This window comes from Gymnodraco acuticeps, unplaced genomic scaffold (genome assembly GCF_902827175.1).
Source record: "Gymnodraco acuticeps unplaced genomic scaffold, fGymAcu1.1, whole genome shotgun sequence".
In the NCBI taxonomy this organism is placed as follows: domain Eukaryota; kingdom Metazoa; phylum Chordata; class Actinopteri; order Perciformes; family Bathydraconidae; genus Gymnodraco; species Gymnodraco acuticeps.
The window spans coordinates 212,395-284,483 of NW_022991342.1; the positions used below are offsets into that span (position 1 = coordinate 212,395).

The 72,089-nt window shown below is 40.6% G+C and overlaps 4 protein-coding genes across 5 annotated transcripts in view; 2 read left to right on the forward strand and 2 right to left on the reverse strand.

Annotated features, from left to right (window-relative positions):
• Positions 1 to 2,216: 2,216 nt before the first annotated feature.
• On the reverse strand, positions 2,217 to 34,973 carry galt (galactose-1-phosphate uridylyltransferase). 2 transcript variants are annotated; one of them, XM_034240586.1, is made up of 11 exons: positions 34,816 to 34,973; positions 33,918 to 34,087; positions 33,681 to 33,756; positions 33,268 to 33,316; positions 29,400 to 29,529; positions 27,001 to 27,057; positions 19,065 to 19,187; positions 14,938 to 15,070; positions 7,152 to 7,235; positions 3,360 to 3,514; positions 2,217 to 2,996 (listed from the first exon to the last, which is right to left on the reverse strand). In XM_034240586.1, exons 1-11 carry the CDS (start codon positions 34,850 to 34,852, stop codon positions 2,898 to 2,900), a joined length of 1,113 nt encoding a protein of 370 aa, XP_034096477.1. In that variant the 5' UTR covers positions 34,853 to 34,973; the 3' UTR covers positions 2,217 to 2,897. The 2 variants fall into 2 exon arrangements, with proteins under 2 accessions (XP_034096477.1, XP_034096476.1); XM_034240585.1 differs by having other exon boundaries at positions 33,675 to 33,756.
• Positions 34,974 to 35,267: 294 nt separating this feature from the next.
• Positions 35,268 to 38,490, forward strand: sigmar1 (sigma non-opioid intracellular receptor 1). Its single transcript, XM_034240575.1, has 5 exons — positions 35,268 to 35,564; positions 35,706 to 35,757; positions 36,123 to 36,271; positions 36,566 to 36,658; positions 36,811 to 38,490. Exons 1-5 carry the CDS (start codon positions 35,420 to 35,422, stop codon positions 37,038 to 37,040), a joined length of 669 nt encoding a protein of 222 aa, XP_034096466.1. The 5' UTR covers positions 35,268 to 35,419; the 3' UTR covers positions 37,041 to 38,490.
• Positions 38,491 to 39,926: 1,436 nt separating this feature from the next.
• katnal2 (katanin p60 subunit A-like 2) lies at positions 39,927 to 50,898 on the forward strand. The gene is made up of 16 exons (XM_034240578.1): positions 39,927 to 40,072; positions 40,999 to 41,069; positions 41,658 to 41,824; positions 41,943 to 41,979; positions 42,245 to 42,347; positions 42,432 to 42,530; positions 42,840 to 42,899; positions 43,388 to 43,465; positions 43,808 to 43,906; positions 44,655 to 44,718; positions 45,355 to 45,473; positions 45,585 to 45,676; positions 47,230 to 47,340; positions 49,706 to 49,868; positions 50,250 to 50,352; positions 50,490 to 50,898. The coding sequence occupies exons 1-16, from the start codon at positions 40,022 to 40,024 to the stop codon at positions 50,627 to 50,629; spliced, it is 1,557 nt and encodes a 518-aa protein (XP_034096469.1). The 5' UTR covers positions 39,927 to 40,021; the 3' UTR covers positions 50,630 to 50,898.
• A 15,913-nt stretch (positions 50,899 to 66,811) lies between these two features.
• The window catches only part of hdhd2 (haloacid dehalogenase-like hydrolase domain containing 2), an 8,153-nt gene continuing 2,875 nt past the window's right edge, over positions 66,812 to 72,089 (reverse strand). Inside the window, exons 3-9 of the mRNA XM_034240577.1 lie at positions 71,047 to 71,149; positions 70,593 to 70,698; positions 69,564 to 69,648; positions 69,128 to 69,293; positions 68,973 to 69,023; positions 68,632 to 68,695; positions 66,812 to 67,136 (exon numbers count right to left, since the gene is read on the reverse strand). Of these exons, the coding sequence (XP_034096468.1) occupies positions 67,033 to 67,136; positions 68,632 to 68,695; positions 68,973 to 69,023; positions 69,128 to 69,293; positions 69,564 to 69,648; positions 70,593 to 70,698; positions 71,047 to 71,149 (679 nt within the window). The 3' untranslated portion in view covers positions 66,812 to 67,032. The remainder of the gene's footprint in view (positions 67,137 to 68,631; positions 68,696 to 68,972; positions 69,024 to 69,127; positions 69,294 to 69,563; positions 69,649 to 70,592; positions 70,699 to 71,046; positions 71,150 to 72,089) is intronic.

The following is a 72,089-nucleotide window of genomic DNA, read 5'->3' on the forward strand; positions in this document are numbered from 1 at the left end:
GTTAACTTTGATAAAAGCAGTAATTGAAAAAACAAAAAACATGTCTCTGTTAATTATTGTGTCATTCTTGAATGCTTTGTAGAGTCTGAGCTCCCCTGTGCTAACTTAAGCAGATGGTACATTCCAGTTTAAATGGTTGCAGCTGATGGTTAAGTTGAGAGTAATCAAATTGCTGAATTTGTACTTTTATGGCCTGAACAAAACCTGATGGAACATAGTTTAAATAATAGTTTTTAAATAAAAAAGGCACTTTTAGGGAACTGTAGATGACCTCAATCCTTTTGGTGTTTCAAATGTCAGTTTAATTTAACTTTTTTCTTTTTTTTGTGGAACGGATACCTGTAGCCTTCAGGTGGCTGTAAATAGTCACCAGAGTGGAAAAACATTTTTTCTCTCTGGGTGCCATTAAGGACATAACCATATCAAAACGTGTTTTGGCTGTGTGATCACGTCAGTTGGTTAAAAAATAAGAAACCGACATGAAAAGTAATTTGGAAACAAAAGTGCAATGAGCTATTTACACTGATTCTTGGCAACGAGATTGCAGCACTGCTGGGTTCCGCTCGCTTTGTCAAAGCCTTTGCAGGTTGATTTTCATATCATGCTGGAAGGAACTGAAACCAGTGGCATACTGGAAGGTGGAAAAGGAAGCTTGGTGTACTTTTGAAAAAACGTTTCCATATGGTCCTTAACCAATCCTTACCATCTGTTTAATTTTACAGGCAATATGGGCTCAAATTAGTATAATTAAAACACCAGCATGGCACACACACGCTCCTTCTTCATTGGAGTTTAAACATACCTGCTACTATCATACCTTTCCCCAAATTAAAACTACCTCCAACCCTAAATCTCACCCTGGTGGTGTCGCCTGTGTTGGTAGACTGTCTGTCAACTTTGACATTGTCATGCCTTTTTTTTGACACATTGAAAACAACAATGGTTTGTGAAGAAAGCTCTCCTTAGCAACTTATAAATGCTATTGATCTTGCAGAAGGCAAAATACACGCCACATTGTGAAGTGATAAGGCAGGAAAATAATCGCCGACTATTTTGCTAATAGTTAAAGTAAAATATAATGTTTAGTTAAACTCCTGAGTTCTGTGAAATGTCCTCACATACATATGTTTATAGCAAAAGCATCTGTCCATAATAAAAAAATGTATATATTATGCGATGGAAGCGATAAGCAGAACCAAATGTAGGTCTCTGTACCGGGCAATTGTTATTGGTTCTTACTCGGAACCGAGATTCCGCTAAGATGTGTACTGCCAACAGTGACCCTTTACCTGTTGTGCATATGACAATTGAACATTGAATCTCTTAAATCTTCAAACACATACAAAATTAGATTTTAGATTTTTAGGACATTACACAATTGCCCTCCGCTTCATAATGGGAAACCCCCAGACTGATCATGACATCTTGAAAGTAAAGTTTATCAGGCATTCATTTGAGTGTTTAGATTAAAAGGTCAATTTGCTTGCACTGCAACATCGACTTTTATCTCTATAAAAAGGCAATCCTTTTTCGAAAGTAAGAGGATTAAGTCATGTTTTGACCCTGTAGCCATATGTTGAATAATTGAACATCTTCATTGAGAATTATTGGGTGCAACAGAGTGGTGTGTATGGACATGAAGCCCCTCTGTACGCTCAAGGACACACACACTCACACAGTTTACTCACCCCGAGCTGAAGAGATGAGAGCGTGTATAGATGCTTTAAGTTAAACCGATAATAAAAATAGGGGGGCTTGCATTTTTAAATCTGACTTTTTAAGCAACACTACCATCTGCTGTTGTCATAGTGAGAGTACACCACATTTTATTCACATGGGTTAAAACAACCTGATCTTGTCTTTCAGTTTAATGTTGTCGGAGGCAAATACCTTAATCCTCATGAATCCCTCAGCTCCTTCCCTCCCCTTCTTCAGGGCACTCAGTAGTGCCTTTAGGGCTTTCACTTAGGGCTTATTTTTTTCTCCAACCATGCTGATGTACAGATTATAATATTAGTAGGATATATTAGATTAGGAACACCCATGATTCAGTGTAAATATGCGTCACTATTGTCAAGTATAGTGTCATAAGTATGAGCTAATGAACAGGGAGTGGGACATTTTTGTGAAATAAACCCCTTCCGGGTCATTCAAGGCCAACCAGCTATACACGATCCTGCTTATTGAAGAACTACCTACTAAATAAATGAACAATCTGACGCAAAATATTTTTATTGATTTCAAAATAATTGTTTTGCGTCCTGCGTTGCCTTAAGGAAAGAAAAGTACATAGCATGTCATGGACCAATCCGAAAAGAGTATTAATAAGTGTTATTATTTAAGGATTATAAAAGAATACTGTCTCTGTTGACATTGACAAGTGAAATGGCATTTGTAGCTTTATCTGTATTCTATGAAACTACTTTTCAAACTACTTCAAGGTTATTCCGCATGTAAACACACTCACAAGGAAATAAGGCATGCATTTGAATTAAGAATAACTCATTTTGTCGTTGGACGAAAACAAGCTTTGTGTTTGAAAGTCTTCAAACACAACAAAACAACAAACAAAGTTTAATTTCAACAGAAGAGACAGATGGGGAGAAAATAAGTGTTTTCTCTCATTATCTTCCAGAGCATATTCTGTTTGAAGTCCGTTTCATCATTTAAAAAACAAAACAAGACCAGAACCAGTACAGAATGTATTGAATTGATATTGGGCCAGTAAAAACAAAACCTTAAAGCCCAGCGACGATGAGGCACTTTTAGATATTTAACAACTTTAAACCATGAAGTTTGAATGTTAATCCTTTCTTACAAAACAAGTTATAGATCAAAGTCCACTGTAGTTCAAATAAAGCTATGATTCCTCCTCTTCACCGTCACATGGGTCTTTTTCATTTTCCACTATCTTCTTTGTCTTCCCCTCCTCCTTTTTCAAGGTGTCCTCTGGTTTTAAAGTGCTCCTCTGGTAGGTTCCTTAGCTTCTCAGCAGCCTAAGAAGAATACAAAAACACAATGCCAAGCTGTTATACAGTTTTAAATAGAAATGCAGGGACAGTTTTGAATTTGAATTGGTATGCTGGAAAAGAGTCAGTTTGTCATGGCCTGGGGTGAAAACAAATCTCCTTATAGCTTTACATCAATGGGAATTAACGACTAAACAACACCAACATTCAGGAGACTTCCCCATACTGATGTAGAGGACTCAAATGAAATAGTTGAAAACATGAATGTGAAGCAAGATAACTGTAGTCTAAAATGACATTCTAGATATTTATCCACAGTATGTTATGTTGCAGAACATACAGGTCCGTCTCTGAACATAAACATGTATATTAAGCTTGTGCAGTGTTCACCTGTTCAGGGGTGAGGTCCCTTTGGTCCTGGGCGAGCATTTCGTACCCCACCATGAACTTCTTCACTGTGGCTGAACGCAGCAGGGGAGGGTAGTAGTGAGCGTGCAGCTGCCAATGAGAGTTGTCTTCCTTTAAACTGGGGCCGGTGGGGGCTCCTGAATTAAGAGAGGGGGACATTAGACGAGGGACACAATGTAGAAGCTGATGAGATGATCAATAGTTGTAAGGGGACATATAATGCCAATTTCCAGGTTCATATTGTATTTTGTGCCTCTACTGTGAAAGAAAAAGGTCTTTATTTCTCGCAAAAACTTCTGTACTGCACGTCTCTTTTCACCCTGTCTGAAACCAGAGCTCTGATTGTGTGTTCAACTCACATCCAGTTATATCCAAACACACAATCAAACTCTAAAAGCACATAAGAATATACATAGCCAGTACCCAACATGCTCATTTATCTCTCTTCCGTCCACACCACATGAACCTCATTAACGCCTTGTAGCTGCAGACCAGACAGCCCCCTATGAGGAAGCTAACAAGGTAAATTATAGAAGCAGCCAGTGTTGACTCTGTGGGCAACAGAGCAGTTATCTTCCCAGTGTAATAAAGAATAAAGGTTTTATAGAGATGAAGTGCTTTTTTTTTGTGAGGAACCGAGCACCAGCAGGGATAAATATGCCTAAGTCTTCGAGGGACGTCTAAAATCTGGTGAAGGCCATGGCATATAATTCACATAATTGTCATACTCAATATCCAGAAAGCCCTGTTTTGTTAATGGAAGCATCTGCCTTCATCATGTTTGTTTTTTTATTATTCTGATGTTATTAGTCCCCATTTCTTTGTCGAACTTGCAGATTAAAGCATGGGTTATGAGAGAGGTCATCCCTGTCTGTATTAACATATGCTGCCTTTGTTGCATGTGTTGCTTTCCAATCATAGTGGGGGGTAATGAGGATATCAGAAATAGACGTGGAAACATATCTTTGTTTTTATAAATAACGAGATTGAGAGAAAGCTCATTGTATTCACAGTAAGAGCTTTTCGTTAGTGTCAGTTTCCTGCCAATGGGGGGCTGATCAGACACAGATAGAGACAACAGGAGGTCCACATAAAGTAATCTAATGGATGGTTAACAACAAAAAGAAGGACAGAAAAAGACTTAGGGGGCCAGATAAGAGACAGATTCTGCTATTAGCAGACAATTAGCATCTTTTAAATTGTTTTCGTGTGTGAGCATCTCAGATTTCCAACAACTTACAAATAATGCTAGATAGGGGAAGACCAAACAGTTACTGCTTCCATTTTAAGAGACAAATCATTACACTGTCAATCCACTTCAACATATACAGGATGCTTTCAATCCAGTTAATACGGCCTGTAATGCTTTCTGGGTAGCTTTTTCTAATCCCAGCTGACTCAAACACCACCCAGCCACTTCTATCTCCACACTGCCACTAATAAGCCAAGCCACAAAATGAAAAGCTGGCCGCTTCCAAATGAACACAAATAAAGCACAAACAGAAAGGAGGATAAGGCAACTCATTATGAGAGTTTACAAATGAGAAGGTCAGTGTGTGACAGACACACTGTGATAGCGCGCTTCAGCACATCAATTAAAATCGAAGCAATCTCTTTTCCCTTAATACCCCTTGAGGTTTGGAGTTAAAATGTTCCAGAAAATTTGGATAAAAAAGAAATGTTTGCAGATGAATTTACTTCTTTCTTTTTGGCGTATTGTAAAAAACAAAACAAATCCAGTTTGTTTGCCACAGAAAATGAGGTGAACCTACAAACTACCTATCGGTTATCCCATCCCTGTATTATGGCTTATACGTTTTAGTTTATACATAAGAAATCAAAAACTACACAAGATTCAAGCCAAAACTTTACACAAGATCCGTAGAAGACTTCTCCACAGGCAACTTTAGACTGAGATCTTACTTCAAAGATTGAACGTGTGATGAAATAAAAAGTGAGTCCTCTCATGCCCTCTGTCCTTTTCTCCACACTAAAGTATGGGTGTATAATCTTTCCATATTTTTTCGTGTGCTGCCTTGAAAAAGAAACAGACTTGCATAACCAAGTCTACGAGCTACGTGATAAATGCTCACACATTTAAAGCGCTTTAACCGACATACGACAATAACATCTAAAAAATGGTCACAAAATGTAATGTGGATTTGTCTCTTCCCGACTACAAAACTATTGGTAGGGTTGCCTCTAATCGCAAATGTCCTTATTTCAAATAACAACATAACATATATTTGTAAAGCGCTTTGAGCATCTGGAAAAGCGCTATAATAAATGTAAGGAATTATTATTATTATTATTATTATTATAACATTCTAACTCTGAACTAAACTAACAGTCTACAGGCATAGTGGCTCTGTAAGGCTACATATAGGACAGTTGTGTTTTGAACTAACTTAATAGTGCTAGCTAAAGCTGTCATAGCTAGCCATAGCTGTAACACATATGGATGGGTTCCAGCCAGTGGATTGTCCTGAAGCAGAAGCTAACCAGGCTAACAGCTGTTTATGCGGAGCCTTCATTTAGCTTAAACAGGAGTAATACATTAGCTTTGTTTTTCAGCTCCAGAGAATGGTGCTTGGTGCTAACATACTCAAAATGACAGTGCTAATTTGGTTAAGCATGTTAGCTTGCTACAAGTGTACATAAACACTAGACTAGTGCTTGACCTTGCTTGCTTTCTATGGAACATCTCATGGAGACACACCTGCTGAAGGGATTGAACCTTGAACCTTGAGCTTAGTGCTTACACAAGGTAATTCTGACCGCTCAGCCATGATGACACTGCTTCCCTTTCTGTCACACATCACTCTTCGTATCACTGCACTCTGCTAACCTGTGTTTCAGCTTGAACCTGCTGCATGGTGTCTGACAGTGTTCACAGTTAGTATTTCCCTCACTGTCTCAGTAGTGTTACCGAGCCAATGTCTGAGCTTATCTTGAGAGTGCTAAGATTTCATCTTTCTGTATAATGCTTGTGGCGTTTTTGCACGTTATGTCAACATAAAAACATATTTTGGGCTCATGGCAAAGGCATCATCTCAAAACATTAGTATCTTATTCAATTGCTTTCTTTTCTGGTTCTTTCAGTTCCTCCAACTGTGGTGTTTTGTTTTGATTTATTATTATAATCTCAAGTTAAACGTTCTTGGAAAAGATTGTCATAAATCCCAAATTGAGTTATTTAGAATTGTATAACGCTACAGTTTTGGAAAATGCCCATATCTGATGCATTAGTTATTTATATGATCCAGTACCAGGCTGACAAGTTCCCTCAGCACCAAAGCCAAGCAAAGTTAAGCGGACATTTTCGCATTCCTTCTAAAATAATTATTCAATTTTGCACTGCCGATATAAATATGTGAGTCATCTCCTAAAGAAAAATACAAACAAGAGCTAGGTGAACGAGTAGGAGAAGATACATAAATCAAAATCACAGGATTTGTACTAAACAGAGGTTTTTCCTCAGACTGTAGAATATGAATTTTGTTTGTAGCACAATACTCTACATGATTTATTACAGTTAATGCCATGTTGGTGAATCATATGAGCCAATTTAAGAGGAAAACACTTGGTCCAACACTAGAGGAAAAACAATTTGTACAACAAATCCTGAACGTGAAGAAAGTAAACTTATCTATGACTGACTGAGAGATACACACTGACTTCGGATTACTGGGAGTGAGGCTTGTTAACATATCAAACTGACTACCTAAATACTGAGTACGACATCTACTTTTTTCTTCTTTTGAACACTCTTACCGTGCCAGCCCATGGAGTAAGGGAAAGAGATTTCAAACAGGTTGTCGTACTTGGTCAGCAATCGCTTCATAATGTCAGCCAGACCTGATAAACAAAGGGGAGGGGGAGTGAGAAAACATGGCATTGAGCATTATTAATAATGAATGGCAGGAGGAAGGGGAGCTGAGGCAAGGGCATGTAAGGGTAAACACTACCAAATAATAACTTAATATCAGGAGAGGAAGGTACATTGCTAGAACAACAATAAAAGCTGTAAATTGAAAACAAGATGAAACTTTTATTATTCTTGAGGCCTGAAGACATGAGGTTGAGTCAGAAAGGCCAGTAAATAAACTGCACAATTAAATAAACAAAAAATACTCTGAAACCAACATATAAAAAACATCAGGTTAGAGGATCCAATTTTGAAGTCCCTTTAGGGATCGTCTGCAGCAATGAATCATTTATAAATCATTAAAAGCTTATCCATTATATAAAACATGTTTTTCCTCCATTAAATCTTTATTTAACAGCGGATATGTGCCATTTACAGCTAAACCAAAGTCAATTTAATATTTTAAATTGGGTAACACATTGGGTGTTTGGATTGTTTATTAAAAAACATGTTGTTAATACATGAATTCAATTATATGAAAAAAATAAAGCAATTAAAATGCTATTTTTCTGTATAATTCTGCATAATGTCAGCTACAGTATGGAGACTTGTTTCTAGTCTTAAAAGGTTAAGATGTCATTTTTGGGGCCCGAGCACGGAGCGCTAGGACCCAACGGCGTCCTAGCACGAAGTGCGAGGAACCTATTGTTATTGGTGGAATTATTATTTTTCTGCTGGCGTTTCCTGTTTTTGAGGCTTTTAGGACGCTGACAAAGTTGTATAATTTTGCACGGACGCCAGGACTGGTGAAAAATACAATATTCTGGAGTCAATGGGTTAAATATTCCAACGTGCTCGCTAGCGCCACCTATGAAAAACCCATCCATCCATCCATCTTCTCCCGCTTATCCGTGGTCGGGTCGCGGGGGTAGCAGTTCCAGCAGAGAGCCCCAAACTTTCTTTTACCTGGCCACATCAACCAGCTCTGACTGGGGGATCCCAAGGCTCTCCCAGGCCAGCGAAGAGATATAATCCCTCCACCTGGTCCTAGGTCTACCCCTTGGTCTCTTCCCAGTTGGACGTGCCTGGAACACCTTCCTAGGGAGGCGCCCAGGTGGCATCCTAACTAGGTGCCCGAACCACCTCAACTGGCTCCTTTCGACGCGAAGGAGGAGCGGCTCAACTCTGAGTCCCTCCCTGATGACCGAACTTCTCACCTTATCCCTAAGGGAGACACCAGCCACCCTGCGGAGAAAACCCATCTCGGCCGCTTGTATCCGCGATCTCGTTCTTTCGGTCATGACCCATCCTTCATGACCATAGGTGAGGGTAGGAACGAAAATGGCCCGGTAGACAGAGAGCTTTGCCTTCTGGCTCAGCTCCCTTTTCGTCACAACGGTGCGGTAAAGCGACTGCAGTACCGTTCCCCGCTGCTCCGATTCTCCGGCCCATCTCACGCTCCATTGTTCCCTCACTCGAGAACAAGACCCCGAGATACTTGAACTCCTTCACTTGGGGTAAGGACTCATTCCCTACTTGAAGTGGACAGTCCATCGGTTTCCTGCTGAAAACCATGGCCTCAGATTTGGAGGTGCTGATCCTCATCCCAGCCGCTTCACACTCGGTTGCGAACCGATCCAGTGAGTGCTGAAGGTCGCAGACCGATGAAGCCATTAGAACCACATCATCTGCAAAAAGCAGTGGTGCAATCTTAGTCCGAACTGCAGACCCCCTCCCCCATGACTACGCCTCGAAATCCGATCCATGTATATTACAAACAGGATTGGTGACAAAGCGCAGCCCTGGCGGAGGCCAACCCTCACCGGAAATGGGTCCGACTTACTGCCGAGGACCCGGACACAGCTCTCGCTTTGGGAGTACAGAGATTGGATGGCCCTGAGTAGAGACCCCCTCACCCCATACTCCCGCAGCACCTCCCACAGTAACTCCCTGGGAACTCGGTCATACGCCTTCTCCAAGTCTACAAAACACATGTAGACCGGATAAGCGTACTCCCAGGCCCCCTCCAGGATCCTTGCGAGAGTAAAAAGCTGATCCATCGTTCCACGACCAGGACGGAATCCGCATTGTTCCTCCTCAATCTGAGGTTCAACAATCGGCCTGACCCTCCTTTCGAGTACCTTAGAGTAAACTTTCCCGGGGAGGCTGAGTAGTGTGATGCCTCTGTAATTGGCACACACCCTCTGATCCCCCTTTTTAAAAAGGGGAACCACCACCCCGGTCTGCCACTCCTTCGGTACTGTTTCCGACTTCCACGCAACGTTGATGAGACGTGTCAACCATGACAGTCCCTCAACACCCAGAGCCTTCAGCATTTCCGGGCGGATCTCATCCACCCCCGGGGCCACTGTGGAGTTGTTTGACGACCTCAGTGACCTCCCCCCGGGAGATTGGTGTTGATCCCCCGTCATACTCCAGCTCTGCCTCTAACATAGAGGGCGGAGTTGTCGGGTTCAGGAGTTCCTCAAAGTGTTCCTTCCAACGCCCTAACACTCCATCAGTTGAGGTCAACAACGTCCCATCCTTACTGTACACAGCTTGGATGGTTCCCTGCTTCCCCCTCCTGAGGTGTCGGACAGTTTTCCAGAACAACTTTGGTGGACTTTGGTATGAAAAATCCATTTCGGAATAAATGTACAAAGTCGCACCGTAACTCCAAATGACCTGAAATTTTTCACACATATCCGGGTGGACCTGCTCTACAAATAATCCTCTTGGAACCCTAAGCTCCGCCTACTTTTTTTACATTTAAATTAGCATAATGTTCAAAACAGTTAAATATTCACTTAAATTTCAATTTTCAGTTTTTCAACACCAAACTTCGTATACAGCATCGGTGGCGGGTCAGACACATTACCGTAGAAAATGAGCATGTTAGGACGATAAATATTGCCGCCGTCAATCAAAACGTACACGCAATAAGGCGGGGCTTAGAAATAAATGCTCATAAATCATCAACAATATATCCAAACATCACACATTTTGGTAGATAGGTTCAATCTGTGTTGGGGAATAGGCACACCAAATAATTTATATTTTGGACTATAGGGGGCGCCAAAAACACCACCAATTTATAACTCAAGAACGGATGGACGAATCTTTTTATTTATTTTTTACACATACTCTGGGGGTGACTACGAACTGAGATATAAAGTGTCGTAACAAATCCAGAATGTGGGCGTGGCCTATATATTTTTTTTAAATTGCGATAGCATAAAATGAGCTTCGGACGTAAAACTTGGAACACACGTCAGAGCCCACAACCTTTTCAAGAATGTAAAAAAAAAACGTAATCTTTCAAAAAAACTGCTCACTAGCGCCCCCTATTGTGTGGTAGTCACATATCGTTTCTCAGAACTTCACGAATTTTGGCACAGACATTCCTAATGGAATTGCGGACATATTTGTAAATAGATTCCATTAGCCCCGCCCCCCAGGAAGTCGGCCATTTTGAAAGATGGGCCTTTTTCATGCATTTTAAGCACATTCTTGCGAACTCCTCCTAGGGGAATGATTGGAAAAATTCCAGTCCAACACAAGTTCAGCCCCTATCCAATATGATGCTAAATTGAGAATAACATTTTTGATAGCTCAATCGTCGAGGTCATAAGCTAACAGCGAATACACCATTTTTGACGATTTACATGTCGCAAATTACTCCAAACTACTCGGATATAGTTATTCCGATATTCACGAAACGCTGTATACATATTGCTATTATGATTGCACACATATTTCAAATTGCCTTCCATTAGCCCCGCCCCCCAGGAAGTCGGCCATTTTTAAAAATTTGCGTTTTTCATGCATTTTTAGCACATTCTTGCGAACTCCTCCTAGGGGAATGATCGTAAAAATTCCAATGCAGGACAAGTTCAGCCCGTATCCAATATGATACTTAAATGCAGAGCACATTTTTGAAAAATCATTCGTGGAGGTCGTAAGCTAACAGCTAATACACCATTTTTGATGATTTACATGTCGCAAATTACTCCAAACTACTCGGATATAGTTATTCCGATATTCACGAAACGCAGTATACACATTGCTATTATGATTGCACACATATTTCAAATTGCCTTCCATTAGCCCCGCCCCCCAGAAAGTCGGCCATTTTCAAAAATGTGCGTTTTTCAGCCATTTTAAGCACATTCTTGTGAACTCCTCCTAGGGGAATGATCGGAAAAATTCCAATGCAGGACAGGTTCAGCCCCTGGCCAATGTCATGAAGAATTGCGGATTACATTTTTGATAAATCAATCGTGGAGGTCGTAAGCTAACAGCTAATACACCATTTTTGACGATTTACATGTCGCAAATTACTCCAAACTACTCGGATATAGTTATTCCGATATTCACGAAACACTGTATACACATTGCTCTTATGATTGCAGACATATTTCAAATTGGCTTTTATTAGCCCCGCCCCCGACAAAGTCGGCCATTTTCAAAAATGTTCGTTTTTCATGCATTTTAAGCACATTCTTGCCAACTCCTCCTAGGGGAATGATCGGAAAAATTCCAATCCAGGAAAAGTTCAGCCCCTATCCAATATGATGCTAACCATCGTGGAGGTCGTAAGCTAACAGCTAATACACCAGTTTTGACCATTTACATGTCGCAAATCACTCCAAACTACTCCAAATTACTCGCATATAGTTTTTCCCATATTCACGAAACGCTGTATACACATTACTATTATGATTGCACACATATTTCAAATGCATTTCATTAGCCCCGCCCCCGAGAAAGTTGGCTATTTTGAAAGATTTGCGTTTTTAATGCATTTTAAGCATATCTTTGCTAACTCTTCCTGGGGAAATGATCGGAAAAATTCCAATCCAGGACAAGTTCAGCCCCTATCCAATATGATGCTAAATTGCGAAGAAATGTTTTGAGAGCTCAATCGTGGAGGTCACAAGCTAACAGCGAATACACCATTTTTGACGATTTACATGTCGCAAATTACTCCAAACTACTCGCATATAGTTTTTCCGATATTCACGAAACGCTGTATGCACATTGCTATTATGATTGCGGACAGCCCCGCCCTCCAGAAAGTGGGTCATTTCACAAAATGTGCGTTTCTCATGCATTTTAAGGACATTTCTGTGAACTCCTCATAGAGGAATGATTGGAAAAATTCCAATCTAGGACAACTTCAGCGCATATCCAATGACTGCATTGAGAAGGAATAGTCCTTCGCTCAAACGGGGAGCTCGTAGGCTAACGGAGAATGTACCATTTTTGACCAATTATATGTCAGATAAGCTACTGAGACCTGCCTGGCATATACACACACACACACACACACACACACACACACACACACACACACACACACACACACACACACACACACACACACACACACACACACACACACACACACACACACACACAAACACACACACACACACACACACACACACACACACACACACACACACACACACACACACACACACACACACACACACACACACACACACACACACACACACACACACACACACACACACACACACACACACACACACACACACACACACACACACACACACACACACACACACACACACACACACACACACACACACACACACACACACACACTGTTAGTCCAACAACGCCCTTTGCTGGCGGCATATTCATTACAAAAGACACCTATACACTCCCTAACCCTAACCCTACTCTTTATTTGTAGATATCTCCTAAAGCCTACAAATAAAGTGTGACATGTAGGCCTGTTACATTTATTATTGAGCAATATATATTATACACACTGTTCTGCTTTCTGCACTGACCTCAGCAGCTGTTCTCACTGTAAACATCGTGTCACAATGAAAGCAGTTGTATTGAAAAAAAAATAGCCTAACATCCAGGGGACATGTGATTAGTGAGTAAACAAACGGTAAAGGGCAGAAAGTCTGATGCACATTTGATCATCTCAAATAACTTATAATCACAACGGGAACAGTTTGCAGAGCTGTGCTTCGTTGACAGAAGTCCAGCCATGCGTCACACCACTTTTAAACATCACTGTTGGCTGAAATCGTCTCAGGAGAATAGTTCAGTGTATCCTCGGTTACGGCTCCTCCAGACAGCCTCCTCCATAATCGATCCTCGACGAGCCTTTAGAGAAATTAGTTTTCCTTCGAGACGGCGCGCCGACATCCGTTTCCGGGTCGCTGCCGGAGGACCTGGGTTGCGTTCCGATAATCCAAAAATTAGCTCCTAAGTTCTAACCCTATCTCCTATTCCTTGACCTCTGAGTGAAACGTCACGGGGTTAAAGGGATAGTGGATAGGAGAATTCAAAAGGACTTAGGAGAAGAGACCGCGGTACTTTAGAGAATCCGAATGCACTTTCACTATCCGACGTGTTTATGATGCGCCAGCGGACGTCATGAATGTGCGTCTGCTGCTGTGGGGAAACTATGGAAACTACAGTTTTCTATACAGCGGACTACAACATGGATGTTTAATAAGAATGAGGGACTACTGTAAACTCATCTAGAGACTCTGCACCGTGCTCTGATGCTGTTGCTTTATGCTTTATGAACGTGGACAACAGAGAAACATATTCTTCAGGACCAAAGTTAGAATTGAAATAAAAAAGGAAAGTGAAACTTATGCTCGTTGTCACCCTCTCCCTCCGGTCCACATTAATACAAATGATCCCAATACGTATGATTGTATGAAAATATCTTAAAATCAATACAAATGTATTTATTATAAACGTTAGTCCTTAACATCTATCACTGTGTATATCACCATTCAAACATCTTTTAAAAGTTGAACAAACCCCGCACAGCTCAGTAAAGACTGTGAAATGTTGACTTTATTTGATCATTTCAGTAAAAACTAACGTTCATATTTCTCTTTTTGATTATAATACTGATGAACGTTCAGAAAAAAGCACTTTGGCAACTTACCACATACGTTTTAAAATGCTTAATAAGCACCGTAACTTTCATGATATCATTTCTCGGTCATAATCGGTTGTTTCCGTGAACGGCCGACTGTCGTGTGACGGCAAATGCTGCGGCTGCAATGCATTGTGGGGCAGCATTTTCTCCTATCCTTTCGGTTAGGGAGGTCCAGTGGTTCCTAAGCTAAAGGAGGTTATAAAGGAAGTTTGAAACCTCCTTTCCTTTCATTTGGAGAATTGGAACGGCACTTAACATGGCTGCCAGTGACGTACTTCCGGGTCATTTCACTCCGTTAGGAAGGTTCCTAAGCTAAATGGACTATTGGAATGCAACCCAGGACGCGAAAATTATAGAAATGCGAAACGGCTCATTTCCCAGGACTCGCGTGCGTCTGCTTGACACCGGGACGACCGGCTACCCTCCCCGACAGGCGCAAGGACGCGAGGGCCCGCTCATCACTGCGCGCACAAGTGCGACCGCAGTTTTAATTGTATGTGTTATTCCCATAGTTCTATGGAAATGGAACCACCGTAAACACCACTCCACGAACAGAAGGTAGAATACGTTTCCTCTGCTATTAATAAACATAAAACATTATACACACACACACACCCCCCCAGCAAGCCCCCTTAGAGAGGAACTCAGACTGCAGGTTCCCCAGTGAGACGCTGAGTCATCTTAAACTGCTCTTAATTGCCTTAACACTCTCTCAGTCACTCAGACAGTATCGTCACACTCACCCCCCCTTTCCTCTGTTGTCAGGTCATTGATCCTGAGGACATGTCGCCGCGGCAACAACAGCGTCTGGTAGGGCCATGTCGCCCAGTATGGAACCACCGCCAGCCAATCAGAACTCTCTACCACCACCCGCTCCTGGAGAAGAGACGACATTTAAATTAAATTGAATGTTGAGAAAAGCTTCACTACGGGCATAGTCTTTAACAAATGTCATTTTAGAAGTCAAAATCTGATTTAACACATCTCTTAAGTGAATGTAAGTTCATAAAGTGGTTTCAGAGCCAGCAGTCATTTCATCCACTGATCATGTTGTATTCCACATTAAAAAGGACGGCTGGCCTAAGACCGTTACGGCATATTAATAATATCTCATCTCATAACATTTATGTGGACCAAAACAACATGAAGCAAATTGTAAGGACAGGCAGTTCAGGCAGAAGCCTTATTATCATAAACGGTTTGAATGCAGAATGTGTCAGAAGCTGAGGTTTAACAAGCTGGTGAGTCTGCACAAACATGACCTGACCTTGGTTTTAACATTCATAAGAAATAGATTAGGTGTGTGTGTGTGTGTGTGTGTGTGTGTGTGTGTGTGTGTGTGTGTGTGTGTGTGTGTGTGTGTGTGTGTGTGTGTGTGTGTGTGTGAGTCAGTGAGTGTCATAATAATCCCTTAAAACCAGATAGACAATCTCTCAATCTTTTTCTTTGATGTTTTTCTATTTTTAACTTTTTATAGTTTTCTTCATTTTTTTACATTTCCCTTCTTATCATGCAGTGCACCAGTCTGATTTGATAACATGTGCTGTTGAGTGTGAGTAGAATGAAAAATTATTTGATTTTTTAAACAATTACAAAAAACTAGTTTGGCAGTAACGAGAGATTCTAAGCATAGAGATGGTTAGGGCATCCGAAGCCATGCATCTCCCTGAGGTTTGAACACATGGGTCCAGGCATTAGTGCATCATTAAGGCCCTTTACAGAGAATGCTGTGGTGTTTGATAACTGTGAAGGAAAACCCAGAGTAATCTAACTGACTCCCAAAGTCTTAATGAAATGCACTTGCAGTATATTAGAGCCTGGTACAATAACACTGACTGAAGCCTCCACTTCTCCAAATGTTTGGAAAGGAAGAGAAATTAGCAGGAAATTAAAATGTGATTGTTAGGTATTTAGTGAAACAATTTGGTCAAAATCATTGGTTTGAGATATTAAACTTCCTCCTAACAATTTTATTTTGGGTCACGATTTCAACCTTCTTCGTACTTTTTCTTTCGGCGTATTCGTCCTCGGCTGCCTTTAAACAGGATTATAAAGAAGCAGAATGAAGATAGAAAAAACCATTTCGGACAAGGATAGAGGAGCCAGACTGAGAGAGGAAGAGGGAAGAGAAAGAGAGTGGAGGATGTCCTAAATCCGACAACTTGCAGACTACAAGTCCCAAAGAGTTTGATTAAATTAGCTCGGAAAGTTTTTGTTTCAATGTCAAGAGTGTCACCAAGGAGCCGAAGCCCAATTCCAACTCCTCCAAACACTGCAGTGTGCCAATTTACGGTCCTAACCTCGGGTCAGAGAGACAGTAGCGAAAAGAGAAAAGCACACACACACCAAACAAGTACAGGTCGTTTAAGGCATCCTTGAAAACACACACACCTACACACACTTGTGTCTCCACTTTGGTTTTATAAAGGTCAGTCCCCATGAGCAGCTAGGAGATTCAAGTGTCTACTCTTAATACGATCCTCTATTACACACACACACACACACACACACACACACACACACACACACACACACACACACACACACACACACACACACACACACACACACACACACACACACACACACACACACACACCACACACACACACACACACACACACACACACACACACACACACACACACACACACACACACACACACACACACCAACCACCCCCAGTAGAATTGGCACCAGCTCATTCCCTGAATGAATCAGTGGCAGTACGATTTCTCTTTCCCTTCTAACCTCCACGTCTCTCCGGGTGACTCCGGTTTCTGTCCTTACTTGTCTCCTTCCACTCTTACTTTAGTCTTTTTGTTCCTTTTGTGTGGCTAGGCTGCAAGAAATAAGGACTGTGATTAGTTGAAGGATATTGAACAATTAAGTACAAATAGAAACAGGAAAGGATTCGCCCCCACGTTCTTTTGGTGTTATAATGAATTGTACTCTTATAGTTGTGTAATAAACTATCTTGTGTGAAAAGAAGTCTGGATGCTCCACTGGCTAAAAAGTAGTCTAGCACACAAGCCCAAGTCAAACCAAAGCATGTCGTTTTTACTGCAAGGTCTACGTACAAATTAAAAAAGGTGGTAATAATTTAGCTTTCTGACTCGACAAAAAAGCAAAATAACTAATGTTTCCCATTCCCTATTTTTTTTACCAAATATGGAAAAAAAGAGTTTAGGCTTCAATTAAAGTATTGCGTTTATATATTTTTAAACTTTCTTAACTTTAAAGGTTTTGAAAAGTAAGGCAGTAAGAATATGATTTATAAATGTCTTTTGTTGAGACAACTTCATATTTCCTATCAAGCAATATGTGAAAATGCCAAGAAGTTTATTACTGTCTGTTTTTCAAGACATTCGTATGCATAACAATCCCCCCAAAAAATGCTATAAAGTTCATTTCATGAAGGCTTTCTATTATTTTTTAACAACTTGTAATTGTAAAGAAGGAAATATTAAAGTGAGATCAAATCTATTCATTACTACTTAAAGTTAAAGGACAACGTAAAGGTGGAACGCCAAGGTGATACATTTCTGAAGGTTCATTTCATTAGGACAAGATAAAAACAAGCGTAACCGGTATTAAAACAGGATTTTAGCTGTGAACATAACCTGAGAGATGAATCATATTTAATAATAAAGCAGCATAAGTGAGCCATCTCTCTACAGCTCCAGGTGGCAAAGAAGTCATGGCCTTGTCAAGTTTAATTCTCCTGTTGGCGGTTTCCACCAAATGTCTTCTCACTAATTAGACTTTGCCAACATGCTTAATGCACTAGACCCCGTCTCCAATGGTTACCGCTGTCCACACACACACACACACACACACACACACACACACACACACACACACACACACACACACACACAACACACACACACACACACACACACACACACACACACACACACACACACACACACACACACACACACACACACACACACACACACACACACACACACACACACACACACACACACACACACACACACACACACACACTGACACACACACAAACACACAGTTTGTTTTCCTAATCCTCTTGCAGGTTTAAGATGGATGCCGCAGCATTATGCTAATGAGCAACTATGCTGTCCAATGACATGCTTCACTGGCTGAAAGACAGGGAGTATGCTGATGGGGAAAAAGGAAAGTAAGAGAAAGAGAGAAGCATGATGGGAAAGGGTGGGAGAGGAAACGTTCTGTTAAGAAAAGTATGAACCCTAACCCTTACCCTAAGCCTAAGTAGGATAATAATTGTGAAGTATGATATCACCATTTTGTAATTAGGTAATCTAATCCAAATCTTTGCCAGTTTTTTCCATTGGGCAGTTCCAAATAAGCACTACATTGAATCACATGCGCTTTAGAGGCATGCATTATTGTTTGATTCATTGTGTCTGACCTCTATAGTCTTGGATGCCACATTTGTTGCTTCTTTTCCCATAATGCATAGGTCAGAGAAGAGATTTTCTGGGTCAATCAATCCAAATTCCTAAGACTAAATGTTTAACATTGCTTTAGCATTAATTTGAACAAACAAATACTGTAATGGAAGCTACATACTCTTGATTTAAGGAAATGAAATCAAAAAGCATTTTTAAGCTGGAAATCCTCGACACTAAAAATAAAATGCTTACTTACTCAAATCCACTGTTATAACGGTAAATGACAGATACAACATGTCTATTCTAGAACAAAATAATATTTTCACCCTTAAATGCACACATTCTCAACGTTTCCAACAACCCAAACTTAGGTAGAACTAGGTTAAACTAAGAAGTAATAAATTACAAGTTTCCCCGAGGGAAAATGAAGCTTATTTGACCTCGTGTTCATAAGTGCATAGCCGTACCTTTTTCTCAGCTTCTTGTCTGGCGTATTGAAGCAGCAGCGGTTCTCCATGTTTCTGATAGTAGGCTCTCTGGCAGCGGTCTGACAGAGCCGGCTCATTAGGCAGGAAGTTGCTGGCCCACACCTACAATGTCACAGGAAGCAGGAAGAAGATGATGAAGATGAGACATAGAAGAAAACCATTGAGTCTTAGGCCCAATCCCAAACCACGCCCTACACCCTACACACTCCCCCTCCGTGACGGAGTGAATACCGTGGAGTGACACTCGCAGCTCAACGAGGCTCCCTCCTGTCAGATGGAAGGAGTAAATACAGCGGCAAGCTTTGGGACGGCCTCCCCTCTCTCCGGCAGAAACAGGAAATGCCGTAACTGTATGTGACAACGGTTTCAAATCAGCGTCTCTTTGACAACAAATTTAAATTAATAACTAAAATAAAACTCCAAACATCTTTAATTGTGTTTTAAACCTGATTTTTATAAGCTTCTTAGTTTTTGCAACAGTCTGTAAATATACGCAACTTTATAATAAAATGCACACATTTACCTTTTTCTAAACTAAACACAGAATATGAGGTTATCATGAGGTTGTTAACATAGCAATTTATCAGTGGATGTTTACTGGAACTACTGTGTACTTCTCTCTGTGTAGAAATGGAAAGGGCGAACAGGGAATCTGAGGACCTTTCCCTAGTCTGCCCTGGTTCCATAACCTCATTAGATCTGTGATTTGATGGGATTATTCATCAACACTATTCCATCAATAAGTGTTTCACAGGTGCAAAGATTTCTGGGTTTCATTTGTCCTTTCTAAGCTTTTTAGATTGATAAATGGGTTTTACCCTGCAGTCGCTGGCTTTCATTTATTTCAATTTGGTGAGAATCAACGCGAAGACACTAAGAAGTAATTGAGATAGGTACTTCATTGCAGCGAACAGCACAGTGTCGTTAGGCAACATCATTTTCTCCATCAGTTTCTTATCGAAAGCATAATGGTCCTATTTCTGCCAAAATAGTAAGGGCTGTGGCTATTTCACATGATACATATTGGGAGGTTTTCTGTTTCTCATTGTGTCACTGGTCTAAAAGTGGGCGGGGGCGGGGCTCAACACACCAATCAGAATTTATGTTGACAGTTGATGCATGGTTAGCTTATCAGTCAAATCTGACCAAAACCAAACCCTCAGACACAATAATACATGTTATTTAATGTCATTGAGAAGAACCTTATGCCTAGTCTTCGAATTTCAAATCCAATTTACATTAATAATACCATTTTAATATTATTGCAACTTGGAAGAAAATAATTTCTCTATTTTCATTGCAAATTGTAGAACGAAAATTGCCACCACACACTAACACTAACACTAACACTAACACACACACACACACACACACACACACACACACACACACACACACACACCACACACACACACACACACACACACACACACACACACACACACACACACACACACACACACACACACACACACACACACACACACACACACACACACACACACACACACACACACACACACACACACACACCACACACACACACACACACACCCACACACCCATTTTGTTTCTTGGAGTTCAGTTCTTCGAGGGCTCAGGGTAGGAGCAGTGGTGTAGTGGGCGTTGGACGCGGGGGTACACCGTACCCCCACTTATTTGGAGCATGATCTTTTTTTAAATAGTCTAATAAATATAAAATAATTGCCAGTGTTATCAGTTGCAAGAGTGTATTTGTTGTAATAATGACAAAAACATAATACATTTCACAGTAATTATAATACGAAATAAAAAAGATTTCCTTAAAGAATTATGATTCGTCATCAGGCTCGGGAACCCGCGGCGAGCTGGGGGTGTGTCAGTCACACACCCACGGCGAACCAGCTCGCCGCCCGCCGATTTTGCGGCAGCTCTTTCCCTCAAGAACGCTAACGAAAAAGCTCTATAATGGCAGGCAAACATGTTTTACTTGACTTATTTTCTAAAAAGAATATAATTCACAAGAAGAAAGAAGCTAGCAGCACCGAAGCTACAAGTGAAGCTACTAGTAATACATCATCAGAAGAGCCGCCTAAAGACGTGGATAATGCTAGCACTAACGTCAACGTTAGCTGCGCTAGCAACGTTTCCCTGGCTAGCTCAAACTCACCTTTCCCAGAGGTATGGACGGAGGAGATGTGGCGGAGGAAACAAGAGGCATACCCGTGCATAGACTGCAAAGCTGGGAAACTGGGCTGGTTTGTTCATCCTTTTCGGATTTATCAGTCTTCAAAACGCTGTGTGTGTGTGTGTGTGTGTGTGTGTGTGTGTGTGTGTGTGTGTGTGTGTGTGTGTGTGTGTGTGTGTGTGTGTGTGTGTGTGTGTGTGTGTGTGTGTGTGTGTGTGTGTGTGTGTGTGTGTGTGTGTGTGTGTGTGTGTGTGTGTGTGTGTGTGTGTGTGTGTGTGTGTGTGTGTGTGTGTGTGTGTGTGTGAAAAGCAGCGCTGTCTGCTTATTTGCAATGTAGTCTAGGCCTAATCAGAATAATTTCAAGTCCAGATTCAATGTTGTTTGCATAAGTAGGCTATATTTGTCGTTTCGTTTATTTAATAAATTAATTTTAGGATTGTGTTTGTTTGTTATGAGTTTTAAATAGATTGAGAGAGAGAGAGGTCTGCTTAGTTGCAATACTGTAGTTTATGTAATTTAGGCCTATACATTGTTTATGTAACTTTTGTGCCAGTGTGTCCATGGTGTTGAGTCTGTGTGTGTGTTGAGCGCAGCGCCGTCTGCTTTTGCAGTAGGCTACAGTAACTAAAGTAGGACTAAGCATACCGGTAGTTTCTGTGGACTTGTCTGCCCGTTTTTTGAGTTCACTGCGCGCGTGCGCACTTGTGTGGCATTGTTTGGGATGACCTAATTAAAATAGCGTCCCCCCAGTAAAAAAATCCCCACTACACCACTGGGTAGTAGCAGTCTTCTGCGCCTGCGACCGCGGCTCTTTAACGCCCTGTAGCGCTTCCAGATGGCAGCAGAGCAGAGATGAAGATGGGGGGTGAGCTGCATCCTTCAGAAGGCTGCTGGCTCTGAAGATGTCTTCCAGTGAGGGCAGGCGAAGTCCAATTATTTTTCTGGGGTCTGTTTATGACTCTCTGGAGAGCTCTTTTCCATCTGTTGCTGAACAGTTGGCACACCATACTCTAATACAGTATGTTAGTACATTCTAGATAGAGGAGTGCTAGCAGGGCACCGGCAGATTCAATGACAAGTGTCATTGGGAAGTAATGGCACTGTCGAGCCTTTTTCTTTTCAAGCACAGGAGCTGATTGTACATCAGAGGTCCTTTGTGATCTGTTTTCAGAACAACTTAAGGCTGATACCCTCTCCAATACAACTCCTGTGATGCTTGCAGGCCAGGGATTCTTGCTCTTTGTATTTTACCCTCAAATATATCTTTTTCAACAGCCTGGAACCATATTTTGGGCATTTTTGCCAAAAATGTTGGAACCCGAAAAGTTCAAATCCAGCTGGACCCAAAAAAATATTCTGTGGCAATGATCAAGGACCTTTTATAATTGGACAAGTGTCCGCGGCCTTGCCTTTAGGGCACGGCACATGTCATATAACTGAATTATACGCCATCGTGCTGCTATTGTTTACTTCCTTTGTGCATTCTGCAAAGTTCTCTGTTAATGATGTTACTTTCCTAGATAGCACCAAGGTTGCAAGATTACTGAATGGTGCTGGTTTAAATATTGAGTAAATGATGGTGTACAAGTTGTGTGGTTTCCCAACCGTTTGCAATAACTCGATTGTGTTCTGTTCTAAAAAAAATTCCCCCATCATCAATCCCTAGAATATACACCAGTTACTTCCCCTCTCATCATCTGTATATCCTGTAAGTCACTGGTTAACCATGTTAACAAACACTGCCATGGTAAATGTCATTCTTAATATGATGACAGAAAATGTCAGAGCACTCTCCCGTGTGTTCATAGAGACAGAAACTGACGGTGGCAGACGAACTCAAGCCACCCTAAATACTTATATTAAGAGAAACGGGCTGTACTCTCAAAAACAATGCAAATGTGACAAAACACATGCAAATAAAGAAACATTTTCACCAACTAGACAACACATGCGCAGTGTTAACTAAAAGTGCTGCAATAACAAAACACTGGATATACGAAGCACTGCAAATAAAAAAACGCAGTAAGAAGCTCGCAACACAACGGCAAAAGGGACAAACAAAAAGTATGCATACTGCTGGGACCGTAGCACTATTTGACGTTCATGGATTACAAAGTTGGCCAACAATCACTGGAAACTTAAAACGTAAGTTATACTGGTTTATTTAAACAATGTTATTGCATGATTTCCTAAGATATTATTGCAGATCTGCTGTAAGCTAGCTAGCTAACCAATCCAAACATTGAAATGCAGCACCTTTCTCCTCATGCAAGTGTATTGGGCCGTTGTAGGGCGTTTGCCCGTCAGCCACCAGCTTCCTGATTATGATTAATAACATCTCTAAAAAGGCAGCTATTTTGATGCCTTACTAACACATTGTTGAAAGGTTCCTCTCATCAGCCACCAGCTGTCATTCTGCTTAAGAATGATATTCTAAAAGGAAACTCTAACTAGAGAAAACTAAGATGTTGATAGTCTTAGACGGATAGGATGTCATTTCATTCACGAAAACATCCATCTCTAAAGTTCATTTTTATGGATAAGAGACCCTTTTAGGCTACGTATATGTACTTTCACTGGATTCAGAAAGCTCTTTATGGACATTAAGGTGTATTCGTGTTTTCACTTTATGATATTTGAATGGCTGTAAAAGCAGGGAAGGAATGCTAAATGGCTCACTGATGCATAATAAATCAGACCTGAGATATCACTTTGAATGGGATGTATTTACATATTCTCTGATGAGTGACAGCACACCAGAATAGTGATGAGTTATTTCTGCACCGAGGAGCATTCTGTGTGCGTTGATAATTGAGAAAAGTCTTTATTTTTGCCTCTCGTTGTGTATTTTGTACATTCATGTAAAACACTACCAGGGAATATGTTCAATTGTTAAGAGAGCTTTAAAGAAGAGTTTGACTGAAAGAAGGCATATTTGTGTCAGCAGGTTTTCCAATGATAACACTCCATTGCATGAACTGCTGCTTTAAGGAGCACTGCTTCAGGCTGCATGGCAAATAGTTTTCTGATTAACACTCCTCCACTTTAACACCCAGAATGCAATGTGGGAACCACACTGTGTCTCCTATGAAATTTTTTTTTTTTTAAACAGGAAAATAAATCTGTCTTAACTCGTGGGGAAAATTGTAAAAAAAAACATATTTTTGATGATCAAGAAGCTTCATCATTTTAATTGTAGACCTGCTGAACTTGCCTTTAGGGTACATGTCATAACTGTACCATGCTGGGTCATGATTAATAATTGATATGTAATAAAGCAAATGCAATAAAGATGAAACATTTAAAAACATGGGAATTACTAATGTTTGTCTGCATTTGTTTGCCCTCGGTAAGGTTCTGTACACAATTACTGCAATGGGAGCAGAAACTGAGAGCGTGGTTTTAATATTAATGACTTCTAAATATTAGCTAAGGGCTGCACCATTTTTATGATCGTGATCTTACAAAGACAGAGAGAGAGAAACAGGGAAGGTTAGTGTGTGAACTGTATGTGTAAATACTGCACATCTGCGCGCCTCCAGGCAGAGTTATGTGTGTGTGTGGATATATTTGCACGCCTGTCAACATCTGGAGCCGACTCTAGCTATATTTGTACACCTGTGTTTTCGTAAACACGGAGAAAAGCAAACATAATAACACAAGAGAAAAGCAAAGTACAGTATAAGCTCTATTCCCACCAGATAAATACATACTTAGGGAGTAAATACCAACTCAATATCCGTCCGCTCCTGGGAGGCAAATGTTTTCAAACTAATTCCGGCGCAGTTCACAGAATCGGATTACTTACGTGAGAAAGAAATATTACTATTCTAGAGGCGTTTAAAGTTTTTCCTTTCCCCACGTACATGAAAATGCATACAGCTCTGTTCCTGTGGGACTGGATTCATCAAAAGCAACGCCGCCTGCAGACCGTGATTAACATTTTCTGATCGTTATTCTTCAAAGTTTTAGACCAATGCTTCTTCTCGGTTTTTTGCCTGCAGGGGAAGTCTAGCTGTACACATTTACTCTACTTTTCCTGGACTTTGATGTCTTAAGCGAGGGAAATCTGGAATGCAGGAAACAGACCAAAAAAAACCTGCTAAAACTTTTTTTAAAGTTTCATCACAGACTTGGTGGAGGTTTGATTTTGTCTCTGAAAATGATTTCAAAGTGTATGTGACGACAAAGAACATATTTATTTTGTTCAAACTTTGATGGCAACTGAATAGAAATATCAAAAAGCGCTTTAAACTTAGTTTTCATCAGAACGTTTCTGTGTTTTCAGTAGTTGTATTTGAAACTACTTTTCATGGTATCTTTCTGAAGTACCTAATGATTCTCTGTTAAAACCATGTCATTGTGAGGTCATATACTGCCCTCTGCTGTTAATATTCATTGAACAGCCTTAGAATGGGTAGTATTTCTTCCTTATTGAATTGCACTGCAGTAATGATATCTGAGAAACTCTACGGAGGAAGCAACCAAAGCTAGATCAGTGATCCTGCTAATGCTACCGGGGATTTACTCTGATTGGGTTTTCTAGTTGAAATAGGATTTTAGTGGTTGTTTCTGTTTTTGGACTGTCACGTCCGCCAGGTCGCTAGTTTATAAAAATAAGAATAGACATCAACTTTTATTAAGCCTGAGAGAAAATCAGTTTTTCTCTCTGTTATTTTACTATTAAAGGGGAGCAGTTGAGGGTTCGGTGCCTTGCTCTACTCTTTTACTGCAGTGAGAGTTGCCAAAGAAATTCCGTTGTACTTGGTATGATGACAATAAAGACATATTCTTCTCTAGGACACCTCAGGAGTACCAAGACTCAAACTGGCACTTCTCCAGCTACAAGTTCTCACTCAGTATTTCAGGACCCTTTGGTCCATTTCAGACATAAACCATTCGAAAATATGACTTGAATAATACAAAAATATGACTGAGGTTGGAACGTTTTTCCTTGGTTTGTTTATTTATTTATTTATAATGACCATAGAACTTTTCCCCTTAAATCAGTGTCCTTTCACATGAATGTCTCGGCCAGGTAATGACTATTTCAAATAACTTGTGTATTGCCCTCAGGCTGAAAAGAGTGATTACTGTTTCTGATGGGCTCACATTATTTTGACAATTTTGGCAAAACTGTAGTTGTTTAAAATTCAACAAATCCGTCTGTCTACACAAACAACTCTTCTGTTTTTGTTGTTCTCCCTCCTGATTGTGCGTGTTCTCAACAAGCAGGTGAACGTTTGACAGGAAATGCAACTCTCCTTCTCTGAGGTGTTCGTAAAAGACAAGAGAAAAACTAACATGTATGTGAATTAAAATAAACCACAAAAAGATGACAAAAGCAATCTCACACTTCCACAAAAACGTGATAAAAGCTCACGGTAATTGGGAGTCAATTAACAGCTTCTGTGTCGAGACCCGTCTGGATAAAAACTTGTTATGCAAATTTGTTTTAACACACTCAACTTCATTTGGCAGTGTATGTAAAAAGCCAGCATCTTATACGTGCAAATTGGACCAATGACACAAATCCTGTTGTGCCTGTATGATAAAAAGTTTCTATTAGCTCATGTTAGTGCTGCATGTCCAGAGTAGACGTCTTGAAAGAAGTGTCTGCTGAGAGAGTGTTAATGTATGTGTGTGTTCCTAACATAATTCTCACTTCGGGGACATTTCATTTATTTCTGTGTTTTTCACATTTACATGTGTCTAATGATGTGTTCATGCATGTGCGCATTTACCAACCTGACAGTGAGGGTGTGGATTTGAACAGCCCATCATAGCTCCTTTATTCTCAAAGATCTAAAAAAATATAAAGATAAGAGAAATTCAGAGTTTAGGCAAAGCAAGTCAAAACAACTACAAATATGGAAAGGAGAGCATTTTCAATAACAGGGGTAATACAAAAATAATAATAATTAAAGCTGCAAGCAGCGTTGAGCGGGTCTTCGACGCTCCGCAGGCTGTTGTCCGCACGTAGACGTGTCACATAGGTGTCTCGAGTACTCGGCCGTTGGCAAACGTGGGAAGTTTCAGGCCGATCGGAAAACGTACATGGAAGTTACAGCAGTATCATAAACATTGTGTTTGATGGCGAGAGATATGTCGCCATGGCAACGGCATTTGATGACACCCCATAATATGCCTAGATGTGTTGAGGGCTGCATCCTTATCAAACCTGTGAAGTTTTGGGCCGTTGGGAGCATGTTAACTGGAGTTATGAGAAAACCGTGTTTCATGGCGAGCATTGTGTTACCATGGCAACAGCATTTGACGAAATCTCAAAACCGACACATGTCTTTAGGGCTGGACCGTTAGCACACATGTGAAGTTAAGAATATGTTGGCATATTGAAAAGCACACCAGGACTTTTGAACAGAGCAAATCCTCTGCTGATGGAGACAGGGAGCACGGTGCTGTCCTTGGTGCTGAACTTTAGTTAACACTGTTGCAACTTCCCTGCGGCCATGCATGCATTTATCTGTTAAAGAAGACTTTTTAGGGATCCTAAGATTCAGTGGCTTGCCCTGAAAACACTCAGTTTTAGATTTCAGAAAGGAATTTTGACTTGCAGTTATGTAAGAAAAATTACAATAAGCTACCATCATCTATCACCATCAGAGGTGGGTCAGAAATATCAACATGAGGTATTTCTAGAGCCATATTGGGTTGGTTTGTAAGAATGTCAACTCTTCCAGACACCAGTTGTAATGGTGTGCAGACTCCCTTACCCTAACCCTGGCCATATGCTGAAATAAACCCCAAAAATAAATCCTAGTCTTATTATCCTACACACATTTAATAATACAGTTAAAAAAGTTAATGTTAACCAAATAAATTGGAAAGAAGTCCTTCAGAGCATTAAGGTTGGAAGTTAAAATATGATCTACGGAGCAACCAGATATTTTAAGAAATAGAAATCGATTTAGTTTGGGATTTTGCTTTACTTGATAGTGAAAATAGTTTTTATTCATGCTTTTACAACTCTATAGTGTGTCAATTCCACAGTCATGGCTTATGGGAGCCATGTGTAGAGTAGTATTTGGTGCAATTGGACACAATGAACAAAACAAACCCGGATTTTTCTGAATTCAGTTAGAATATCAACCTTTATACTTTATACAATGTCTTTTTTTTAAAATGTATTTAACCTTTATTTAACCAGATAAAAAGCATTGAGATAAAATCTCATTTACAATGCTGACCTGGCCAAGAAGGCAGCAGCGTTACACATTTTTACACACAACACAGACATATAAAATACAGAGAACACAACCAAATAAACACAAAAGCGAAAAGCAGTCACAACATTGTGCACATTTGGGACGGTAAGAAAGGTACACTACTTATTACTGCAAGAGCAGCTGGTGGTAAGGACCTCAGACAACTTCAATTTAAAACAGGCTATTGGGACAAGTGCCCTCAGTTTGAGGCGTGATTGAAGGTCATTCCAAGACCAAGGACCGTAATGAAAAAGACTCCTTTTCCCAGCCTCAGTACCTGGACCCGTATCCAGGCACTGGATCTGAGGTTGTAAGAGTCACAAACTGGGGCAAATCTGGCACATATGTACAGTGGAAGCTTTCCTAAAATGGCTTTATACATTAATAAAAACCAATGCTGCATCCTACGCATAGTAAGTGAGGACCATCCATTGAGGCTATACAGTTTGCAATGATGAGTCCTATAGGGTGCATTTGATATATAACGCAGTGCAGCATGGTAGAGTGGGTCGAGTTTGGCCAAAACAGTGGGACAGGCAAATCTATAATGGTATCACCGTAGTCCAGCTGGGACAGGAATAAGCCAGAGACCAACCTCTAGATCATATTTGATCGACATCCCTTTTCTTCCTGCAGCTGAATGAATGTGTACGTTTACCCAGAGGCATCATTAAAGTTTGATCCAATCCAACACACGACATATTAAAAAGAAAAATGGAATGATCCGAGGTGCTGGAGCGCGGGGTGAAAAGTTTACAGGGATCAATAGTGTGTTAATATGAGTGTGTGTGTGTGTGTGTGTGTGTGTGTGTGTGTGTGTGTGTGTGTGTGTGTGTGTGTGTGTGTGTGTGTGTGTGTGTGTGTGTGTGTGTGTGTGTGTGTGTGTGTGTGTGTGTGTGTGTGTGTGTGTGTGTGTCTTACCTGAACCCAGGGGTACGTGGCGCCTAGTTCCTCAACGAGCTCTGCCCACTTGTCAATCACCTTGACAACCTCTTGCTTTTTCATGAGAGGGAGGGTGACGTCAGACCAGGGGTGGAAACACATGACCTTACTGAAGAAAGACGTGAAGAAGAAAGAGAGGGTGGCAGAAGAGATGTTACACGGGGGAAAGTTAATAACCCACATCCTCCGCAGAAAAAAAATTAACCTAGGACAAATAACATCCTAAACTGTCATCTTTATAATATATTTTATTTTATTTTTTCTACAGCGCTTTTTTTCTTGAACCCAAAGACGCTTTACATTTGGGAGGGAGGGTAGACAAACAAAACAAAAACAAAGCCAAAACAAAACAGAAAAGCAGTCAGGAGGAAGTTGATTGAGAGGGGGGGGGGCTTATGGATACAGAGTTGAAGAGGTGGGTTTTGAGGCGGGACTGGAACAGGGTGAGGGACTCAGACTCACGGAGGTATTGGGGGAGGGAGTTCCAGAGCTTCGGGGCTGCCACAGATTATACATATTACAAATACCAATTCCTGTCATGATCTTAGTTTTGGTTTCCGGTTTTATTTTGAAATGCCTTTTCTTCTTGTGAGTTTTGTCTTCGTTGTTCTTATTATGGTTAATCGGTGATAATAGTGCTGCTGCAGACTTTCCTGGGATTTTCATACACAACATTGAAAAAGCGAGATTTGATCTACTGTATTTAGGACTGGGCTGGTTATTAATAATACAATTATAATCTGTAAGATTGTTTTTCTATATGTTTGCCACCCATGCTGCTGGGAGTATTAGAGCTCTGCCCAGATACCACTTGTGCTACGAGATGTATTCATGATGAGATAGTAGCATCACAAAGGGAGATTTAATGGGCAATGTATGAATTTGAAAGATAATAATAGAAGGACGCTTGATTTTAGACATTTTGATTTGTCCGTGGTCAGATTTAAAGCCAGAGCGTCTAGTTTATATGGTCTGAGCTTTCATCATGATATCAATTGATATATGGACATTTTGTGCTGAATTCTGTACAAAAGAAAGTGAGACAGGCTATCTGGAGGAAACATAGCTTCTTGGTGTAATTATGTCTTACTTTGTACAGAGTTTAGAGGTATGTGTATTTGATTCATGTGTGTGTGTGTGTGTGTGTGCGTGTGCGTGTGCGTGTGTGTGTGTGTGTGTGTGTGTGTGTGTGTGTGTGTGTGTGTGTGTGTGTGTGTGTGTTTGCTCTTAGCCTTACCTACAGCACCCAGGGGGAACCAGCTCTACTGTCAGATAAATGAGATGTCTATCAACAGAGCTGATCAATAATTGAACACGACTTTGAATGTTATGCTCAGAGCAAAACTGAATGGTGGTATTCATAAATTGTTAATGAGTATCACAGGAGCTGCTAGCACTCTAATATAAAGTGTGTTTGTTTGTGTGTAGGTGTTAGGACTACCAACAGTTAATTAAAGTACATACAAAAATGTTGCACTGGCATTGGATTCATTTGATGTAAATAAATGGATACAAACATAATCCTTAGACACGAGACTAAACATGCCCTGTTTTATTAAATGTTCTGGGTAGAAGAATATCTTGAAATATAATGTCATTACATAATGCCTCTACTGTGACATGTCTCTGTGTTTTATGTTCAAAAAGCTCTTTATTCTTCTCATTCTGCCTGTGCTGCAGCACCTCTTTTCACCCTCTGTCTGAAACCAGAGCCCAGTCTGCTCTGATTGGTTAGCTGGCCGGCTCTGTTGTGATTAGTCAACTGCTTAGAGATGCCCCGCCCCTTGTCAAGACACCCAAATTAATGTCCAGCTGAGGATAATGCTTGAAAATATTTATAATCATTTTAAGTGTAACAACTGACTTACACTGCCCCTATTTGTTGTATAATAGTCACTTAAGGACTTTACTAGGCCTGGAAAAGCAAGTGTTAATCTTTTTCCACCAGATTTAGCATCATTTTGCTGAGACTGACAGCATGACCGAGAAGGGGAGATACGATAAATCATCAGGAATATTTCTCACCTCTTCCCTCACCCCATCTCTCTTTTGTCTCCCATGACCCAAATCCCATTTGCTCTAATTGGTTGTTGATGTAGCTGCCGGGCAAAAAATGGTAGTCAAGCTTCATCTCTTTTGACAGTGTGGACCACAAGCAAGAACAACTGTACTGAACAAGCGAACAACCACTCCCTACATCATGAAAAGAAAAAGACTCAAACAGAAGGAACCTGCGAGGAAGAAAAACACCCTGAGACGTACAACTCAATAAAAAGACGGGGCAACAAGTCGATCAATGCTGTTTCTCTGCCAGCAGAAATGACTGACAGCCGCTACATCAGACAACATTTAAACACATGTTTGAGATATTGAGTGACGACTTAGGGGGCATTAATATTCCATCGACAGAAAATGTTTAATGCAAAAATGGCACAAAATCCAGTTTAAGCCTCTTAACCCTTAAAGGTTTTTTGTATCCTGAGGGATAGTCATTTGACAGGCTGTGTCCATGTGAAAAATGGGTGTAATAATAGTGTAAATAAAATGTAATATGGTGTAATATCAGTGTTGCATGGGTGTAATATTGGCCTAATAACAGTGTTACATAGGTGAAATAACAGTGGGTATAATATGGGTATAATACGGGTAACAGTGGTGTATACTGAAATAGGGGTGTATTAATGTGTAATGTGGGTAAATTAACCACATACTATGGGTATATAATGGATTTGATAACAGATTATTTAAATGTGATTGCCCATTTAAGGGTTGTAATATATACTTTTTCTCTGTTTTACATCATATTGAACTGAATGTCTTTGGGTTTTGGAATGACAACACTAAACATTTAAAGACTGGTAAAAGTCCCCTGCTATTTTTGTTTACATTTCTTAAATGTATTTTATGTGGTGGGTACAAAGGAATGTGGGTAACATTGACATTAGACATTTTCCCCTATTTTCGGATTTTATAGACCCTGTTTAATCAATAAAACATTATGAAAAATGTTTAAGGGTTAGGCATCATGACAAGGACATGTCTTTGATATGATTTGAATATGGAACATTAGAATTTGAATCAAATCCTCTTTTCATTTAAATGTGCTTGACACTTATTGATCCATGGCAAAGCGGGAGCCAAGCTTTAATAAAAAAACTTTAAAGCAAATATTTGTTTGTAATTGTACACTTCTTTGTTTTGTAAATCTCAGTGAGCACCAGCAAAAGATACGTGTCTACTTCTAATAAAACATCCCCATCTGCTGGCGTCCCGGAGGAACACACACTTATTAATATACTGTGTGTATGTGGACGGTGTGGATTTGTAATTGTGCTTTGCATAGTTCAAAATATCACGAACACAAGTGGCATGCAGTGTGTTGATCACAAAAAGCCTCTTCTCTTAATAGCTGATTATGCAGATTCGCAGCAGTGAATGGAGGTTGCCTCAGCATGACCGCTCTGATTGCACTGCTCAGCTCCGATTTAATTAGTCATACATTTGAATGTATCATCATTTTTTAGAAGGAACGTTGATTAAGATGCATCCTTGAGTTAATTCTAACCACATGCTAATTTCAATTACTTATTGTTTAATATTCATCTCACTGGTTTGTTGGTAAGGTACAATATAAAACATACATTTCGACATTATTTTAATACAATATAATTTGTTTAGAACAAGATTATTAATTCAGTCCTTTTATATGCCTCACTTAATAAAGAATAGTGTCCATCATTCCAAATAATAACATTTAACAGCCATTGTACACAATACAAAAAGCATCACAGTGTGACGGCAGACATTGACTAATCCTGCATTGTGTGACATGGAGCTTTGTTCTTACCAGACACCCCTGGCAGCCTTAGATTGGAAGAGTGGATGTTGATCTGAACCTGAAAAAGTTGTTTCAAAATATAATAAGGTATTACTCTTTCAACAAGTACTTGTTAAAATACATACAGTAAGTGCATTGATCCATCTGAACATATTCACCCTGATTGAACCGTCTACTGTGCCGTGAAATTATCTCAAATTTGAAATGTTTTGTTTCTAAGATGTAGGTGAAGTAATTCGACTGCTTGATTTTGGCGTCCTGTTTCTGATGGGTTTGTGATTTGTTATACAATTGTGGTCTGTATTTAATCCAACATTGCAGCATTGGTTGTTCCCAGACAGACAGGGTGGAGACTCTACTGAGTGCACTTTTTTAGTCTGAGATCAAATCAGTAATTTAACTGCATCAGAAATTACATTTACCAGGGTCAGGAGCATCTGGCTGTAGAGCAGGGAAGTCATTTTCAAAAAGAAAAGTGCTGTCGTAGTCAGGATTTACCTAGAGAGAAACAGACAGACACAGGGGTATCACAAAATAGGAGACAATATTATATAATTGGCATTTGTTCATTTACCTCAAGTGCCAGGATATGTATCCAAAATGACATGTTTGTATATATAAATGACATTGATTTATTCAAAGTAGCTACCTGGTCTTACCTCTCCATTTGCACGTGTGTTCCCGGGACAGAGTGGGTTGCTGGGGTCATGTCTGGGTACGTGTTCCTCAGAAGGTTTTTCTACCTGACCTGCCCAGGGTCTCTTCATACGGTGGGCCGACACCAGGACCCAGGTGTCCCGCAGAGGATTATAACGCAGGTGCTGGTGCTCTGCAGGGTTTCGGAAAGATAAAACAAGAGTATGTAATCACACAGAGAGCTAGTTTGAGGGCAAAAAGGTGACCAAAAGCAAAGTCCAATCATGTGCATGTTATCCACCTGATAATTGGAAACAGCTGATCACTATTTTTCCTTGTCAATGATTTGGCCCTTTCTTGAAGAATAGGGCAGTAAGACTAAACATGTGAAAGATATGTTGCCTTTTAGTTATAACACACAAACAACACATCCAAAAACCTCCAAACATAGTTGATTATGGTAAAGTCATGGATTATAGGGAGCATTGTGTGCTGTTGCTGCAGCCTACAGCAGTAAAAACAGCAGGAACTCAAGTCACGAGACTACACAGCTGGCTCGGTGCAATAAGCATTCTGTCAATTCAGGAAAACAGGCCTGACTGAGTGGTTTGACAGTAATATAGATTTCATGCACCATACACGTTACTTTACCATGGAAATTCAATATGACTGAATTCCAATGTAAATGTGTTAATTTAATGCTTCATCTAGTAGGCTATCGGCAACAACAGCTTCCGGGAAGAAAGTATCGTAAGACATTTTTTGAATGACAAGAACGTCCTAGTAAATTAGACTTGTAAATGTGTTGTTATAATAGGTCGACATTATTTGATGAATGGCTCTTGTAATGTAATCAACAGATCTGCAGCTATCATATCCTGGATGAATGAAATTAGCCCTTATCTCATAAAAGTTCCGTACCTTTAGGATCAAAACTGACTTCTTTATTGTCGCTCATGTCTTTCGGTGCAGTTTGAGAACTGTCACCTCTCCAGGTATGGAGTCACTGAACCATAAACTCCTTCTTTAACTTTGTTGAACAGCTAGCTACTTGTCCACAACACTCATCTGCCCGCTTCCTGTCTATCGACATGGGAAACAATCTGGCTGCTTGGGATAAATTGACGTTTGAAGACAAACTTTTAAAAGGAAAAAAAGGGCAAAAACGACAATATTATTCATACAAAAAACGGAAAGGTTTGAATTCAATACAAACTATACGAATATATTTGAATTCGTAGCTTTTTTTGTGTAAGCAAACGAAATAAATACAAAACTACTTAAAGGGGGTTTTTCATTTCACTGGCAACCCTGAAGTTGCTGACGCCTAAGTGACGAACTCGTCCCCTGATTGGCTGAGCAGCCAATTCCCTCCCCAACTGACCGGGAAGAAGCTATCAGTTGGTCTCCACCGTCTCACGCCTCCTCGCCTTATGGCGTGTTTGAAACAACCTTTCTGCCTCTGTCTACACGTGTAGTCAACGCTGCTGCTGTTGTGTGTGTCTGTTTTCTTTTAGTTTCAACCATGCCTATAGTTAAAACGTGTTTAAAATTGTTCCTGTTCGGCGCAGTGACCGTCATGACCGTGCTGCTGCTGCGGCACTGGATGGCCACCAAGCAGTACGTTTTCAACAAAGAAGACGTAGCCAAAATAGCCAAACAGTACGCAGGTTAGTTTGGTATTGAGGAGTGTTATAGCTACATAAATTCAAAACTAACCTGCTGTTCAGCCAAATGCAGTCTAAAGTAGAAATACGCGATTTAAATAGCCCAAATAACATATAATTAACAGTATATGTGTGTATTCTTAGGACAGGACCATGAGCAGGCCTTCTCCAAAGTGGTGGTGGAGCTCAGGAAGAGGTACACACACATTGTTTTTTAATCATAAATGTATAATATACTTACTGTCATGTAAGCATTTGTAGCTGCAACTGATAAGAAACCCCTCTCATTGAAGCATTAACTATCAGGGTGTTTATTTGTAAGTGAAAACAAAGTTTAATTGACTCATATTCAGTCAGTTGAAATGTCATTAGATTCATGTTTGTCTTTAAAGCTATATGGTGGTAGAGCTGTTACAATTCAACTAAACTTGGTTATTTACTCTGCTTTGTAGACAGGGCTGCATCTGATGTTGTGGAGTTATACAATATTTTAAACACAATTATTTCAAGTAGTTGTGTAGCATTTTATTTAAAACAGCTAATAAAGTGTACCTGAACTAGGTACCCTGGCCACATCCTGCCAGACGAGGACCTGCAGTGGATCTTTGTGAACGCTGGTGGCTGGATGGGCTCCATGTGTCTGCTTCACGCCTCGCTCACTGAGTACCTGCTGCTGTTTGGCACTGCAGTGGACACAGGAGGACACTCAGGTGAGGAGTGAAGGGGGTTAAAGTCTGCAATCATAAACTTAAATGATACACACATTATATTATTACCTGCAGCCTTATCTTTTGTACTGAGGACACCGTAAAGGATTTATGTAGAAAAAGAAAACGTAATATGCAGCATATATCCTACACTTTTATTACATAAAGACTGTACTTGGGTAGTCTTTTTCCTAGTGATGTGTACACTCTATGTTTGTGTTCCTTCGTTTTTTGGAATCAATCTGTCAATAACCAATGGAAATGTGACTCCATGTCTGCTATCTCTCCTGCTGTCAGGTCGTTACTGGGCTGAGATTTCTGACACTATCATATCCGGCACCTTCAGACAGTGGAAAGAGGGGACAACCAAGAGTGAAATATACTACCCCGGTAATACCATGACATATTTTACCAATACATTTCATGTTTTAGTATTTGTGATTTCCTTATTGACCTAAATGTAAGATGTAAAAATGTTATCTGAATGTGAAAATGTTGTTGTCATTTCCTCGTCCCTTACTTCCAGATGTTCTTCTCCACAGGTGACACCATCGTCCACAGTGTAGGACAGGCGACATCCGTCCAGTGGAGCGGCGGAACGTGGATGGTGGAGTACGGCCAAGGTTTCATCCCCTCCACGCTGGGATTCGCTCTGGCGGACACCCTGTTCAGCACCCAGGACTTCCTCACCATGTTCTACACCGTACGCGTCTATGTCAAGTGTCTGCTGCTCGAGGCCGGGACGCTACTCACAGAAACGGGGGTTTTCTGAGGCACGGTGGTGAATTGGACAGTAACATTTCAAAAGGTTTGCCTTGTCATCACATCCGTCCCCTTAACCACTATCAGTCTAGCATCAGGGAAACTCCATGCTAGATTATTCACGTTTAAATATTTCTACCTGGAAGTGTAGTATCTAAATTTGCAAAAAGTACCGGTTCTACATTCAAGTTCTCGCCCCTCGTTAAGGTTATCCAAAATACAGCGTTTGATTCCTTTTTTCCCTACTCTACACAACATCTGAGAGCTCAAACATAGTCAGTGAAGTCTTCAGTGATTTGTTTTTTAAAATCTGGCTTAAAGAATGGAGACCTAAAGACCTTTATTTACAAGTAGGTTGCCAAATCATTATTCTGGGAATAAACAGATAACACTTGTAACTGGCAATTGAGTATACACTCACTAGCAAACAATCACTTAAGAAAAAGGATTCAGCTGTGATAAATACTGGGACCAAGGAATCACTTTAAAAACAGATATGCTTAATTTGGCTTGAAACTAACTTAAATACATGATTCAAAGCCAAAGCACTCTATTTTCTTACTAAATACCATTTCATATTTATAAGCGTGTAAATTGTCACCATAAAAAGTCTAATTTCACAAAGATAAACGTCAATAAGCGTGTTTGCTGCAAAGAATACATTTGATAGTTGGCTCTAAATCTCTCATTGACAATCAATTATCCGTTAATAATATGTGTTTAATGTGGTGAAGTAAACTGCCTGGATGATGTGTGTGCAATGGCCTATTTTTTGGCTCCGTATGAGTCATAGTCAGGTTCATTTCAACTCAGCAGTGCTTTAAAGATTACACATGCTCTGTCATGGTGTGTGAGATCTACTCCAGAGCTACTGTGCAGCACCTCAGTGCAATGCTCTTCTCACAACCCCACTTTTTTCTGTCTTTTCTCTTTCACCTTGGTAGAGAGCTATTTTTGAGAAATATAGGAGCCATTTCAAATATGTGTGCGATTCTTATTTGGCTTGGCAAACAAACAAAAAAAATGGGTCCCTATATTGCTTTTTCCTGAAGTTTGTTATATACGTTTTTGTGGTCAAGTACGTTTACATGAGTTTGCTACAGCCGCTCTTCATTGTGTGGGACTTTGCACTAGCCCTATTGGGCAAAACACTATACACAGGCACTTGGAATTGTACTTTACAAGCAAATAATATCCAACATCTCCCGGTTAATACCTTTTCAGCTGCAACATACAACATATAAGGTTTTTTGGGAGTAAACATACTTTATAACTATCTAAACTGTAGTTATTTGGTTTCCACACAGCAGCATCAGTAGCAGCGTGGTCTCATGGATGGATGGCAAAACAAAAACATTATCACTGTACTTTAAATGTTGATGTTTGGGAGTACAATATACGGTAAAGGGAAATATGGAAACTGACAGTGCCAGAAGAAATAAATGTTTTTCGAAGTTAAATAATGCAAGCCTGTTTTATTTCTTATTAACACACACATCTGAAATCTTGGAAGAACTCAACTGCACTGAGTAATCCATCACAGCTCCTGCAAAACCAACATCATGGGCATTTTTGGGTGGTAAACACAAGCTGAGTGAAATCACAAAACTGACCTTATATACTCCAGAGAGTTGATACAAATCTGGATGAGGTTAGGGAGTGAGTAGGTGGAGGGATGCTGCGTGAACAGATGGTGGTATTCCAAATAACAGGCCAGCAGAACAGAGCAGAGACACATCCGTCCTCATCTCCGTCTGCAAATGCCAAGAGGATGCAGACAACCTGATTTGTTGTCATCAGATCCATGAGAGAGGGCCAGGTGATGATGATAGAAGTGTGGGTGTGGGTGTATGTGGTGTTTTTAACAGGTGTGTGTGTGTTTATATTATACTATAGTGTGTCCAATCTGCGATGTTCATCCTCCCTGAAATATATATCCATCTGTGTGTGTTGCCATATTATCCCAGATATAGATTTAATGTCAGCCTAACAAACTAGCCTGACCCGCTGCCCTCCTTCTCTTCAAGCCCTTTAAAGGAGATGTATTCAGAATCGAAGACGGGCGACGCAGCTGAAATACCAGGGTGCCGGGCAGCGGTTGCCCCTTAATGGGATAGACGACGGCCTCTTTGACTAATCGCTTGTTGTCTTCCAGGCTAATGTCCTCGTAACACATGTCAGGGCAATGCAAATAGATGTCTTTTAGGAGGTGAACACAGACACAGAGAGTGAGGGATGCATGCAGAAAATATAACAAACTGGATAAACGATTCCAAAAAGAAAATGAGTGTCACAAAACCTCCATTAGGCTTGCATAAATAGGTGTGCTAAAACACAACATGAAGCAAACAGAGGACCTTCATTATTACATAGCTCCAATGTACTCACAGGCAAGCTCTTCCCTGCCCTCTAGTGAACATGTTCAGTATCACACAATTGGATTTCTTTGGATAGAAATATTTGTACATCTCAGTATAGACATTCCATGACCCTTAATCAAGGCTCAAGTTATTTATTTTCAACTGATGCCAATATTTGTGATTAGAATGAATCATTACACTATGTCACTATTGACATAATAGTACATTTTCTTAGTAATAACCTCTTAAACAGAGGTCCACTTAGGCCTACTGGCTTTCCAAGAGTTGCCAAACCAATCCTTTCACTTGTACAGCTTTGTAATTAATTAGGCATTTAGAAAGCTATTTAATTTATTAATCAAATGTTTTTTTAAGAAACAATGCATATTTCCAAGTCGGCTACCTCTCCTCTTTCTGATAATACACTAAAGCTTAATTAAACTATTACATAATTGTATTGTCATTGTTTCAGTATTTGGTGTACAGGGGGATACTACACCTGAGAGTACGGTGGCCCCTAGGGACAATACCCAGACCCCCACACTAACACTGAACAGACTTCAGAATACAAGTGTGGGCCAACAACAGCTTACTAATCATAACGTCTTCTCACTAAACTTCCAGAAACAAGATGGAGCTTTCATATCAATCTATGAAGGTTGCACACCAAACCCGGGAAGCGGTGAGTGAATAAGGGGTTTTCTTATTTGTGTTTTTCTATCAGGGTAGACGAACTGCTTGTAAGCTAAACACTTTAAGCTAACTTCACTAGCAACTGAGACACTTTGGAGAGGGGCGTTTAACGTTAGTTTATACTGCTTATGGCCAAATTAAATTACTATTCAAAACATGGCCAGGTCGTCGTTGAACTGTGACAGTTAGCGTAACAATTAGCTGTTAGCAGTTGAGCTAATCAGGATAGCTAGTTTTGCACGCATCCAGACCTACCATTAATCACCAGCGTCTACAGGTTGCCTAGATACCAGTCAGGTGTTTGTCATTAGTGGCGATTTGTCGCCCTCTACTGCGATTTTGTATGTCCGCATCCGAGTATACCCCCCGTTACAATGCTCTACACATGTGTAAAGTAGCAGGGAGTACAAGTGTAATCAAATATAGTTATCAAGATCACCACTAGTCTTTTTTTTCGCGGGTGACATTCCAACTTGTCAAACGCAGGTGTGATTCATCAGTATAAATAATAAAAAAACGACAGTAAAGTGCTACCAGACAGGAAATCCCCCTGTGACAAAAATCACATTTTAGCTGTTTTGACTTCATGGTCCTTGCAGTATGCATTTAGAACCGACCCCCCTCTTCTTTTCTACTATCAATCCATGGATCCATTACTATTCATATAGTTTAATATCATCAATTGCAAAATTGCCTTACGGGACCAGACTGTGCAGCATACAAGGAAAACTCCCCAAAACAGGGGAACAACTAAACTAAACATGTCTATGTGAAAGACCCAAGAGAACACTTAGTATTGGTTTTTCATGTCTAAACAAAACCACACATTGAACCAAACTTTAAATTATTTTTGTTGACATGAATGCAGCAGTTGTGTTTGAGGAGCTGAGTGTGTTCTGTGTTGCTGTCCAACAGGACGAGCTGAGGACTGAGACCAGGAGGAAGAATCTCCTGATCCTCATTTACCACCACCTGCTGGGGCAAGGGTCAGTATACCTCCACAGTGGTGCTGCTAACACATATACAGTATGTGTGCAGTCGCATGTCGAAACCTTTCAACATTCAGAGGCTTGTCTGTACTATAGTTTCTTAATGGGCCTTGATATGCTTTTTAAGGGTTTCCCTTTCCTGTAGTGTGTTACTGTTTATTGTATATTGTGCATGTAAATGGTCTGCAAAGGCTAAAATCCCAACGTTCCTTTTTGTCCTGCTATTAATGACATGTGATGTTGCAAAGAGCAGACTTACAAATTGCCAAAGGAAAAAGACTAGAAAGTGCTTGCATTTAAGGATTCATTACAATGACTGATATATGCCACTGATTTAGCAGGTATGTGTGAAATAGCAATTGATATGATCCGTGGTAACAAGTGTACAGAAGACCATGTATTGGTGTGTGTGTGTGTATAAACTGAAAATGTCTGACTTTTCTGGTGGCGATACAAGCAGTTCATCAAATAAAAGCACCTTATACTAAATCACGTGAGTCTTCCCAGACATAGTTGACCTCGATTGTGTTTTTCTAAGGTTCTTGCGTGTGTGTGTGTGACATCCTGTGTGTGTCCGTTCCCCAGCTACGTGTCTGCAGCGGTGGCCTTGGACCAGGAGACTAATGGAGGTGTGAGGAGGTTCGAGGTCTGCGACAACATCGATCTGGAGATGGTGCTGATGGAGTACGAGAGTTATCACTATGTCAAGTTCCAGAAGTATCCCAAACTTATCAGAAGAACCGCGGAACTAGGTATACCACCTCCGCTAAAACAATCTCATGCTCAATGTGATACAAACATTCTAAATGACACTGTACTTGTTAGATCTTAATTAGAGCTAATTCATATTTCTTTTCTTTTTATGCCAAGGTGAAAACAGAAATATAAGAAGTGGTGGAGTGAAGAAGTGAGTTCTCCCTCTTATAGACGACCTTTCTTTTAGTAATCAATAAGGATGTTATAGTCATACACTGTCCATACATGCTGATATTATGAGCAAAATAATACAAACAACAATAAAACATTGTAATTATTGATTGGAAAATACATTCGATTAACTTGACTATGATGTTGAATGAGGTCTGGTCTGCTTCAAAGTGCAATGATGATCAACTCTGCCAGTTATTATTGAATTCTTCCCCTGAAACATGTTTTTATTCTGTGTCGATCAGGAGTCCCTGTTCAGCTGTGAAGCCCCTTCCCAAAATCATCCCCTCCCAGAGCCCGCAGCCTGCAGTCGGGGCCAGGAGGCCAGCTGCTGGTTCTCAAACAAATGTAAAACATCAAAAACACAACAGTCATGATCAGAATATGGATTTGAAGTGTGATGATCTGAACTTCTGATGGCTGTGTTTCCAGGAGACCGGCTCTTCTGTTCCTCCAGAGTCCTCAGAGTTCGGTCTCAATGTCTCCTCCATCAGAAACGGACCAGCTGGGGAGGCGGCTACCAACAGGAAGGTACTAGAAAAACATGGTTTTTATATATGGATAAAGTGGATTTACGTTGTTTTATGACACATTGTATTTGAATAACCTTTTGTACATAAGGTTGTATTGATGAGTCTCTATAAAACTAGCTAAGAAGGACCTTTTGTATTTTGGGGTCGACATGAATAGCAAACAATGCAAATTCCCTCATGTAAACAAATGACACATTGACTCATAAATATCTACACACCGTTTTATAGAAATGTGAAACTTAATCACTAATGTGAGTTATTTCTTTCATTACTTTGTACTTTGTAATGAGTTTAAGTCTTTTCTCAGGGCCAGATGACTGAAGGCAAAGTGTCAACCCAAGGAACGGGCAGTGACTTAGACCACATGGTAATTATAAAACAATTTCAGTGTATTTGTGAAGACATTTGAATGGCACACAATTCATGTTAACAATCCAACTCAAAAGCTACTCATAGGACTACCCAGTGCTTCTCAAAGTCAGTGGTCCGCGGACCACTGGTGGTCCGTGAGCGCCCCCTAGTGGTCCGTGAGTATATTGGTAAAATTTCATATTTGAAATAAATAAATTTATTTAAGTTTTTCGCACTCTCGTGGGAATATCTCCGCAATGGAACGAGCTTAAGTTTCACTTTCGATTGCATGATATAGCCCAGATAAGCACCTTCATCACACATGTTGCCACTTGTTTGTACAATTTTCAGGCGATTTGTAAACAACGATGTGTTTTTGGATATTTGTGGAGTTAGGTGGTCCGCGAGTGTTTTTTTATTGGTTAAGTGGTCCTTGGTATGAAAAAGTTTGAGAAACACTGGACTACACTAACATTGATATATCAACTTAATGCTGTGCCACAGGAGCGGCTGCTGAAGCCCCTCAGTGGCTTGTCTGGGATGAGCGGTGAGATGAGAGAACTCGCTGCCATCATCAGCGGGGTAATAAATACACACACACTCACACTATATTGAAAGCTCTGACAAACATGGCAAACATTCTCCATACACGTAAAAAAGAAGCTTATTTTATCTTAAGTTGTGGCTCATTCTTGTGAAAATATATACTTTAGAAAGTTTAGATGTTACCAAATATGTCCACCAGTGGGCAGTGAAGTGCTCTGTTGGGGTTAAATTGATCTGCTGTATTAATGAAGGCCCAGGTTCTATCTATTTCCCTTATCACCCTAAAAGGACACCAATTTACTCCTAATCTCACCAGGATGTTGATGTCCACATGCATCCCTCATGCTGTGTCTCTGTGTGTGTGTTCACCCCCTAAAGGACATCTATCTGCACAGCCCCAACGTGCGCTGGGAGGACATCATCGGCCTGGAGGACGCAAAGCGATTAGTCAAAGAGGCCGTCGTCTATCCCATTAAGGTGCAACCGCTGCCCGGCAATGCTGGTATTTCAGCTGCGATCGCCCGTCTTCGATTCTGAATACATCTCCTTTAAAGGGCTTGAGGAGAAGGAGGGCAGCGGGTCAGGCTAGTTTGTTAGGCTGACATTAAATCTATATCTGGGATAATGTAGTAACCCACACAGATGGATGGACAGGGAGGCAGGAACACGCACATGTAGAATTCATACACACCGTCGCATTCACACAATTCTGCCGCTGCCTACAGACATTGCACATACAAATATAACATGGCACACACACGTGGAAAATACACACGCTTCTATCATCATCACCTCATGGATCTGATGACAACAAATCAGGTTGTCTGCATCCTCTTGGCATTTACAGACAGAGATGAGGACGGATGTGTCTCTGCTCTGTTCTGCTGGCCTCTGTTATTGAATAATACCGCACTTCCACCTTCCCACAATCCCCCATTTCTGTACCATTATTATTCATCCTCTGGGGTATAAGGTCAGTTTTGTGATCTGCCTCTGTTTGCCACCTCACATTCAGACTAATGTGTGCTGTGTGATATTTGCAGCACTGCCTCAGCTATACTTCAAGCAATACAGTTTGTCCTCTTTGCACACAGCTCAGCTTCTTATTGGTCTGCGAGAAGACGATGTTCCCAGCTCTAATATATTTTAATTTAGAAATGATTGTGATTTTTTAAAGGTTTGTCTGTGCTGTAGTTTTATATTTCACTCCCCTCTCTCTTTACAGTACCCCCAGCTGTTCACAGGCATCCTGTCTCCATGGAAGGGCTTGCTGCTCTACGGCCCCCCAGGTAAGATCTCCTCTGCTGTAAACCCACGTCACGTGTGCTTTGGCCAACATTAAAGGTCTCCTATCATGCAAAAGGCACTTTTTGATGTCTTTTATACATAAATATGTGTCCCCGGTGTGCCAGGGAACTCACAAAGTGTCAGAAAACAGAACCCTCTCTCTTTTCCTCCGTACCCACATCTCTAAAACGGGGGTACAACGGAGCGGATCCAGATTTGCTTCCGATATGACGTAATATTGGAAATGTGGGCTGGCTTTACGCCCGCAGGCCCTATCAGAAACGTCACCATCCATCACAAACACTGTGTTTTGGAAGTAATATGGGTCTTTATTTACATTAGCAAGCATCGCTAACACTTAAAAAAGCATTTGAGCTCCATACTGTTTCAGAAATAATCTGTGATGTGGCTTTGAACATGATATAGCGTTTAATCACGGCAGAATTTAGCTGAGTATCTGGGTAAAATTCTCTTTTTCTTTTTTTTTTCACACTTTTTTCTTTTTAAAGCTACGGACCCAGAATCAGCACTTCTCTAACAGGGCTGAAAAAGAGGGGTATGAGGCCTACAAATAGTATAATAGGAGACCTTTAAATAATGTCTTCCTAACATTGTGACCATGTGACTCACATTGGCAGGTACAGGTAAGACTCTGCTGGCCAAGGCCGTGGCTACAGAGTGTAAGACCACCTTCTTCAACATCTCCGCCTCCAGCATCGTCAGCAAGTGGAGAGGAGACTCTGAGAAACTGGTCCGGGTAGGTGACTGCTCCACACATACAGCAGTTCAAATATATTAAAACATGTTTGAGTGTTACGTACATTGTCGGTTTTGATTTGTGGTAACATATGTATCTGCATATGTGCAGGTTCTGTTTGAGCTGGCCAGGTACCACGCCCCGTCCACCATCTTCCTGGATGAGCTGGAGTCAGTGATGAGTCAGAGAGGAGCCAACATGGGGTGAGCTCAGCCACTAAGTGAGGAAAATATTTTTTGAAAAGTCAGTCCTGGGGCCTCATTTATAATGCCTTGCGTAGGATTCACGTGGGAAGGTTGCTTACGTAGGACAACAAAAGAAAATACGCACAGACATTTTCCGATTCATAAAACACTGCGTACCGGCGTAGGACTTGCGTGCGGCACGTCCTACGCCGGTTTCCCTTTTATAAATCACAATCAACTCGAAATGCGGCGCAGCTTTTGCGGGCTTCACGTAACGCCCATATTTGCCTATAAATAGTCAAAGACACGCCCCGTATTAATACTCATTTTGACTGACTGCATGAAGAAGATCGCAGGAAATGATGACAGAACAGCTAAAAACGACATTTCACACCGTGTCAGATTTCGGTTCTTTTGGGAAGGTGGAGACAAATCACATTGTTTGGTGGATGCAGTTTGAACCAGAGTAGCAGCATGGAGGTCGGATCGTCACCAAAATAAATAAATAAGTGGTCCGAAAAAAGTTAATGACAAAATACAGATAACCTTCCTCAGGCAGTGTGTTTGTGCCAGGGACAGGAGACCCCCGCATGATGAGAAACTGTAAGAAAGTATCGGGGGATCATTTGGTGGTTTGTGTTCTAGCTGTCAATCAGCTGTGTGCAGCGTCTCCACTGCAGCCTGTGCATCTCAACCCCCTCGCAGCAACTCTATCCACCACTTAAATGAAATAAAACTAATGTGTTGAGTTACATCAGCTGCCAAATCTACCAAACATATGGTGTTCTTAGTTTCCATACCTCCTGTGTTTTATGAGCGACTTATCAAGTCTTAGCAAACGGCATAAAACACGATTAAACGTGATAGTATATAAAACCATGCTCGTATCTACAACCTATAGAAATGCAAAACGACGTCAGTTTAGACGTAATTCTGTCCTCCTGCTTACCGCATCATTTATGAGAAAACATTTCATAACATTAACACAACATATTCGAGGTGGTTTTAAATAACATATCCGTATTTATTTATTTCTCCAAGTTACGTTTTTGTGTGCACTGAGGAGTCTCAAACAGGCGTTTGTTTAATCATTTTAAGATTGGCTTTAATCAATGTTTGAAAATGAATTCTTCATATATGATAAATGAGAGGTAACATTTTATTTATGGTATTATTTCCACATATTTCTCTCCATTCTTCCTTCTGCCAACGGTGTCGCAGTTTCTCGTCTCTCCCGTTGTTGTGCTTAGTGCGTACGCATGGGTTAGAGTTTGCGTGGAGGACATTTTCCCGTCAAGTTTGTTTTTTCAAAGATCATTCATTTTCAATAATGAGCAATAAATATAAATAAACACACATTTAGTAAAATAGCTCTCAATCATCATGTCTGGTATTTGTATCCAAGCAAGAGAACTGAAATGAGCATTTCAGTTCAGCATTTAATTAGTACTAATCAAAGAAAAACAGTTGACAGATCACTGTAAGATAACTAAGTGGTTTACCTATAGTTGAATCATTTCACAATAAAGCGCGGTGAATATAACTGGTGTGACAGACTGATGTGTTTCCAGGGGAGAGCACGAGGGGAGTCGCAGGATGAAGACGGAGCTGCTGGTGCAGATGGACGGCCTGGCCCGGTCAGAGGACCTCGTGTTTGTTCTGGCTGCCTCCAACCTGCCCTGGTAACACCTCAACATGAACCCCCCCCCCCCCCCTCATACTGTACGGTCAGACCTCAGTGGTCATCTTTATTTTATCTTTCCTAACGATGGTGACAGGATTTTATGTGCGTTTGTGTTCCTTCGGATGTGGGAAAATCAATCAATCAATCAATGTTTATTTATATAGCCCAATATCACAAATGTTACATTTGTCTCAGTGGACTTCACAGTTTGTACAGAATATCAGTATGACAATACAACACCCTCTGTCCTTAGACATCGTACAAGGAAAAACTTCCGGAGAAAACCCACAGTTTAAAGGGAAAAAATGGGAGAAACCTCAGGGAGAGCAACAGAGGAGGGATCCCTCTCCCAGGACGGACAGACGTGCAATAGATGCCGTGTGTAAATTGAAAAGATAATACATTTGCAACATAGGTAGTCCAAATGTTTGGAAATGCATGTGTGTATAATAGGAAGATGAATCCATGAGGATATCTATCCAGGACTTATGATCCAGGACCACAGCCACGACTCAAGATCCAGGGCTCGCGATCCAGGACACAGGAGCGCAGGATCATCCATGACTCCGGATCCCGGCGTATATACCAAAAAAGAAAGACGTTTGGGGAAGCTGGGTTAATCGGAACATGAGAGTACACAGGTATAGACAGAGAGAAGTAAGAAGTAAGATGTCCCCCGACAAACTAAGCCTATATCAGCTAAACTAGGTGCTGAATCTAATCAGCCCTAACTATAAGCCTTATCAAAAAGGAAGGTCTTAAGCGCACTCTTAAAAACGGATAGGGTGTCTGTCGCCCGAACACAAACTGGAAGCTGATTCCACAAATGTGGAGCTTGATAACAAAAGGCTCTGGCTTCCATTGTACTTTTAGAGACTCTAGGAACAACCAACAACCCTGCATTCTTGGAACGCAATGCCCTAGTAGGACAGTAGGGTATAATGAGTTATTTAAGGTAAGATGGCGCCTGCCCATTAAGGGCTTTGTAGGCGAGAAGAAGAATTTTTAATTCTATCCTGTGTTCTATAGGGAGCCAGTGTAAGGCAGCCAGAACAGGAGTAATGTGGTCCCTTTTCCTAACTCTGGTTAGTACACGAGTTGCAGCATTTTGAATCAGCTGAAGCGACTTGACTGACTTCTTGGTACACTCTGATAATAAGGAGTTACAATAATCCAGCCTTGAAGTAACAAATGCATGGACTAGTTTCTCTGCATCGTTTTGAGGCAAGATATGCCTGATTTTTGCAATGTTACGTAGATGGACGTAGGCGGTCCTTGAAATTGATTTTATGTGGCCGTTAAAGGATAAATCCTGATCAAATATAACACCAAGATTCCTTACAGTCTCACTGGAGGCCAAATTAATGCCATCCATAGTTAGTATATCTTTAGATAATTTGTTTCGTAGATTCTTCGGGCCAAGTACAATAACTTATAAAAAATGTAAGGTCATTCACGTTTTTAAGTCCTTGAGGCAGTCTTGAATTTTATTTAGATGATTAATTTCATCAGGCTTGATTGATAAATATAGTTGAGTATCAATCAGCATAACAATGAAAGTTTACAGAATGATTCCTTATAATATTGCCTAACGGAAGCATATATAATGTGAACAAAATAGGTCCGAGCACTGAGCCCTGTGGCACTCCATGGCTAACTTTGGTTTGCGTGGAAGATTCATCGTTGACACGTACAAACTGAGAGCGTTCAGATAGATAGGACCTAACTCAGCCTAAAGCAGTTCCCTTTATGCCAACTAAGTGCTCTAGTCTTTGCAATAGGATATTATGGTCGATACTATCAAATGCAGCACTGAGATCGAGCAAAACAAGAATAGAGACAAGTCCCTTGTCTGAGGCTATTAGAATGTCATTTGTGACTTTAACCAGAGCTGTCTCTGTGCTAGCAGACAAAGAAAAGCAGACAAACACAAACAATTATACTTTATTTTCTCTTTATTTTAAAAAAAACAACTCAATTATTTGTTGCGTTTAGGGATTTCATCAAAGAAAAGAACATTTCTAGTAAGCTAAAATGCATTAATACGTATTATTTACGTTAATTGTAACAAAACAACATGGCTTTTTCTAATAAATATATATTAAATGTTAAAAATATAATTATTATTTTATTGTTCTTTTTTTCTATGAGTCATTCAAAGAGAATGGTGGTTGAATTAGCTTTGTAAAAAAAATAATTAACTTTATATTGCATTAATTATTAGGAATTATTTTTGAATATTCACTTTCATTGTGATTCCACTCTCAATAAAAATGTTTAAAGATATTCCTCAGGATATTTGGACTAGAGCTGAACAAGACACAGACATCTGTCCACAGTCTCCTAACCCTCTCTTCTCTCAGGGAGCTGGACCACGCCATGCTGCGGAGGTTAGAGAAGAGGATTCTGGTTGGTCTGCCCTCCTCGCCAGCTCGCCAAGCCATGATCTCTCATTGGCTGCCTCCTCTCAGCTGCACAGGAGGGGTGGAGCTACGCACTGAGCTGGACTATGAGACTCTGGCCAAGGTGTGTGACAGGGAGAATAATGTAACAAGCATTTATATTTTGTTTGTCTTTCTTAAATACAGTATTGATCTTATTGGAATGCATTATACGAAAACAAATTGTCATGTTTTGTGAATATACAGCACTATCAAAATCCGGTGCATCTCAGAATCCCAACCAGAATGCTTTATATATTCCAGGGAGGATATTAGGCTTTGTTACAGTTACCTAATTTAACGATAAAATATAAAAATAAATTAGCAAATATTTAAATAAACATAAAAAGTTGCAGTAAAAATCTGCAATATACAGTTAAAATAAAATACAATAAGAATATTTATATTGACATAGATCTTAATTATCAGCCAGCCTTATGTCTCTGTGTGTCTGTTTGTGATTCAGGGGATGGAGGGTTACTCTGGCTCTGATGTGAAGCTGGTGTGTAAGGAGGCCGCCATGAGACCAGTGCGCAAGATCTTTGATGCTCTGGAGTCACATCAGGACGGTAGGGAAACACACACACACTAACACACACACACGTACAACAACATACAGCTACATGAGGAGACGTCCCCTCACAGCAGCAGTGTTTCTCTGTCCCTGATTTAAACTATGTAGCCTCACTGTGATTATCCCTTACAGGAGGCAGCAACATGCCAGTCATCCAGCTGGAAACCGTGACAACAGCTGACTTCCTGGAGGTCCTCACACACACCAAACCCTCGGCCCGAAACCTGATGGACAGATACACGGCCTGGGACAGAGAGTACAAGTCTGTCTGACACACAAACACTTTAATACTAACATTCCAGCATTTCCAACAGATTGTTGACTGTAACAAACTGACCTGTTGCTGTAAGGCTTAGTGGGAGCCGTGGCATGACAGTGCACTTATTCACACACACATTGCACATCCTTATACTAACAGTAAATAGCCTCACCAGAATATCATTATTTAATCAGTTTAACAAGATTTTTACTAACTTATTGTTTTCATAAGCTGTAACTTCTATTGGTCGCTACCATCAGTCAATAAAAATACTCCCACAACTCGAAGGTCTTAGCCGTCGTGTTTTTCCTCTTAAATTCCATATACGGTAGTATTCCATAATATATTTTCTCTTTGACATTCCTATGCACTTTTTAATGTTTTTGTTAAGCATTCATTCATTCTGATCGTTACTTTTGAAAGTATTTAGTATTTATTTTGAAGCATCTTCAGATTACATTTATATAACATGCTAGACCTTTCTTTTGTGCATATTTTCGACATGCTCATGTCGTTTTTTTTCCTGATATCTTTGACATCCTAAACCGTGTTTTTTTGCAGATGAAACAGCAAATCATATAATAATCGCACAGTCTGACAGGTCACTCTATATCTATACAACATTACCACTGCCACTTCTTACGTAGCAGCCTTTTTATTTCATCTATACAAAGAACACGAACACTGTGAAATAATAACACATATTTATTGTGGATATCTTTTTTATTCCAACTTAAATGTACACTTTGACATAATGACAAACATCAGTTAATGAGGCAACAGATGGTGAGTATTGAGTCAATGCATACTTTACTTTTAAGGATTATTCCCTTAAGAAAGTAGTCTACAACAGTGAAATAGACATGTTGCTGAGTGAAATCGTTCAATAAACATCTTTAGAGCTAGAGTGTTTTTTTGTACAAAAAGGAGCTGTTGTTACTGCTGTTTTATAGCAGGTTCTTCAGGATGTGTGCCACAGCCATAGGCCACAGCTTCTGGGAAACTGTCACATGTCAGGTGGGGGAGGGGGGGGGTTGATTTTATCCTCATCTCCTTCTCTGTATTTACCTAAGACAGAAATTGGAATGCTATTAATGACAAACCTACAGAGGACGTAAAGTCTTTCTAGAGATGCAGAGACAGGATGTGGTTCTGGTGACACTTTTGACACCCTTTTATTTTTTGTTCATGTAAAAATAAATACACTGCTCTGAAGCAAATGTAAGTGAAACCCACCTCAGGCCCACCGGATAGCAGATGTGTTCTGCCCATAGGTTCTGCCTCACACACAAAAGAAAACATAACTCCTTTGTTGAAATTGATGTTTTGAAGGAGAATATTCCTAAACTTGTATCGTATTTCGTCCTTTAGCTTGAAGTAGTGAATGACTTTAGGTGGCTGAATACATTTGGCATCTCATTTTATATATTATAAAAAGCATTGATTGGATGTTTTCGAGTTCTAAAGTAGGCCTATGTTATGAATTTTGTAGTAATGAGTCATGGGAAAATGCCAATTTGGCACATGAATGCATGCAAATAAAATACACTGTTTTAGGCATATGATAGCTATGTGACAACGATTAACATGATGATTTCTGACGTGGGTTTTAGCTAATCTAAACACAACATTGAATACTGATTTGAACCGGTATTCCTCCATCTTGACTGTAACACCCTCTCTTGTATAGAGTGATATTTGTCTAACAATTTTAATGTTATTCCATTGAATTTTATTATATTTAAAATCCGCCGGCTGCTAGCTAACGTTAGCTCTCATCTAGAAAGGTGTCGTTACGGCGTAGAACAGAAATAAACAGTTTATAAACGGTTAGTGCTAGATTGTATACTAACACTAACGGTACGTCCACACAGCAGCTTTAAACAAATCTTTCAACGCTTCCAACGCTTCTCTGCCCATTGACTTTGAATGGGGATGACGTCACTTTGCCTCGCTTTTCGCCGAACTGCATTGTGGGGGAGCGAAGCGAAGATTTTCAGGATTTTCAGGATTCAAAAGTTGAGCAATGTTCAACTTTTGAAGCTGAGCTGGAAGCGTCAGCCAATCAAATCCCGTTTATGCAAATCTGACAGTAGAAGCGCTAGCCAATCAAACTGCGTGTAAGCAGGGAGAACCAGACCGCAGTTCATTTCCTCATATTCCAAACGAGAAATTACAGTAGCAAATCACCTGGTTCTTTACGACCAGAACTATTAACGGGATACAAACCGGAGGAACCAGGCATGGAGGGAGGTGGCAGAGACAGTGGGTGAAACTGGTAGGTTTTTGCCTGTTTGGGGAGTTTATATATATATTGCGCGCATAAAATCCCCGAGGTTTTTTGCTTTGTATGTCGGGGGCGGGAGATTCATGTGATTGGTTGTTGGTCGCGTTGCTCGCAAAAAATCCCCAAGCTTTCAGACACGCCCAGCTCCAAGATTTTCAAGATTTTTGAAAAGCTGCTGTGTGGACGTACCGTAACCGTTTAACGTTAGCAGTGCTACGGATGTGATGCAACCAGATGTAAGGTGGATATTTCTCAACTTCTCGCAATATGAAGGTAGATATGGTGCAAAATGCGAGAGCGTGTAAAAGCTGATGTGAGCACTTGTGTGCATACATTTACACTTGTATAAAGTATCCACGTAACTGTGAACCAAATGTACACTTGTATAACCAGGGCCGCCCCTGGCCAACTTGGGGCCCCAAGCGACATTGTGAGATGAGGCCCCCCCCCAACCGACAGGAGTGAAACCAATTTTTTTGAAAACAAAGTAGGATACTTTGCAAATATAATTTGTTATTCAGTTACTTTTTTATATAGTGAGACAGAGATGGAGTACTCAAGTCCTGGACTCGAGTGCCGATTTTCAGGACTCGTGACTCGACTCGGACTCGCGCACTGATTGACGCGACTCGGACTTGGACTCGTGAATTCTCGCGCACGATGACTTGGACTCGTGAATTATCGCGCACGCCGACTTGGACTCGTGAATTAGCCTATATGCTATGTAGAGACTGCCTTCTTCATGTCATGAATTGCAGCTGATGTTTTAATATGGCAATTTTACTTATACAACATTCGCAAGTTGTACATTTGACTCATACAATAACCCACCTTCGAGTGATGTTCTAATTTCTTCATGTTTTTTTTCCCCCCCTCTTCACCTGCACTAGTGGCCGTATCAAAGCCGTGATTGGTCAGATGTCGATTAATTGCAACGGTGTCGGGTTACAGACGTGCTCCCCTTGTCACCTCTCGGTACGTCCACACAGCCGCGTTAAAAAAATCTTGGAGGTGGGCGTATCTGAAGTTTGGGGATTTTTTGCGAGCAACGCGACCAACAACCAATCACATGAATCTCCCGCCCCCGACATACAAAGCAATAGCAATGTTAAAACTAAGTAAACTGGATATAAAATCCCCAAACAGGCGAAAACCTGTTTCACCCACTGTCTCTGCCACCTCCCTCCATGCCTGGTTCCTCCGGTTTGTATCCCGGTAAGTTAATAGGGACTGGTCATAAAGAACCGGGTGATTTGCTACCGCAATAACTAATTTCTCCTCCATTTTTAGGAATATAGAAAATGAACTGCAGTATGTCACTCCCAGCTTGCACGCGGTTTGATTGGCTAGCGCTTGTACTGTCAGATTTGCATAAACGGGATTTGATTGGCTGACGCTTCCACCTCAGCTTCAAAAGTTGAACATTGCTCAACTTTTGAATCCTGAAAATCCTGAAATTCTTCGCTTTGCTTCCCACAATGCAGTTCGGCGAAAAGTGAGGCAACGTGACGTCACCCCATTCAAAGTGAATGGGCAGAAGCGTTGGAAGATTTTTTAACACTGCTGTGTGGACGGGCCGTCAGTCTCACTCTCGTGTGTCAGCGGGTGTGCGCGGAGAACTGCGCGGAGAACTGCGCACAGCAGCTGAGGCCCTCTGGGCGGGGCCCCCTGCGCAAGGCGGGGCCCCATGCAGCCTGCGTGATTGGGTACATATCCACGTAACTGTGAACCAAATGTACACTTGTATAAAATATCCATGTAACTGTGAACCAAATTAGAAGTCACAGAAGAAAAAAAAAGTTTTGTAGCTTGTAGAAAAAAAATGAACTTAGTGATGAAATGTTCACTTGCAGAAAAATACATATTTTTTAAATATATTTTCCATTACAACTGCAACTTGGTTATTACAACCTCTCAAATAAGTCATTACAACTTGACGAATCTGCTCTGTGGCAGTATAAATCGACGAATCTGCGGTCTTGACTTTATGCTTTTGCTACACTTCTTGCGATAAATGTGTCGCAAAAGTAATTTTCACCTGTAGATGTGGGGGAGGGAGGGGGGTTGGAGCGAAGGGGCGGAGCTATCAGAACAACGAGGCTCGGGTCAGTCACAGCCATAGTCACGTCGAACCGTGGTTCACATATCAACCTGAAAAACTCAAGCCCCCAGGAAGTGCGCCGGACTCAGATGAAAATATTCGTGCTGGCCAAACGGCGGTACTACACTTCCGTTTGGTTGCCAGGCCCGGAAACACTTTTTCCCATTGACTTACATGGTGAAAGAGTGGTCTGTAAATCGTTGGATAATTTTTTTTAAACTAAATAAACTACCCAGTATGAACACTTGTATAGCCCTTATTAAAAACATTCAATCCTCAAGTTGTAATAATGTGCTAATAACGTTATTCTGAGAGTGATTTCCCTCTGCATTATGAACGCGCATCTAACCCACGGGACCGCGCCGCCCGGCACGTTCATGTTACGTGTCCCCACCAAACAGGGAGGGTGGGGGCTGGAGCTATTGGAGCTACAACGAGCCGTTAAAGGCAGAGAGTGAAATTCAGTGAATACACGTAGTTTACAGAGATGCTGTTTGAGAAACCAATGTGAGTTGCGTTTATCTTTACCCATGGATGCACAATAAGAACGGACCCATATCGTCTTACTGCCATCCCACGGAGCTGTAATAATGGATATCTTGCACATGTTTGCTGTAATTCATTATCATACTACATGGGCTGTATGATTACATCTTGTACCATAACTGTTGTATTAAATAAAGTTAATATTACTTATTATTAAAAGTATATATATATATATATATATATATATATATATATATATATATATATACAGTGCAATCATTCTTTCATGCTAAATGAAGCTCTGTTGCTTGGATATCACTAGATCCTGTTACAGCGTAATATAAGTACATAACGATTGATGTTACATTAGCATAATTACTAGCTAGCCGCTAGCTGCTAACTGCCGCCTCGTTAATATCAAATCCATCATAATAACAAATCATTACCATGCTGTCATGAACGTGCGGTGCTGTTACGTGTACGCAAATTGACGTGCTTGATGTGAACGAGCATTTTGGTTAAAGTTGCGCATGCGCTATGAGTGCACATACGGGTACTTCTGAGGCATGCCGGGTAATCTGTGACGTTTCACTCACTCAAAAGTTGGGCCATTTTATCATCATGCGCTAATGAGCAACTCTCATAGGAATGAATGAGGCCCCGCCTCCCACGCTATCCAGTTCTTATGATACATCCATGGAAAAACTGCGAGGCTCCACTCGCAGCCCCCCCCCCCCCCCACAGTTACTCCGCTGCGAGACGCTGCACGCACCCCCAACCCTGACTGACTTCCCGCGTCCCTGTGTAACTGGGAAACTGATAGAATTGGATCATAAAATCGTGGTGTTTTTGTAACTTCAGCATAGGGGATAGGGATGTTTATTGAACTTCGGTTTAACACATGTATGGCTCTGCCGCCCAGCGCTGCTGCTTGCTTACAGTCTGTGTCTGCGTTCTTTCGCACCTGCCTGTAATATGAGAAGGTCCCGCCTCTCTGGCTGGCTCCTGCCCGGAAAATCTTCAGTAATAGCCTATCAGATAGCGCTGTGGGCGGGACATTGCTCGCGTACACAGAGTGGTGACTGCAGCCAGAGAAACGGCCGCATCAGAGCCAAAGTTCTATCGGCAATTTGATTAAAAAAAAGGCCGATACCGATAATCGGTCAAATGCGGAATATCGGCCCCGATAATCGGCCAAGCCGACTGACACCAATGTAACGATCACAAAGGGAGTCGGAAACAGGCTTCTAGTTATTAGGCTTTAATAACTTCTTCTTATTCACGGATGATCACAGGTGCATGTACAGCTTGTGGGTTCAACCTCACACTAACACTAACTCCCACACATACCCATATATATATCAGTGTCTACGTCACAACTTCCCGCCCTCCCCCGTCTGCTTCCCCAACCACAGGCCCGCACCTCAACCATGCCTGAGTGACACCCTCAGCATCCTATACAGGGTCGCTACAATATATTTATTGCACTTGACGCACACACACACCACGCATGGCGTAATTTCCACAGGGGGGACATGTCCCCCCCACTTTTCAAAATCCCGTTTGTGTCCCCCCACTTTACAAATATGTGTATTATTATTTTTTAACGCAAGCCTATGGGCTCAGAACAGTCTCATAATACACACATGCACACAGAAGGATTCACACTTGTATTTCATGATCCGCAAAAGGATTCACACTTGTGTTGTTTAATGTACACACAAATGTGTTCCGTTTCATATAGCCTACATGTAAATAAAATCCAAATACAGAAAAAAGTTTTACATATGTATTTTTGATCATCACATATTTGTTTTCCGTTTAAAACCGCTGCACAGGGCTGGACTGGGACAGCAAATCGGCCCTGGCATTTAGACCCCGACCGGCTCAAATCCATAAAACAAACGAATAGTAGCGGTTCCTGACAAGAAGAATAACTCAGTCTAATTTATAAAAACGCTATTATTATTATCCTTTTTACGTACCAGGGGCAAACAAAACTAATAAGTACCACAAGTATGCGTAACTATCAATCATTAGAAATTAGACCTTCAAACCCTCTCACAAAGCGAACAGTGACCGAGCACTAATAGGGGGGTCTGGGGGGGTATGCCCACATAAATTACAAAAGTACACAACTAGCAAGATATATATACTGTATATATATACTGTACACACAAAGTAACTTATATACTAGACATTATGGGGGGCATTATGTCCAGCGTCCATTCCTCGGGGTAGGAGTTTGTTTGTGTGTGTGTGTGTGTGTGTGTCTGTTTGCGTGTAGTTTGGGGGCTTTGGGAGAGTCAAAAAGGATGCTCTTTTAAGCAGACATCATACTTTCCTAATAAAAGGATGAGCTCCAAAAAGTTACCGTGGTCCACGGTGTTGTAAGATAGTATATATGCTCCCTCATTCTCCACCTGCCTGTAGCTTAGCCCTCTCTTCCTAAGCTCTTTCACCACATCCACTACACGCTCCAAAACCTGGCGTCTCTTTCGGACTTGTTCCCTATGAGCAGACATCTGACTGCCAGCAAACATGCTTTCGATGTCTGCTTTAGAGCACCGTAAGAAAAAAGCTTCAGCACAGGTTGAATGCGTAATGCTCTTTTCGTGCTCCTCTGTACGCTGGTGTGCGTGCCTCCAATCTGACATTCCAGTTATAAATGTGCCAGTGTCAGTCCTCTTCCCAAATGCCAGACATACAAAACAAAACAACATATGACGTCCCTTGCAATATGTAAGCCACTTTCTGCTGGTGCCATCTTTACAGGTGAATAACTTCTGCACAACTGGATTTCTAGTATGTTGTTGTGGGTGCTGTTCTAAAAACATCTGTAACATAGATGGCTCAGGGCGGGCAAAGTAATCTATGTCCTCCTGCTCTTTGCTCTCCTCACTCTCGCTGACACTCTCCTCCTCTGGGGATGCTACCTGGCTCAACACAATGATACAGAATGAATGGATTCCCTGATAGAGGTCCATACAAATAGGCATTGACATAACAATACCACACAGTTAATGGTCAAAACTACATGTGTGCCTCAATTTTTTATCTATTTCTATATTATTCATTCTATATATTGTCAATCAAAAATACCACAAAAAGCTGACTCTAAACATTTTGTTCAGGTCCCAAAAGACCACTGTTGCCCTTATAACCAAATAAGTAACTAAACAAAACAAGCTGCCAGCTAGCTGACAGTAATTGTTCATGAATGGTGGTTAACAAAATAATGACATTCTTTCAATGAGACAACGTATCAGAGTCCCATTAAGCTATATTTTAACTTGCCAGGGAAAACCTAAAAAAGCCAGCTTACTAGCTTGTAGGCTAACGAATGTTTCTCTTATAATATTTGTCTTATTAGTGCTTCATCAAGGGGATATTAATGGGTTCCAGAACTACAGAGTATCATAACCTTAATAATAATAATCTTTTCCTAATTGTCTTAGCTTCTGCTTACCGCAAGTTCTCCTCCCTCTCCCCACTCGCGCTGATCTCTCTCCCTCTCATCATCTTCCTCACCACCAATATCGGCCACGGGTGCTGAAGATGGACCTGCACCTGTACTAAACATGTCGGTTATTTTGACACAAGCGGCAGCATCAGCACGAAATGACATGTCGGCCCAAAAGGCACGTCACCGGGAAAATGCCCGGTATGCCAGATGGCCAGTCCAGCCCTGCCGCTGCACTTACAAACACAAACCGCTTTCTATGCACGGATCGCTGTGTATTCGTGTGTGGGTTTTTTGAGACTCCCCTGACGGTCAGCCGATTCGTACTTGTAATTTGTTCTATAGCCAATCAGATGTCTCCTTCATTCTAAGCCAATCACATGAGCGCGCCTCCACGAGGGTATGATTTATTGCGTTCATGACACTTCATATACGCATTTTGCGCTGTCCGGTCATCTCGCTAAACATAGGGCGGAGCATCAGGTGATTATGGAGGGCATCATTAGGTATGGTATTACTGCCTGGTATGGTAACTTGACAGTGCAGTCAAAGTCACAGATCGCTCGCCTGGTACAGACTGCTATGAAAATTATGGGGGTTAAAAAACACCCAACTCTCCAAAACATACGAGCAGACACAAATTGTGTCTGATCCCACCCACATACTCCACCCAGAATTCCAGCTCCTACCTTCTGGTAGAAGATTCAGGGTTCCCAAGAGCAGGCTGAACCGCTATAAGCACTCATTCCTACCTATGTCGATTAAGCTTCTTAACATTCACATGAAATGAAATGTAGTCAAATGTAATGAAATGTACTTTTTAAATGTTGGCCATGAGGGTTGTGCAATAGGTCTCCATTGTCAGCAGGGTCGGCTCTAGAACAACTTGAATGGGGGGGCAATCATTTACCAAGGGGGGGGCACACACTGCCGTCAACAACCAACACACAAACACCAACTTCAATTTAAAAAAACATGCTGTAAAGTCTATTGTCTTTCACACACATTGCAGGGGTGTAGTGCTATTGTATAGTGCACCTATGACTTGTGCATACATGCACGGTTGTGGCACGACCACCAAAACAGAAACATATAAGGACAGAGGGTGTCGTTTTCTCATACTGATATTCTGCACAAACTGTGCTGTTGTATTTGCTGTAAAGTGTCTTTACTGTAGGTTATTTTTTAAATTATATGTACAGCACTTTGGCTCGACCAAAAATCGTTGAAAAATGTGCTATATAAATAAAACTTGATTTGATTTGATATGGACATAGGCCACCATATAAAAAGTGTGCAAATGTATTTAGTATCCTATCCATGTGAACATGTTTTAGGTGGGGGTGGACCTAACCAGAGGGTCTGGGGGCATGCTCCCCCGGGAAGATTATTTTTAAAATATTGAAGTTAAATGCATCAATCTGGTGCACTTTGAGAGCAAAATGAAGAGATCTATGGATAGCCTACATCTCTCAGCATTCATATGAAACAGAACTGTACACAGATTTACTTTTTCTTTATGGATATTTTACTAATCACTCCCCTTTAAACTGTATTCTTGTGTTACTGTCCTATAGTATTTCATACCCGTTTTTCATTTATTCTCTCTTTAATAACTATAATGATCATATAAAGGTGTTCCTCGAAAATACTTACATAAATGGTGACCAAACCGTTTGAGACCCACTGAGATAACCTACACTAAAGTGAACTATCTAAACACTGAGAGAGTCCTTACCTCACTGAGCTGACGTTGTAAGATCCTCTCAGTCGGACAGGAGAGGACTGTCCTCCACCTTGGTGTAGAAACAGCCCTTTATATCCGTTAGCATAGCTAGCTAACCAGATGCTAACCACAACATTCCACGTTACCGCTCGCGCACTCACAAAATGCGCTCGTGCCACACACAGAGAGCCGAGCTTGAATGAAACACAGAGACCCATGTACTTGTACTGTACTGTATATCATATTATTTTTGATGGCTTTACTGTATAATCAGTGTAACAGATTAACAGATCGCCACTGGGCTTTCATCTGAACACACAGCCACGTAATGATAACAAAAAAAAGGTCGGGGGTCATTGGTCAAGCAACACACCAATCAGAGAGCAGCAGTGAGCACACCTCAGGCTGTGTTTTATATTTGTATTCTTTATTTCTCATGTATTTCACACAAAAAACCTTTAGTGGAAACGTTTTCACTTAGCCTATATGATAAAAAAAAAGAAAAAATCGGCAAAGTGACAAGGCTTGCCCACCCTGCGTTGGGGGGGCACAGTGACTCATTTGGGGGGGCATGGCCCGCGAATGACCCCCCATGACGCCGACCCTGATTGTCAGTATGTGCGTCTGTGTATTGTGTTTGTTCAAACGGTGTATGACTGATGATATGTGTATGTCTCTTAATGTCCACTATGTTTGTATATGTAACGAACGAGAGAGAGAGAGAGAGAGAGAGAGCAGACGAGAGAGGATAAGAGAGAAGGAGAGAGAGGAGAGATAGAGAGAGAGACGGACGAGAGAGAGAGAGAGAGAGAGGAGAGAGAGAGAGAGAGAGAAGAGAGAGAGAGAGAGAGAGAGAGAGAGAGAGAGAGAGATGAAATGATTTGTTATTGGTTGTGATCATATTCTAAAGATTTTGGATTATTGAAAAGTATACAGCTCCCTTTCATATGAGTGTTGAGAGCTGTATCCATAAATTCATTTTGCGCTCAAAGTGCACCAGATTGATCCATTTAACTTCAACATTTAAAAAAAAATCTTCCCATGGGTGCATGCCCCCGGACCCATAGAGGATGTGAGGTCCTGCCCCCAAATAAAGCAGGTTAAAATAATTAAATTGCATACATTTTCTTTTAGTAAACACTGAAAACGGGTCCCACAGACCCAAACAGCACACAAAGGTATATACTAATGTTAAAATGTGCTAAATATATACACTGCAAAAAACTAAAAAAAGAGGAGTAAAAGTAGCTCACGAGTCACGACTTGTTTTATTTTTTGAAAGTAGCTCTCATTCTAAAAAAGGTTGGAGACCCTGTCTAGAAATCATTTATCATTGTTTTGAACCAGACATGATCCAGCATATCATATATATCCAGTATATCCAACCCGTATACACCACCCAACATATATGTTTTTTTTAGAATAAAACCAATGGACGCCATTCCAAGCTATCACAGGATTTCAATCAGTTTCCCAAAGCCCATTACGCGTCCTCAGATGTCTTATCATATGTCAATATCACTTTATGTTATGGAGGAGTAAAGAAACCCCCAACAAATACTTTGAAGAAACACAATTGTTGGTGATTCATTGAATAATCTTTGCAGCTCTAAATGAATTAAATGTATTCACATTTTCCAAACCTCTATGATAATATTTAAATGTTAGGTTGCTGTATCTGTAGTTATCTGTAAAGAGCTGATGGTGGATTTTTAGCATTTTGCTGTTAACAGCATTCCAACTATCTGTTATTCTACGGACGAAAAGTTTATTATTATTCCGCCGGTATTTTGGCCCTCTTCTCCTCCCGCATTGAACATCGCAGAAACTCCGTTCAAATATCAAAACGTTCAGCTCGGTCGGGAATCGATGGCTATTACTTTTCTCATTCATAACTTTCATAATTACAGAGATACATCCCATAATACATCACATTTTTAACATTGAAGTCAATGGAGGAAATCTTCAGACTTCAACAAATCTTCATGCGACTTCAACTGCTAACTGTTCATTCATACTTTCACTCAGAAACCTCATTCCAACTTTAAAATGTTACACATCTTTCTGACATTATTCGTCTAAAACAACTTTTAAATCTGATTCTTACTTTTAGAGATATTAAACATTGTTTTAGAGGTTTTCTTCAGATTTTAACATTAACTAGAGTGCGTGATGTCACAGCTAGAGGGTAGAAAATCTTGAAATTTGCCTTCATATATTTTTCTAAAACTGCCATAATTCCCAAAACCTACATTCCTGAGACATAATTTTTCATGACAAACGTAGGAAAACATATCGTAGCTTGAAAAGTGACAAATAATTAAGCAAAAATAATTAAACAAAATGCCTCTTGAGGGCATGAAGTGACAACAACTTTCAACATGCCTCCATTAAAGCCCATTGTAATTTCAGGCTGATATTTCCTCACGGTAGCAGCCGCACACCTTTAGTTAAACTGGCAAAAAGGCCACATTATTAACCCGAAAGTACACAAAAATTACACTTCAGATACTCAACTTCCTTGACATGCTTCACGTTTTGAAATTTCACAGATATCTGTTACGGTTCTTCCACAAAACGTTCACATGTAAGAGGTTTATCTCTCATTCAGAACAATGGAAACCTTTGATCTCTACAGAGCTCGTTAGCTCAACTATAAACACCTGTGTAATGGAACACGATGATGTCATCACTCCAACTGACATGCTCAGAGCAGCAGACTTCAGATAGCAGTGTGCTAACAGTCCAGCCGTGAAGACATCTACGGGACAGTTTGAGATTTCTTCAAATGCCGTTGTCATGGCAACACAATGCTCACCTTGAAACACGGTTTTCTCATAACTTCAGTGAAAATACTCCAAACAGCCCAGAACTTCACAGGTTTGGTAACAATGCAGCCATCAACGCATCTAAGCGTAGTATGGGGTGTCATCAAATGCCGTTGCCATGGCGACAGACCACTCGCCATGAAACATGATGGGCTGTAAATCCAATCAACACGGTCCAATCGTCCCCCAATCTTCACTTGTATATCACCGGTCCATGCTTCAACAGCTCTACGCCAAATCTGAGATCTCACCATATGCCGTTTCCATGGAAACGCATCCCTCGCCATAAAACATGATGTCGCTATAACTCCTATGGAAATGTTCAAAAAGTGCTCAAACTTCACCTGTGTGCTAACAGTCCGGCCGTGAAGACATCTATGGGACGGATTTGAGATTTCTTCAAATGCCGTTGCCATGGCAACACAATGCTCGCCATGAAACACGGTTTTCTCATAACTTCAGTGAAACTGCTCCAAACGCCCCAAAACTTCACAGGTTTGGTAACGATGCAGCCATCAACGCATCTAAGCATAGTATGGGGTGTCATCAAATGCCGTTGCCATGGTGACAGATCATTCACCATCAAGTTAGTTCAGAAGTTTGCAGTTCAAATATTCTGCTGCTTTTCCAAGCCTTTTTACTTTCTCTTCTTCTCTCATCACACATTCAACTCCCCAGTGTTCATGTATCATTTCAATCTAAATTCTTCACTTTCTTCTTACACATTACATTTCAGCATAGCAGTTTAGTGTCAGATTTTCAGCATAAAGCATTCCCACTAGCAATTTCTTCAGGAATTGCATTCTCTAGTTAATTACAGTTATTGATTAAATGAGTGTTTTATATGTGGCTCAGCCTTGTGGTTCGTATATGTTTTATTAATCAAACCTCTTTCGTGTCCACTCTCCTTTTCCTTTGCACCATCTTCCTATCAGTTGGCCTTGCTTGCATCAGGTAAGCTGAACCTTAACTTATTTTCTCCTTATTCACTATTTTTTAAATGACATTGTATTGCAATTGTTGGTGTATACTGTAACTGATACAGACAGCCAGGTATTTAATGTATTTGTCTTTGTGTAGTGGTTGGAGACCAGACCCAACAGACAAGTGTGTCCTGTGTGTAAAGCCGGTATCAGCCGAGACAAAGTAATCCCATTATATGGACAGGTCAACAAGACCCCAGGTAGGTCCCTTTGTGTTGGATTACTGATCTGACTGACTCTAAGGTGCTGTTTACACGAGAACGCAAACGGTTGTATCCCCTACTTTTCTCTTTCGTATAGCCCGTTCGTTCACACAAGGCCTTAACGGAAACGCGGAAACGGACACCGCAAATGATAACGGGTCCCAAGGTGGATAGATCTGCAAACAGAACGCTCTGGGGGGGCCAAACGGCTCAGTGTGTATGTCCTATACGATAATTTCCTGATAACGATGAGCCATAGCCCCACCTCTCCCCACCTCTGCTGCTCACTGCTGTAGCATGGTCAGTAGCTACTGTCAGTAGCTACTGTCAGTAGCTACTGCTACTGACCATGCTACAGATGTTAGTGCAAAATCTACAGCTCGACCATGCTACAGATGTTAGTGCAAAATCTATAGCTCCTCTACCACAACCATCAGCAACAAGTGGATATGGAGAATTACATGAACTACATGTTGCTAAATCCACCGCGGAGCCTAAACAGAAGGGCAACCATGCTCGGGGGTCTTCTTCGCTGCTTTTGGTGTATTTTGTGGCGGAAGTACAGCGCCACTTACAGGCCCGGCATATGTACTACAGCGTCTCCAGCGTTTTCGAGCGGTCTCGTGTGAACGGAAGACTTTTTTGATATCGTATTCGGTTTGTTTGCGTGTAAATGGGGTCTAAACGTCCTGTGTTATGTGATCACAATAAATATCTTAAAATAAGCACTTTTCTAAACGTTTACTGAATATGTATAAACAATTGCAGGGCACCTAATCATTGCTTTAAAAAAAATATTTTGTTTTTTATTATAGAGAATGAACTCTCCCTCAACCACAAGGACAAAGGCCGGAGCCAGAAAACTGTGTTGTAAGTACTTGAATTGTGATTTAAAAAACAAGTACATGATGGCATGTTTTTGCGCCAGATCAATACTTTCTTCATCTCAGACGTGTTTTGTATCAGCTGTTGACTTACATTACACATTCATGATGAAACCATTACCTAGGATGGTGTAGGTGCTGAAGTGCAAACCTGTCTTTTATCCATTAACAAAGATCATTTCCCACTGGGATCTATTAGATGCTTAGGGCGGACGTTTGGAAACGTCTCTTGAAACGTCTCTTGAGAATGATGAAAAATGTCAGTGTCTGTTGCGTCACATCTCTCTGACTGTATGGTAAACTCCATTGTGAAGAGAATTCATGCACAGCTTCATGTTAGTGATGAAATATGTTTCACATGGCTGGTTTGGCTTTGGACATTGGACACCGCAACAGATTCTGACTCTACTCTACCTGTTTGTCGATCTGGTGTTTTCATTGTGGCGGCTGATTGCATAAATGCAAGGAGAAACACCATCTCTGGCTTACCTAGAAGATTTAAAAGAGATGCAACATTATGGCACATCACCAATGTGATTATGCCTTGACATATTTTCCTCTCCTTGACTTGAAGTGTTAACCCAAGGCAAACATCTCTTAAGGTGAACCACACAACCTCCATGGAAAAACGTTTTAAATCATCAATCAATTGTTCTCTGTGCTCTCTTTTTGAGTTTTAGTTGGTATTACTACTGAATTCAAATATATTTTCTGCTAATAAAAATAAGACCACCAGTGCTCTGGGATCATTCACTTTGATTTGCATGCATACATATATTCATATATGATCCCTATGAACCTTTTCAGGTAACTTTTATTGCAATTATCGTTGTTATTTTGTATTGCACGTTTTTATGTGGGAGGGGAGACCAGGTGCATGTTGCGAAAAAAGTATTGTTACAGTGGATGAAGGGGGAGGGGTGTCTAAAGTCAAAGATTAATCTTGATGGGGTCACATTTGACCCCGAGTCACCCCCAACAATGCTGCCGGGTCTTCCCAGACCAGAAACACCAAATTATACACGTTTTGTTTTAGAGACCTTCAGACTTGGCTAAAATTGTCAAAATCAGTTTTGTAGTGTTTACATAGCTGTTGTTGAGTGGAGGATATTATGAAGCCTTGTTATTATATAATTTTAACTTGAAACGGGTCACGGGAGACCCGAACACAACATAAGGGTTACATGTACACTTTGACATAATGACAAACATCAGTTAATGAGGCAACAGATGGTGAGTATTTAGTCAATGCATACTTTACTTTTAAGGATTAGTCACTTAAGAAAGTAGTCTACAACAGTGAAATAGACATGTTGTTAAAGGTGTGCATGCTCTTTTATATATACAGGAGTATAGCATTGTTATTTTACCTAAAGTTTGAGGGAATGCTGAGTGGAATGATTCAATAAACATCTTTAGAGATAGTGTTTTTTTGTACAAAAAGGAGCAGTTGTTTTATAGCAGGTTCTTCAGGATGTGTGCCACAGCTTCTGGGAAACTGTCACATGTCAGGTGGGGGGGAGGGTTGATGTTATCCTCATCTCCTTCTCGGTATTTACCTAACACAGAAATTGGAATGCTATTAATGACAAAAAACAAAACAATGTGTTCACAAGTCTATGTTGGAAGAAGTACAGCATGCCAAAAAATATAAACAACAATCCTATAGTATGTAGGAAAAAAGAACAAAACTCACAGTATAGTTTATTTAAAAAATGAAAAACAGTCATAGTATATATATATATATTAGGGCTGTCAAACGATTACAATTTTTAATCAGATTAATCACAGCTTAAAAATTAATTAATCATGATTAATCACCATTCGAACTATGTCCAAAATATGCCATTTATTTATGCATATTGTTGTGGGAATGGAAAGATAAATGAAAGAAGGCGGATATATCCATTTAACATACAGTATCTATGTTTATTATAACATTTTTCTGCGTGTCTTAATGAAAGACAACCCACACACCTATCAATCATCAAACCGTGGGGTCTTAATTCATTACGTGTTGATTTCTATCAACGGGGGAGTACTTCAGGAAAGTCGACGGGGGGGGCGGCTAGTGGAGTACTTCGTGACCACAGAGTGTGAACGTTGTGATCAGCTGTTTTAGCGCAGTTCTCCAGTGAAGGGGGGGGGAGTCTCCCTCCGTAGCCGGTTGGCGTAGTTCTGGCACAATTCCGTTGTACAGACCGACGTTAACAGCAGCCCTGTCTGTGCACACGGAGACCGACTCTGTCGTCCGGTGATCTAACCGCCTTCTGGAAAAGCTTCACAAGTACGTCGGTAAGCAAATGCGCTTTGTGACACAAGTGACGGTACGCATTTCAGATTACGCACATAACCTGGGTACCAGTTATGTGCACCCCTGTACTACAGCAAAAGTATTCTCCGTCGGGACTTCCTGCAACAACACCACGCCGTTATCAAAGATGTTCTATTGAGAAGACGATCACTACGTGACAAAAGTTTTCAAAACCGTGGCTACTGAAATCAATCTTACTAACTGCTGTCTGTGCAATTTACTCCGCGCGAGTTGGCAGATTTTATTTTGCTTCCTTTAACATCATTTTTCATGGTGGGGCTAAGCCATTTATTGGTATGGGTGTAGCCTATCCCAGCCATACCCTGGCGCTGCCACTGGTGGCACGTATGGGGCGGGCCATTCTGCACATGCGTTAAATGCGTTAAATATTTTAACGCAATTAATTCAAAAAATTAATTACCGCCGTTAACGCGATAATTTTGACAGCGCTAATATATATATATGTCATATAAATTACATAGTATTGTACATTGAAAATATCACAAAAAACAACAAAGTATAGTATGTTGAAATTATCTGAAAAATCGACAAATAAATGAGACAAAACAATGTAATGTAGTGTATCAAAACAAAAATCAGAAATCTGAAAAGAAATCTGAAAAAAAAATGTCGAAAAAACGTCATAGTATGCAGAATGTCGTAAAGTATAGAAAGTCATAAAAAGTCATAGTATAGTTTTCCATAAAAAAGAAGGGAAAATAAAAAAGGACGTTTCTCACCAGTTCTGACCAGAATTCCCAACATCCCTGTGTTCTGTGCTCCGCCCACATCATCTCTGGCATCCTATGGGAAAGCAGCACAAACCATTGAAAACATAATTTGATTGGTCTACACATGTACCTACAGGCTGCTGTTGAAACAGTTAGAAGTTGTTTCCCACAGATCCACAAGCTGAGATTCCTATCAGATATTGAAAAGTAAGGTATGATGCGTAAAATAACGTTTTTTAAAAGACATTTCTATTTGGAGTGCGACTGATCTCCGGTTTGATTCCCAACAAGAGCCCACTCTCTCTGTGCCCTTGTTCACAATAATGTACGTATAATGTATGTATACTTACATCTCCTATCATGACAGCTTCAGTGGGGCTACATCCTAAATCAGACAGGGCCTATTAGAAGGAAACACAAAGGCCTTGTTAAGAGGTAGAACAAAAATAAATAAATACAGAAATCTGATTCATACATGGGTTAAGAAGTTGGACAAACTTCTAACCTGTGTGAAGAAACACTTTTCGGGCTTTCCCACCACAGTAGCTCTGCAGTCTGCAGCGAACTCCAGTCCCGCCACAAAGGGCCCGGGGCCGAGGGCCAAACCATCCGCACGTTTGTAGTATCGAGCCTTATGGATGGCGATGAGAGGAGCTCCTTCCAGAACCATCCTGGACAAAATACACACAATTATACACGCTTCACTATCAACCGTAATAACCAGGGGCATAAAGCTCTAGATGGTGTTTTCACAGAGGTACGGTCTCTCAATGACTCAGCCATTTCAAAGTTAAAGATGATAGACATCCTCTTTTGGGAAAATGAAATAAGAGACTAATTAGAAACGTTTTTATTTCTATACCAGCAACAAAAGCTGGACTGTAACTGTTATCTCAATATTTGTAACGCACATGTTTGTGACCCACTGATGGATGTGTCACCTGAAAGCCTGGTTGAGTGTCTGGTAGTTGAAGTGATCAGGAGAGAGTCCGATGACAACGGCGTTTGGCTCTGACGTGTCAATACCTTGAAATTGGAATTATAAAAGTCAATAAGTTATAATATTGATATGATTTTGTATCCAGCATGTCATGTATTAAATGTCGTTATTAAATGTAATGATATAAAGATTATTTGGAAAGGGAAACAATCTATGTAGCTGTCCATCATTTTGCAATAATATTCATCCTGTAAATATAATGTATGATGTCCTTTATTGTTTTATGTTTCATGTGGAACCTATATGCTGCAGGTCTCCCTTGAAAAAGAGATCTATGATCTCAAGGGACCAATCTGGTTAAATAAAGGTTTGAAATGAATGTCATTGTGCACTTTGGAAACAATTCAACAACTACTCATCGAAAAATTGTGAACGTACAGTAAGATTTGGCTTTGGACCCCTTAAAATAAACTGATGGCTATAGGTTGAATAGCGACACACACACACACACACACACACACACACACACACACACACACACACACACACACACACACACACACACACACACACACACACACAACACACACACACACACACACACACACACACACACACACACACACACACACACACACACACACACACACACACACACACACACACACACACACACACACACACCACACACACACACACACACACACACACACACACACACACACACACACACACACACACACACACACACACACACACACACACACACACACACACACACACACACACACACACACACACACACACACACACACACACACACACACACAGCGTTATGTTCAGGTTCTTTTCCTTGATTTTAAAAGATATAATATTGTTAAAATGCTTGTTTACTGTTGTACCACCTAGTACTTGGTGCTTTGGCAATACTTTGTTTTTGAAATGGTCATGCCAATAAAGCTTATTTGAACACACACACAAACCACGCCCTACACCCTAGCCGGTTTGGGATTGGGCCTCACTCACACACCTGTGAAGTCTTCCAGAGCGCTGTCCTCCACCAGCAGCAGCGGTCTGAGTTGGTTCCGCTCCACCAAACTCCTCGCGGCACTGAGCGAAGTGAAGATCTCTTTTTCCTGCAGTTAGGTTCATTTTCAAAATAAAAGTCAGGGAATAAAGAGTTGATCTCTTCATGAAGTAGCTCGCATTAAAGCATGTGCACATTTATTCTCAGTTCTTTCACATACATTCTAAAAAACAAATGTACATTGTTCAAAGTAACTTGTCATACTTCTGTAGGGAATATTTTGGTATATTTACATTTCATTTTCTTTTAAGATAATAGTTTTCAACATGTCAACCAAGTCTTCTTACTGTGTTTATGTAGGCAGCATTTCACACCACAGCACATTCCTTGTATGTGTAAAGTCACTTGGTAATAAACCTGGTTCTGAATAAATGAAACCTGTGTTTGGAAGTTCTACCTGGACGTGGAAGTCGAGCCGCTGCAGTCTCTCCACTAAACTCCTCTTGCTCTCCTTCGTGGTGTTGGTCACAAACTTCACATCGACAGACGCCTGCCGTAACCTGAAGGCACCGCGACACACAAGCAAACATTTCAACTTTAAAGCACACAAAACCATAATAACAGCGACATTTTACATTTCATTTTAATAAATTATATCTTTATTGAGCATACATAACCTAATTAAATACATGTTAAGCTATAATTCTTAACATAACAATCAACAAACCAGAAAAAAAGAATAAAGAAAATAAGGATCCCCTTGTTTATAGCAGTGGTTCTCAACTGGTCAAGCCTCAGGACCCAATGTTTTCCTTTGTCAATAAATCGCGACCCAAAGTTTTGAACCACTCAAATGTATTTCACAGAAAATAGTGCAGTAATGTATATGCTTCTCAGCAGACACTTTTAAGTAAAGTGAAGTACAGTGTATTCATTTTCAGTAAATGTATTCCATGAAACAAAACCACATCCTCAACATTGTTAGTGCAATGCAAGGCAGATTATATCCCTTCACAGAACTAAAACAACCCCATAGCATTATCTCTCCATAGAGGAGTGTCCCAATACTTTTTTTTATATACACTATATAGACAAAAGTATTGGGTCATGACTAAGAGAAGTGTCCCAATACTTTTTTTATATACACTATATAGACAAAAGTATTGGGTCATGACTAAGAGAAGTGTCCCAATACTTTTTTTATATACACTATATAGACAAAAGTATTGGGTCATGACTAAGAGAAGTGTCCCAATACTTTTTTTATATACACTATATAGACAAAAGTATAGGGTCATGATTAAGAGGAGTGACCCAATACTTTTTTTATATACACTATATAGACAAAAGTATAGGGTCATGATTAAGAGGAGTGACCCAATACTTTTCTCTATATAAAAAAAAAAAAGTACAGGGACATTAGAAGACAAAAAATCATAACATTCTCCATGGGGAGAATGCCCCCATGAGAATGTTATGATTTTTTTTCTACTATTTTTT

Coding starts and splice junctions, on each gene's coding strand:
- galt (XM_034240585.1), bottom strand. CDS start 34,852: ATGAGCGACAATAAAGAAGTCAGTTTTGATCCTAAAG. Junction 33,757..33,917: donor ACACACGTGCAAATGGAGAG/GTAAGACCAGGT, acceptor GTTTCTCTCTAG/GTAAATCCTGACTACGACAG. Junction 27,058..29,399: donor CCACGTACCCCTGGGTTCAG/GTAAGACACACA, acceptor ATATTTTTTTAG/ATCTTTGAGAATAAAGGAGC.
- sigmar1 (XM_034240575.1), top strand. CDS start 35,420: ATGCCTATAGTTAAAACGTGTTTAAAATTGTTCCTGTTCGGCGCAGTG. Junction 35,565..35,705: donor AATAGCCAAACAGTACGCAG/GTTAGTTTGGTA, acceptor GTGTATTCTTAG/GACAGGACCATGAGCAGGCC. Junction 36,659..36,810: donor GAGTGAAATATACTACCCCG/GTAATACCATGA, acceptor TCTTCTCCACAG/GTGACACCATCGTCCACAGT.
- katnal2 (XM_034240578.1), top strand. CDS start 40,022: ATGGAGCTTTCATATCAATCTATGAAGGTTGCACACCAAACCCGGGAA. Junction 40,073..40,998: donor CACACCAAACCCGGGAAGCG/GTGAGTGAATAA, acceptor GCTGTCCAACAG/GACGAGCTGAGGACTGAGAC. Junction 42,531..42,839: donor AGGCGGCTACCAACAGGAAG/GTACTAGAAAAA, acceptor GTCTTTTCTCAG/GGCCAGATGACTGAAGGCAA.